The sequence below is a fragment of the Euphorbia lathyris genome, chromosome 1 (genome assembly GCF_963576675.1).
Source record: "Euphorbia lathyris chromosome 1, ddEupLath1.1, whole genome shotgun sequence".
In the NCBI taxonomy this organism is placed as follows: Eukaryota; Viridiplantae; Streptophyta; class Magnoliopsida; order Malpighiales; family Euphorbiaceae; genus Euphorbia; species Euphorbia lathyris.
Genome location: NC_088910.1, coordinates 12,814,050 through 12,885,924, shown reverse-complemented (window position 1 = coordinate 12,885,924; position 71,875 = coordinate 12,814,050). Strand labels below are relative to the sequence as shown.

The 71,875-nt window shown below is 35.7% G+C and overlaps 5 protein-coding genes and 1 long non-coding RNA gene across 14 annotated transcripts; 2 read left to right on the top strand and 4 right to left on the bottom strand.

Annotated features, from left to right (window-relative positions):
- The first annotated feature begins 18,011 nt into the window (after window positions 1-18,011).
- LOC136222196 (proteasome subunit beta type-1) lies at window positions 18,012-23,244 on the top strand. Its single transcript, XM_066009736.1, has 8 exons — window positions 18,012-18,173; window positions 19,457-19,525; window positions 19,605-19,712; window positions 20,456-20,537; window positions 21,232-21,361; window positions 21,456-21,598; window positions 21,852-21,938; window positions 22,838-23,244. Exons 2-8 carry the CDS (start codon window positions 19,479-19,481, stop codon window positions 22,910-22,912), a joined length of 672 nt encoding a protein of 223 aa, XP_065865808.1. The 5' UTR covers window positions 18,012-18,173; window positions 19,457-19,478; the 3' UTR covers window positions 22,913-23,244.
- Window positions 23,245-25,784: 2,540 nt separating this feature from the next.
- Window positions 25,785-27,139, top strand: LOC136219850 (uncharacterized). Its single transcript, XR_010684301.1, has 3 exons — window positions 25,785-25,863; window positions 26,681-26,778; window positions 27,006-27,139. It is a non-coding gene; the product is annotated as an uncharacterized lncRNA (long non-coding RNA).
- Window positions 27,140-30,123: 2,984 nt separating this feature from the next.
- Window positions 30,124-35,407, bottom strand: LOC136222153 (uncharacterized). Of its 9 annotated transcripts, none has more exons than XM_066009668.1 (8): window positions 35,219-35,407; window positions 34,684-34,775; window positions 33,766-34,406; window positions 33,372-33,418; window positions 33,128-33,277; window positions 31,591-31,806; window positions 31,390-31,490; window positions 30,124-30,786 (listed from the first exon to the last, which is right to left on the bottom strand). In XM_066009668.1, the coding sequence occupies exons 6-8, from the start codon at window positions 31,686-31,688 to the stop codon at window positions 30,299-30,301; spliced, it is 687 nt and encodes a 228-aa protein (XP_065865740.1). In that variant the 5' UTR covers window positions 31,689-31,806; window positions 33,128-33,277; window positions 33,372-33,418; window positions 33,766-34,406; window positions 34,684-34,775; window positions 35,219-35,407; the 3' UTR covers window positions 30,124-30,298. The 9 variants fall into 9 exon arrangements, with proteins under 9 accessions (XP_065865740.1, XP_065865752.1, XP_065865781.1 ...); XM_066009680.1 differs by having other exon boundaries at window positions 33,766-33,809; XM_066009709.1 differs by having other exon boundaries at window positions 34,684-34,770.
- Window positions 35,408-43,755: 8,348 nt separating this feature from the next.
- On the bottom strand, window positions 43,756-47,802 carry LOC136222131 (G-type lectin S-receptor-like serine/threonine-protein kinase LECRK4). The gene is made up of 2 exons (XM_066009624.1): window positions 47,316-47,802; window positions 43,756-46,765 (listed from the first exon to the last, which is right to left on the bottom strand). The coding sequence occupies exons 1-2, from the start codon at window positions 47,648-47,650 to the stop codon at window positions 44,473-44,475; spliced, it is 2,628 nt and encodes an 875-aa protein (XP_065865696.1). The 5' UTR covers window positions 47,651-47,802; the 3' UTR covers window positions 43,756-44,472.
- Window positions 47,803-48,995: 1,193 nt separating this feature from the next.
- On the bottom strand, window positions 48,996-49,860 carry LOC136222146 (PR5-like receptor kinase). The gene is made up of 2 exons (XM_066009646.1): window positions 49,390-49,860; window positions 48,996-49,305 (listed from the first exon to the last, which is right to left on the bottom strand). The coding sequence occupies exons 1-2, from the start codon at window positions 49,451-49,453 to the stop codon at window positions 49,007-49,009; spliced, it is 363 nt and encodes a 120-aa protein (XP_065865718.1). The 5' UTR covers window positions 49,454-49,860; the 3' UTR covers window positions 48,996-49,006.
- Window positions 49,861-60,152: 10,292 nt separating this feature from the next.
- On the bottom strand, window positions 60,153-61,958 carry LOC136222122 (octanoyltransferase LIP2, mitochondrial). Its single transcript, XM_066009613.1, has 2 exons — window positions 61,737-61,958; window positions 60,153-60,965 (listed from the first exon to the last, which is right to left on the bottom strand). The coding sequence occupies exons 1-2, from the start codon at window positions 61,821-61,823 to the stop codon at window positions 60,258-60,260; spliced, it is 795 nt and encodes a 264-aa protein (XP_065865685.1). The 5' UTR covers window positions 61,824-61,958; the 3' UTR covers window positions 60,153-60,257.
- Between the last annotated feature and the right edge of the window lie 9,917 nt (window positions 61,959-71,875).

Below are 71,875 nucleotides of genomic sequence, written 5' to 3'. Positions count from 1 at the left end.
CTCCAATCCAGACAAGATTAAAGCCGTATTGAACATGAAAGCCCCATAAAACATTAGAGAAGTGCAACGCCTCAACGGGCGGATCATAGCTCTTGGGAGATTCATCTCATGCTCTGCTCGGAGATGCCAGCCATTCTACGAAGTGATTAAGAAGCAACAAACGTTTGAATGGAACGAAGATTGCAAACTGGCCTTTAAAGGCATCAAGCGTTTCCTCACAGAACCGCCTTTAATGAGCCGGCCCCTTAAAGGTGAGGATTTATACATGTATGTTTCTGTCACTGATAAAGTAGTCTGCATTATCATGATCAGAGAAGAAGGGGTCAACAATATCCAATCTACTATGTTAGCAAGGTCTTGAAGGATGCCGAGACTCGGTATTCAAGATTGGATAAGATGGTGCTAGCCGTGGTCACCACCTACATCCGCCTTAGACCTTAGTTTTAAGCCCACACAGTCATCGTCCGCACCAACATACCAATAAGAAAGGTATTACAGAAGCCATAAACATCAAGGAGGTTGATGGAATGGGCTATTCGCCTGGGCGAATTTGATGTCCGCTATGAAGGCATATCCACCCTAAAAATCCAAGTCTTGGTAGACTTCGTGAACGAATTCACGGAAGAAGATATTAATCCCCATCAGCCAAAAGTGGAGGAATGGACGATGTACACTGATGGAGCTTCATCAGCGAAAGGTGCTAGAATTGGTGTAGTAATCAAAGGCCCTCAGTATATCAAGATACATTATGCTGCGAAGCTAAAGTTCCCTACAACAAACAACGCCGCAGAATATGAGGCTTTGATACTCGGGCTATGCTTGTTAAAGGAGATCACACCGGAACAGGTTGTGATCTATAATGACTCCAAACTGATGGTCAACCAGGTAATTAAAAACTTCAATGTAAAAGATGAAACCCTGGTCAAATATGTGGAAGAGGCCAAGAGGCTACTGACCTACTTGGAAAGCAAAGAAACAAAATGGGAGATGATCCATGTGCTTCGAGGATCAAATACGGAAGCAGACCACCTGCCTAAATTAGCTTCTAGCAAAGATCAATGGGCGGACCTTGAGTGCCCATTCGAAGTGAAAATTATAGATCTTCTTACATCCGCCACAGGCGACTGGAGATCACCGATTCAACAATATCTTGCAGATGGATCTTTGCCTCAAGACAAAGAAGAAGCTAGGCGGACGGTGAGAAAAGCAGCATACTTCTCCATGATAAATGATCACCTGTACCAAAAATCTTTTAGCCATCCTTGGTTAAAATGTGTCACAACAGAAGAAGGACATGAGATTATCAGAGAATTACATGAAGGCACATGTGGAGCCCACGAAGCATCCACCGCCATTTTCAAGAAATCCATGCTGTCTGGATTCTATTGGCCTACCGCGGAGCTAGATGCTCAGAAATTGGGGGAATCCTGCCACAACTGCCAATTTCATGCGAATGAATCCCATATAGCTAAGCATCTGCAAAAACCCATCATTGAAGGACGACCATTCGCCACATGGGGTATTGACATTGTTGGTCTTTTTCCCTCCACAAGGAAGCAGAGAAAGTACGTGGTGGTAGTTGTCGATCATTTTACAAAATGGGTAGAGGCAGAAGCTGTTTCCACAATAAATGCAGAGCGAATGGTAGAGTTCATGAGAGATAACATCGTTGGGAGATTCGGAGTCCCTCACACAATCATCACGGATAATGGAACACAGTTCAACTGCGAGGAATTCAGATCATTTTGCAAGAACCAGGGCATCCAGAATAGATTCGCCTCAGTATATTACCCACAATCAAATGGAATGACCGAAGTCACCAACAGAACAATCGTGAAAGGCATAAAGAAGAGGTTAGGTGAGCATAACAAGAAATGGGCGGATCAGTTGATGAATGTCATATGGGCATATAGAACAACTCCCCGAACCGCCACTGGTGAAACGCCATTCGCCCTCACCTATGGAGTAGAGGTTGTCATTCCTATAGAAGTTCAGATCCTAAGTGACAGGGTCTTATTCTATTATGAAGACCAAAATGAGAAGAGATTAAGAGAAAGTCTCGATCGACTGGAAGGAAAAAGGGAAAAGGTGTATGTCCGGAGCGCAGCCTACAAACAAAGGATTACGGCCTATCACGATAGAAATGCCAAACTCGTGGATTTGAATCAAGGAGACTTGGTACTTAGGAAAGCTGACAAAATCCAATTCGCAGAAGGCAAAGGAAAACTGGGAATTACGTGGACAGGGCCATACAGGATACTCGCCAAGATTGGACCCGCCACTTTCAAAATTCAAGACATGGAGGGGAACACACTGCCACAGACATGGAATATTCAGAACCTCCGAAAATATTTTCCCAGAGAGTATGATGTAATCAAAGGTCTTGAGCACTCTTTTTCCTTTAGTAGGGTTTTTCCCATGAGGTTTTTCTTATTAAAGGTTTTAACGAGGCTCACATAAAAGACCAATCCGCTGTAATAAGGCGAATCGCCATTCAATAAAATGAAATGTTTTTTTTGGAACTTCTCTTTTTAAGTATTTTTTGCAGAAATATAAATATTCCAGATTCAAGGATGGGAGGCAACAAAATCATTCCCATCGTAGAAAATGCCACTACGGCATATCTACCTTCTCCTCAAAGATATCAGAACAAAAAGCTCCAATGGCGGATCAATATACCTCAAAGATAGGAAAAGGGTTGACCACCATCAAAAGCGGGTTAAAATTGTCTCAAACATGAGATCATTACACCCTCAAATTTCTCCTCACAAGAGAATCAAAAGACCCGCCGGCGGATCGACTTACCTCAAGGATAGGAAAAAGTCGATCGCCACCAAGGGCACCTGAACTTCTGCAAACGGAATAAAGCTTTTAACCTTCAAAAAATCTCCACACATTGGGGTACGGCTGGCCACCTGTCCTAAACAATCAAACAAATCCTAAACCAGATTCTAAGTAATTACTTGCTAAAAGATATAATGCACAAGTAAACAAAGTTCTGGGAAAAGAAGGATTCATTCAAACAAAAAATAAAAAATTGTACTTGATTACATCAAAACAAGTCAAGTTTTTACAATGGCATCCTCCCCTGCACCTTTCTCTAAAGGCGCATCCTTCTGAGGAGCCTCATCTCCCTTGTTGGCAACCTCAGCCCGAGGAACTTCGCCATCAATCTCCACAACGTCAACCTTATCACTGGGCTCCTTGGATGCTTCGCTAAGATCATCCGCCTCAATGATGACAACAGGTTTCGAGTCTTCTTCATTCAACTTCTTCAGCTCATTTCGAACTTGACCATGAATGAAGTCGCGAGCATTCACCATCTTGTCATATCTGATAGCCTCCTCTGAGGAAGGGACGATCAACTCCGGATCTATAAAATCTATCTCCGGATAGGTAAGCTTGACGTAGGCTATGATCCGTTCACCATAATAAAAGGCACGGCTACCAGCCAAGACCTCCATATTCTGCAAAGCACCCTTATGGTCTTTAGCATCTTCGATGATCTTCTCTTCTAGCTCGTGGATCTTGGCATCCTTACTCTCATTAAGAGCAATGGTTGCAGTGGCATTGGCACTGATGATGGACACTTCAGCCTCCAATTTTTTGATGGTGGCCTTATCGGCAACACCCTGGAGAAGATCCGCCTCCATCGCGCACATATGGGCGTACGTCTGATAAAGGGAAAAGGTCATTTCAGAATAAGATCCACAAAGCTAGGATCACTCTTTCATCCAAAAATTTGAAACAAAGGAAAACTTACTGTGAGAATATCCCTTTTTCCCATATTAGCGTGGGCGGATCCGGAGTACTTGGCATGGCTCTCTCGCACCTTCCCCAGCTGACCAATAGCCTCATTCAGATCATTTATGACTGCCTCATTCTCAAGGGCTCCCTTCTCCCCATGCTTAGCGAACCAGTACTTCCCCAAATCGGGTTTCGCCACCTAAACGGAAAAAGCAGGAATTAAGACCCATGGTAAAAGGCAGAGTAAAAAGGAAGAACTATACATGCTCCTGGGTAAGACCCAGCTAGTCAATTTTAGGCTTTCCCACCCTCGAAACAGCAGCCATCAACTTTGCTCCACCAGTAGGAGCCGCCTTTATCCTCTTGTCTACGGGAAGCTGAGCGCCTTCCAAAGGGCGATTCCCATCTTTCTTACTGGGATTCGCCACTGGCTCATTCCTCTTCTTCGCTTCCAGCTCATTCATCTTCTTGCACCTCTATGCAAGGGTGCGATTGGCCTTAGACAACTCCCTAACAAGGGACAAAAAAGAAAGTCAAAGTTCAAGGAAGAATAAAAGTACCTTCATCCAGTTGAGAAAATGTCACATAATCGATCTGTGTGCCCACTCGGCGGACCAAAGGAACCTCACTCCTCATGAACTCAAGGGCATCAACATAGGTCCAAAAATCTGTCTTTATACTCCTCATGAGATTCACCACATTCTTCTCAATAGGAGTCAGTTCGGTTGATCCGCCAGCCATGTGTTGGGGTTTATAGTTCTAATGCGCCGAGAATCCTAAAGATTCGCCTTCTTTCAGTTTGACAAAGAAGAATTTTTCGTCCTAGTTATGGACATTCGACATCTTATCACAAAAAGGCGAGTAGCCCCTAAACTTAACAAAAGTTATGAAAGACTCGCTCTGTCATTTAGAAGGCTTATGAAGGAACCTGAAGACTTGTGGAGTTAGATTTACCCCCAAATTGGCTGCCAAATAAGCATCCAAAGCTAAATCCAACCAGCCGTTTAGATGCAATTGGCTGATAGTGATCCCAAATTAATCGAGGACTTCTCCAATCACTTCGGGAAGGGGTAGACGAAAACCCCTTTCCACATGGCTCTTGTACACAGAAATGAACCCCTTAGGAGGACAGGCAGGACGTTGATGAGCATCCGCCAACATCAGTTCAAAATTCTTCATCCAAGGATGGTGATCCGCCAAGTAGGCAAGATCCACAAGACTCATGCGAGACGAAGTGATCTCTGCATGGGGACCCTTTTTTCCTATGGGGAGTCGAAGGAGAAGCCCTCCATCCCTGATATAGTTCTAGAAGTCTCCACTGATACAACTGGGGCAACGGTAGTGAAGGAATTCTGGGTCTCTATAAACCCAGAACAATGATTCCTACGTTCCTCTAAGGCACTACGCAAACTAGATAAATCACAGCTTGGAGTACTCTAAGAAAATTTGTGCTTTCGGAAGATTCTAAGCTAAGTGAGTAATCGGTGGATAAAGACAAACCAAAAAGCTCAGAGGTAGAACCAGAGGAGGAACTCATAAAAGCAAAAGAATGGGTAAAACGGAAAGAGGTACGAAGTCGACTTACATGAAATTCCGAGGTGAAAGGGAAGAAGCTCTAATGAACGAGTTCTTGGCATGAAGCAAACTGTAGAAGAAACTCAGGCGAAAATTAGAAGATTGAACAATGGAGAGGAGAAATCCGAAGAAAGAGAAAAGAGAGAGTTTTAAAAGAGAGACATCACATACCTCGGACAGAGCGTCCCAGACACCTGTCAATCGAAGAATGGCCTGGGACAGAGTAGCTATCAATAAGCCGCCTATTGACGGCAAGCTAGGAAGATCAAAAGCCCTAAAGGACTTTAGCGGCATTTTAAGGGGGGATTTTGATAACACTCAGTTATTATTTACGGGACTAAAAGGGTAATTAACCAAACGACCGCGGATAAAGGGGATCACCAAGGCTATGGCGTATGAAGCAAGGCTCCAAGGCGGCGAATCAGATAGATTCCTCAACACGCCAGTGATAGTCAAACACTTGGGAGACCTGCCATCTCACCTTGATACACCCACAGAACGGCAAAGCCGATTCCCAATAAAGCCAACGGATAACTCATTAATAAGCTAATGGTCATACTTGAATAAGATCAGTAACCTCCATTAATGAGGCATTAATGGAGAATTTCTAGTTATCCAGAGTTACAACTATATGAGTATAAATAGCTTGCACCCCAAGCTATTGAGGTACACACTTTTCCAAAACCCTACTTCGTGCTTACAGTTTATTCTTATACAAGTTACTGACTTTAGTATTGGAGTGTCCCCCGCCGATCCCAACGGCGCCTCACAGGGAAGAGCTCTGATCGATAATTCATCACTAGTCATCAATAGACATGTAGCTCTAAAGAAGTAGCTCTAAAGAATATAACTAAATCATTCGCAAAGAAAAGATGTGAAATAGTTGGTCCAGAATTGCTAACTCGAATACCATACAAAACCCTGTCACTTTCAGACTTCCTAATCAATGATGATAACCCTTCCGCACAAATTAAAAACAAATAGGGTGAAATAAGATCCCCTTGACGAAGACATCTACTTGGCTTAACAAAGCCTTTAGGCACCCCATTTAAAAGGAAAGAAAAGGAAACTGAAGAAAGACAATTTTGAATCAATTCGATCCAACGACGTGGAAAACCCATAACACACATCATATCTTTTAAGAAACATCATCCCACCCTATCATAAGCTTTACTCATATCCAATTTCATAGCACACACCCCCTTTTTACCATTAATTTTATGTTTCATAGAATGAAATAACTCAAAAGCAATTAATGCATTATTAGTTATCAAACAGTTTGGAACAAAAGCACTTTGAGAAGGGTGAATAATCGAATGGAAACATAATTTCAAAAAAATAAGCTTATAGACAACATTACAAAGACTGATTGGACAAAGATCCTTTAAAGTTCCCGGGTTTTTCACCTTAGGAATAAGTGTAACAAATGTATGATTAAGAGACGGTGGAAAAGGGGCACCATTAAAGACATTCAAAATAAGAGCAAGAACCTGATCCCCTACAACATCCCAATAAGATTTAAAAAATAAACCAGACATACATCAGGACCAGGAGCCTTTGAACCATCAGTTTGATTCAAAGCTACAAGTACTTCCTCAGCAACAAAAGGTGCCTGAAGAGAATCAATTTCCTCAGATGAGAGATGTCGATCCATAGAACTCAAAATAACAGAACTTATTGAAGGAACTGAAGCTGAAAATAACTCTGTGAAGTAAGAGACAATAATATTTTCAATATCATCCTCATTTCATGCCACTCCATCACTATCTTGTAACCTTTTAACACAATTAGTCCGCCTCCTAGCATTTGCTTTTGAATGAAAGAATTTTGTATTTCTATCACCCTCCCGAAGCTTAAGACACACGTGAACGTTGCCTCCACATAATCTCTTCATCCTCTTGTAGACGAACTATCTCTAATTCAATACGATCCCTTTCTAGAACCTTGTCATCAGACATAACACCCATCTCAATGTCAAACAGATCACTTTTAAGTTGTTTCAATTTCGTCCTGACATGGCCGAAAAAGGTTTTATTCCAGTGTTTGAGTGAGATTCCACATTGTTTAAGTTTCTCACAGACATTCAATTGCTCACCCATAGACGAATCCCACACAAATTGAACAACATCTCAGCAACTTGGATCTCGAATCCACATTTTCTCAAACCGGAAAGGACATTTCTTATAAACATGAACACCATCAGTATCTAAAAGAATAGGGGAATGATCAGATGCCACTCGAGCTAGCACTGAAACCATTACTTTTGGAAATAGTAATTCCCAACTAACCCAATAGACTGCACGATCCAACCTTTCCCTGATACGATCCCTCCCTCTCCTACCATTTGTCCAAGTGAAATTAGATCCAAAAGAATGCAAATCAAAAAGATCACAATCATCCATACATTTTCTAAATCCCTCCGTTGAGCGATAATTATCAGAATTACCACCTTCCTTTTCTCTATAATACATTATTTCATTAAAATTACCAAAGCAGACCCATGGTAAATTCTCCCGACAGTGAAGATCTCTCTGTTGAATGAATGATTTGATATAGGATGATTATGGAGATAGAGAGAGATAAGTAATGACACAATTGATGGTTTGAATCACGTTAATGATTCTGGCTCAGAGGCCTTGTATTTATAGTGAGCCAATAATAGTTTGTATAGGAATACAATACATAAGTATAGCCGTATTGAAACTCTACCTAGCTAGGAATATAGACAGATTGAAACTCTAACTAGATAGGAATCTATTTACAGAGATAATTAGAATATTATCTCTAACACCCCCCCTCAATCCGATGAAGGGCACGAACAAAGAGGCGAGAGCGTAGCATCGTGAATCGAGCCGGAGCTAGCGGCTTGGTGAGTATGTCTGCAACCTGATCATCGGTTGGAATAAATTTGACACTGAGAAATCCTCTGTGAACTTGTTCACGAACAAAATGATAGTCTAGCTCAATGTGTTTCGTGCGAGCATGAAACACTGGATTTGAGGTGAGATAAATTGCTCCAACATTATCACACCATAACTGAACCGGGGTGGGTAAAGGAAATCCGAGATCCGAGAGAAGAGATTTGAGCCATAGTAGTTCGACAGTGGCATTTGCTACTACTTTGTATTCGCTCTCTGTTGAGGATCTGGCTATTGTGGGTTGCTTGCGGGTCTGCCACGATATAATACTGGATCCAAGATAAACACAGAAGGCACCCGTGGATCGTCGATCATCAGGACACCCTCCCCAATCACTATCTGAGTAACAATGGATGTGCTGTATTGGTTTGACGGACATGACTATGCCAAAATCTGATGTACCCTGAATATAGCGTAAAACCCTCTTGACTCCTTTCCAGTGCTCATCAGTTGGACAATGTAGAAACTGACATAATTTGTTAACTGCAAATGCAATGTCAGGACGAGTGAATGTTAAGTATTGAAGTGCCCCCACAATGCTTCGATATTCATCTCCAGAGGTTAAGCTGGTGCCTAGCTCCTTTGAAAGTGTTGGTGTGGTGGCCATGGGCGTGAGTGTGGGCTTAGAGTCAATCATCTTCACTCTGTCGAGGATGTCAGCCACATACTTGGCTTGACACATGTGAATGCCATCCTTCTCATATCGGATCTCAATTCCAAGAAAGTATTCTGCCTTGCCAAGATTGCGAATGGGAAACTCATGTTCGATGGCTGCAATAGTGTTGGTGATGTGTACAGGGTGGTTCCCTGTTATGAGTATATCATCAACATAGCACAGAATGTAAGTCTTTTCAGTATCGGTGCGTCTGATGAACAAAGAGTTGTCAGCCTGTGACATTTTGTACCCAAGGGAGAGGAGGAATGTTCGAAGGCGAGTGAACCATTCTCGCGGTGCTTGCTTCAATCCATAAAGACTCTTTTTGAGAAGGCAGACATGATCTGGTTGGTCACTGTCCCAAAACCCCTGCGGTTGTTCCATATATATGGTTTCTGATAAGTTTCCATGAAGAAATGCATTGGAGACATCTAGCTGATTGACGAACCAGTTGTTTGCTGCTGCGATGGCAAACACAGACCTGATGGTTGTAGCTTTGATTACTGGACTGAATGTTTCTTTGTAGTCAATCCCAGCTTTTTGAGTGAATCCCCGTGCTACTAAGCGAGCTTTGTGACGATCAATGGTTCCATCAAACTTCTTCTTTGTACGAAAGAGCCACCTAGAGGTGATGACATGCTAATCATGTGGTCTTGGTACAAGTTGCCATGTGCCATTGTCCAGAAGAGCTTGAATCTCTTCAGACATTGCAGTACGCCATTCTGATTGTTTGTTGGCTTTACTGAAGCATGTGGGATCCACTGTGCCATTTGGATGTGTAGCTAAAAGTTCCTCAAACCTTCCTCTTGACTGAAGAGATGACTGTCGAAGTTGCATATAATGTTGTCGTGGACCAATCAGCGGTGCATTGCGAGGCCTGGGCCTTTCAGTTGGAATAGGAGCAGGTGGTGCAGTTTCAGGAGGAGGAGAATCTGTTTGTGGCATGATGTTCTCCTCATGAGGTGCTGCATTCTGTATTTCCGGTGTGGTGATGTCCACAGCATCAACTGGTGTGTTAGGATCATTCTGAGGAACAGGTGTTGATGCAGCAGTGACCACTGGTGACAGATATTGAGGTGGAGCTAAAGGAGCATTGTTTGTGGCTTCAGAGTCAGGAGAAGTAGTTGGGGTTCCAGGATGAGGTCCAGGTGTGATGGGTTGGGAGTATGGAACCAAGTTAGAAGAAGATACTATAGGGTTGAGATTAGAGAAATTACCTGGATACGGGCCGAGTAGAGATGGTAGTTGACACGATGTGCTTACCCCTGAGTTACTAGATGAAGGTGATGATGCAGTGATTGCTGATGCAGGAAAAACTTCTTCATTGTGCTACACAAACTTGCAGATGTATATGCGTCCGGTGGCATATTCAAGACAGATATCCCCAGAATGATTTTCTGATGGACCAAGGTAGACACATAGTTTGGAGCGAAAATCAAATTTGTGGTGATTGTATGGACGAAGAAGGGGATAGATACCACTGCCAAAAATGCGTAAGGCCTTATAGGCAGGCTGTTTCTTGTAGAACAAGAAATAGGGTGACTTGTTGTTTAGGATTTTGGTGGGTAAGTGGTTAATTACCCTAATGCTGTGTATCATGGCATAGTTCCAAAATTTTAAAGGTAAAGATGCATTGGCTAGTAGAGTAAGGCAAGTATCAACGACATGTCTAATTTTCCTCTCAGCTATACCGTTTTGTGCATGAGTGTGAGGGCATGCAATCTTGTGTATAATGCCATGTCGTTTGAAAAAAGGTTGTAGTTTTTGAAACTCCCCCCCAAGATCAGAGTAAATGTTCTTAACCCTTGCACTATACTGATTAGAGATCATGGCATAAAAATCACAGAAGGTTGAAAAAACATCACTCTTATTCTTTAAACAAAAAACCCATCCAAATCTAGTGAATTCATCAATGATTATTAAAAAATAACGGTGGCCAAGACAAGAAATAACTGGAGCTGGCCCCCAAACATCCAGATGTAAGTTTTCAAAAGTAAATTTGCTAGAGCGACTAATAGATGGCAAAGAACTCCTAGCAAGCTTGCCTAATGGACAAAAAGAACAATTGCTAACTGGTTTTGAAGAGGATAGATTGTTTCCTTTGAGAACTGAGCTGACTGTCTGATTCTGACAATGTCCAAGCCGTGCATGCCACCTTTCAAAAGACACCTTCTCTCCAACTAGCGCCTCCTTCAGGGTGGGTGTAAGCACATAAAGCCCATCTTTACTCGGGCCCCGTAACAAGATTTCCCCAGTTGTTTGGTCCTTCACAAGAAAATGGTTAGGCCAATATTCAAAGAAACATGAGTTGTCACGGGTAAATTTTTGAACAGATAATAAAGATTTGGTAAGCTTGGGAACAAGTAGGGCATCATTAATTTTCAAATTATTGATATTTGAATTTCCAAAGTGAGAAATTTGCAAACCTTGACCATTGCCAAACTGAACTGTATCATATCCTGGATATGGCTGCATTTGATGAAGTTGAGTCGGATTTGCCGTCATGTGATTGGTTGCTCCTGTGTCTGGATACCACGGCTGATTAGGACCCATGAATGGATTTGGTGGTTGTTGCCATGCCATGTGCGCTTGTGGTCCAGGATTGTATTGTGCTCGTGAATTGTTCTTTGGTCTTTTGCACTTGTCAGCCCAGTGGCTTGGATCACCACAATTGTAGCACTTGCCACTTCTTCTCTTCTTTGGATTCTGCTTCCTTGCTTGATTTGTTTCCATAGTGGATATATTGGCCTTCCGATGTGCTAATACACCCTCGGGCTGAAGCAGAGTTGTCTTTCTGGTCGATTGGATCATGCCCTCAACTATCTTCAAGCTGTGCAAAATTTCTTGATAGTTGATGTTTGTACCGCGCTGAGTTACAAGATTCTGAACAGTGGAGCGATACTCTTCTGCTAAACCTTTGTAAAGAACTGACGGTAGTAGATGTCGAGGATAAAGATTCCCTGAGGCAGCCAGATCATCAAGGATGGATTTCACTTTTTGCATATATGCCGTAACAGACATTCCTCCTTGCTCAAGTTCATGCAGTTCGACTCCCATCTGAAACTGCTTGCTGCTTGTAATAAGCCCGTAGGCATCCTCTAAGGCTAGCCAAATATCATGTGAGTATTTGAGATATGCAATCTCAGAAAACACCTCTTCGGTGATTGAATTTAGGAGCAAAGTCCTAACCACATTTTCTACATCATCCCATTGAATAAAAGATGGATTTATGATTAAATCCGCAGCTGATGTCACAAAACCTGTTCTAGGAATAAATTTGGGTGGGGGTGGTGTTGAACTAAGAATGTGAGGAAGAAGATGATAGGTTTGAAGGGTGGATTCCATGGACATTCTCCATGCTTTGTAGTTATTCGGGGTTAATTTGATATTAATGTTAATATTTGTGGGTGGTTGTCTTGGTTGTTCAACATGAGTGGAGATAGGTTCTGGAGGGACAGGATTGCTTCTAGTATTAGGGATGGATGGTGAAATAAAGTTGTGTCTAACATTGTTTGACGGTGCATCAACAGTGTTATGAAACGAATTTGAGAAGAAAGAAGGTGAGGGATCATGGGATAATTGAGTATTGTAACAAAATGGTGAAGTATGAGATTCAGAGATAACCTGATTTTTGTTACTGGCTTCAGCGGCCTGATACGCTGCTAGGGCAGCAAGAACTGATGGAGAAAAAAGAGTCGGAGGTGTCGCAGATTGTTGCACTTGAATAGATGGTTGCTGAACCGAAACTTGTTGATTCCGTGTCTGTGGAATAGCCGCCTGATATGCCGCAAGTGCGGCTAGGATTGCAGTGTCGTTAACAGAAGGTGTTGGTGCCGTGGTTTGCCCTAACTGTTTTTCAAATACTGCTATCGCGGTTGGAGGAGGCGCGGGTTGCGCAAAGAACGCCGGTGGAGGACGCGTTTGGGCAGCGGCAGCCGCGGTTAATGGTGCAGCTAACGTTGCGGGCGGCGGCTGTGCGTTAGGGTTCGGAGGTTGCGCCGATGTGGTTGCCGCGACGGTCGGTGGAGGACGCGCCTGGGCTTCGATCGCCCTTGCGCTGGCCGCCTGATACGCTTCAAGGGCCGCGCGAACCTCCGGTGGGAAGGTATCGCCGACGGTCTGCAAGTGAGGTGCTGCGGCCGCGGGTGTTGGCGCGGCGAGGAACACAGAATCGCTGGTGACAAAAGGCGAGGTGAATCTCCATCCCTCCGTCGCAAACGACCCACCGTAGGCGTCGTTTGTGTTTCCAGCAGCGACGGAATGAGAGCCGCCGGCGGATTCGAGTTGGACTGCGGCGACACCGGCGGTGGCGGCGGCGGCGGCGGCAGCGGCGGCGGCGGATGCCGCGGCAGCGGCTTTGAATTGTGAATATGTGGGTGATTGAGGATGATCAGAGGATTCGGAGGATGCGAAAGTGGATACTACTGATACCATGTTGAATGAATGATTTGATATAGGATGATTATGGAGATAGAGAGAGATAAGTAATGACACAATTGATGGTTTGAATCACGTTAATGATTCTGGCTCAGAGGCCTTGTATTTATAGTGAGCCAATAATAGTTTGTATAGGAATACAATACATAAGTATAGCCGTATTGAAACTCTACCTAGCTAGGAATATAGACAGATTGAAACTCTAACTAGATAGGAAGCTATTTACAGAGATAATTAGAATATTATCTCTAACACTCTCAACATAATCCATGATTTTTCTTTTTGTGACCCTTCTGGCCAACCATAAACCCCACATCCTTGCCACCATAAACGACCCTCCTCATTTTCCACTCCAAAATGTATGCAATGGAGACAATAACCCAAAACCTGAACCACAATCTCATTCTTCCACATCAAAATTAGGCCACCCGCCCGACCAACAGAATCGATTTTAAAAAATTGATATCCAATAAACTTCCTCCTTAAACCATCAATATTCCCGTTCAATCTCGTTTCCATAAGGAAAATTACATCTGGACAATGACTCCGAATAAAGCGAGCCAATGCACGAACTGTCCGAGGATTGCCAAACCTCGAAAGTTCCAACTTAAGATTTTCATAATCCCCGGCGGGGCTGATCTTCAACCTCCACCGATACAATATTTCCCAATGACAGAGATTGAGTACATACCTTCTTACCAGGAACTTCATAAATCATATCTCGAATGTCACCAGTCTTTAAATCCTTCCTCTTACTGCAGGCATTCGCAGCAATAATACCTGAATTGGAGTTTGCAGAATCCTTTTTTAAACCTGAACGACATGCCTGGGACTTCCATCGACCATTTTCTAGATTAGAATTGATGACTGTCTTATTCATACTAATAGTCTTCTGAAAAATCGCCTTTGGACCCAGCACATCATTGCTTTGAGCTGCTGGATGTGGAGAAATAAAATCCTCACTAGCAATATCTTCACATATTCGCCCACCTGGTGATTCATTTATTTTTTAAAAATTAGAAGATGTAGCACTAAACTTATTCAACCCTGCTCCACTTGAGACCTGCTTCCCATCACCCATAAACGAAGCCATCTTAGCCTGCTCACCACCATTTGAAACTTCACCCTCCAACCTTACATTATTCCCACGCAATGCAGAACTACAATCATCCTCCACTACAAAATTCGGTTTTTTACAAGGTCCCTTACTTTCCAAAGGGTGATCCAACACAATATTACAATTTGAATCGACCCTAACTGTCTTAACTCATAAGGGAGACACACGCAAATATAGTCCATAGGGCCAAGCAACATCCTCCTCCACCTCTAAAGCCTCTGGACATTCATCGTAACCATGTCCGAGATTCCTACACCAGTAGAAGAAATTAGGTAACTTTTCATATTTAAAAGAAACCCAAACAATCTTTACATTTGCCATTCCTGATCTTAACACCACGGATTAGAGGCTTTGACACTGTGAACCGGATCCGAACTCTAACATAACTGCACCAACCACCAACACCATCACTATCCAATTCAAGAACAACACCCACACACGAGGCGCCAGATTTGATCGATGCTACATCTCGACGGTTCAGAGGAAGATTAATTATTCTGATCCAGAAATCACAGACATCCAAAGGAATGTCTGATAGTTGCTCATCTCCTTCTAATTCTTTCAAAATAACTAATTGTCTCTCAAAGTGCTATGGCCCACCGCATCACTTTCTTCAAATCTCGATTGTTTGAGAACTCACAAATAAATAAGTTATTCCCAACATCCTTCAACTGGAAATTCTTCACTCTCCATACTACAGAAAAAGAAAACATGAACTCTTCACATTCAGACAAATTAAACTTCTCCAATAACCCTCCAAACTTGAACTCGCCATCAACTAACCAAAAAGAAAACATGCACGACAACACGGAGAATTAAATATATGTAAAAAAGGCTACTAGAGCAAGACCATTATGGACGAAGACCCTCCACCAAACTCTGATCAGTAACAGTTGAAAGAGGGAGAACGAAGACCATTAAGGCAGTTTTTTTTTCTTAAAAAATTGATATTCAAAACACTTTTAAACCAAAATAAACTCACTCGAATAATCCAAGCATGGATGACGACCACTCAAAGTGATGAGAAGGGATAATGAGACAATAAGAAATTGATTTGTAAATCTAAGGGGGTAAATTACACCCATGGCCATTAAACTATACCCATTTTCACATTATGGCTACTGAACTTCAATTCTTCCCGGTATGGCCATTGAATTTTACATATTGTTACATAGTGGCCACTATGACCATTGACCAACTTTTTTCAACCGTTGACTTCTCCTTTTAACCGGCTATCTCTATCCTTTCACTCTTCTAAAACCTAAAATTACCATTTTACCTTTCAATAAACAGATCATCAAACCTTCATCTTTAACCCCAAATCATCTCAAACTTTTCAAACTCTCTCTCCTCGATCGATCAGTCCGCCCCTGTCTCTTATGCGTTTCTCAGAAGATATCCAATGTTGTCACTACGATGACATTCATTAACGAGTGGGCCGCCACCAGCATCTACGATGCTTCTTCGCCAATAATCAATGTCGTATCGGTTTTTCCGTAGTAGAAATTCGCATTCACGAAACTGAACTGCAACTGGAATTGAATTAAATATTTGAGATTGTTGTGTTTAGGTGTGCCTGGTTAGATTTCCATATGAATGGAACTGCAACTGGTGATCCACAATATTAGTGATCTTCTAAGCATAAATTGGCCATGGAGATTTAATGTTTGAGAAAAAAGGGAAGGAAAAAGACAACTAGTTAAAAGTAAGAGTCAAATGTCACAAATGCTGGTCAACGGTCACAGTGGTCATCGGTGTAACAAAGTGTAAAGTTCAATGACTATACCAGGAAGAATTAAAGTTCAGTGGCCACAATGTGAAAATAGATATAGTTCAGTGGCCATGGGTGTAATTTACCCAATCTAAGGAGAAAAGAATGTAATGACCATGAATTCTTTTATTTGTTGTTTCAATTTCAAAAATGGAATGATATTTTCTGATTCCTTTTACGGCTATTTATTTCAAAAGATATAATAAATTAGAGCTATAGATTGTTTTTAACAACAATTTATATATATAAATGTTCTGCATTAATAAATTAACCACGTGTAAATATAAAAATTAAAATCAATTACTTCAACTATAATCAAAGAAATTGAAATAACATTAGTAAAAAATATATAAATATTTTAAAATTAGAAGTAGATATTAAACCCGAATAATATAATAAAATAAAAAATTTGATCAAAACTATTTTCCAGGATAAAAAAAATAAACATAAATAAACAAAAAGATCAAAAGTGAAGTTAGTCTAGGTAGAGGTGGCAAAACCGCACAAGACACGGTTTTACGACATATATTTAGTATTAGTGTTGAGCTTAGTAGGGCCCCGTTTGTTTGGGGGAAAATATTGTGTTGTGGAAAATTTTATGCATGGAAAATATTATGCAGGAAAATAAAATATTTTTCTGTGTTTGGTAACAACACTGGAAAATATTTTACGGTGTTTGGCTACAACACTGGAAAATATTTTCCAACCACAGAAAACGTGAAAAAACACAGACAAAAATGTGAAATTTTGTTGAAAACACAAAAAGTGGAAAAATACGAAAATCACGAAAAGTAAAAAATATATTAAAAACATGGAAAACATGGAAAAAAAGTGGAAAACCATGAAAATGTGCAAAAAAAATTAATGTTAAAAACCCGAAAAATGTTTTTTCACATTTTTGGCATTTTTTGTACGTTTTCTCGTGTTATTAACGTTCTTGTGTTTTTTTACATTTTTTCTTCATTTTTTCGTATTTTCAAGTTTAGTTTTTCGGTTCTTCGGTTTTTCCCTTTTTCGCATTTTGTTACTTTTTTGTGTTATTCACGTTTTCATGTTTTTCGTATTTTTCACGTTTTTGTGTTTTTTACATTTTCGTGTTTTGTTTGCATTTTTCGTCTTTTCATGTTTATCGCGTTTTTCACTTATTGTCACGTTTTTGTGTTTTAACATTTTTCGTGTTTTTGTGTTTTTCATGTTTTCTCACATTTTCGTGTTTTTTGTATTTTTCACGTTTTTGTATAATTCGTGTTTTCTCACTTTTGTGCGTTGTTCATGTTTTGTGCCTTTTCAAGTGTTTGCTTTTTTTTTTTGCGTTTTTGTGTTTTTCACGTTTGTTCACCTTTTCATTTTTTTGCTGGGTTTTTTTCCATATTCTCGTGTTTTGTAACGTTTTCACGTTATCCATGTTTTTTCGTGTTTCATATGTATGTATTTTTATATTTTTTAACGTTTTTCCCATTTTTTTAGACGCGTATGTTTTGGGGAAAATGTTTTACCCTTTTCAAAAGGGTAAAATATTTTCCCTTATTTCTTCCTTCCTTTTTCATTGACTTGCTACTTATTTTCCTTTGACTTATTTTCCTGCCCAAACAAACAGTGGACAATTCGAAAAATATTTTCCTGCAGAATATTTTACCTCACAGGTGATTGGTTATTTTCGGGTCAATCTGAAAATAACACTAAAAAATTCTGGTGGTGTTCGGGTGAACTCGACAAATGCAAAAAACGGACCTGCAAACCTGAAATTACAAAATTACCCTTATTTAGTGTGCAGCCTACGACAACACCCATCTCTTTTCTCCCAATTTTCACCCATCATCTTATTTAGGTTTCACTTGAAATCCACCGTCGATTTGTACAAATCCACCATCGGACGACAACCTTCGCTACTTGAGGGTGAGAGATCCACCGTCTGCCTCTGTAAATCCACCGTCGACAAGAAAAGATATTAAGGTAAGTTTCTGTTTCAGTTAGTATTGAACTTTCTGTTTCTGTTCAAATTATGTTCGTATTGAACTTTGTTTCTCGTATGGTCTTGAAATGTCTGTTTGGATTTCATTTAGATTTACATTTCAAAACTGTTTTGGAACGAATTGAACTTTCTGTACTTTTCTTCTGTTAAAAGAAATGTCTGGTTAAATGAAAAACTTTGCTGCATGTTTTCCTGTAATTTAATTCGGTTTGATCCTGTTTATCATGTTATCTTCAAATGTTTGAGTTAAGGGAGTGGGAATTTTGGATGTTGGTATATGTTTATAGGTGGTATTTTTCATAATGACCGTACCATTCATATGGTTGCTTAACAATGGACTTGGTATAGCCTGAAGCATTGAACTAGTTTCGCCCCTGTTCATTTAAAATGTGAATGTCTTCATTGGAGGACATGGACATCCTCTAATTTATAAAGTGAAGTGAAATGCAGGTTCGTCCTTGCAAGTGAATTAGAAAACATTAGGTTATTATGAATTTAATTATAATGTCTCCATACTAATTTTTTTTTTTGGTTATTATTTTCTTTAACTTTTAACAGATTATCTTTGTTTTGGATTTTAACATTAGTATACTGATGTAAAGTTTAAAGATTTTTATGCCATGACTTAAACTGTTAAACAAGCAAATGTGACATATATTTCTATTTTTAATTCTAATTGAGATTTTGTTTTATGTTTCTATTTCAAATTGAGGTTTCTGTTTCTGTTTTTATGGCAAATTGTTATTTGAGTTTTTGGTATTGATTTTGTTATTTGAGTTTTTTTATTACCCTTTGGATTCTTCATATAGGTCGGGTTGGGTCATGTCATGCCAAATTAACATGTTTATCTATTTTTTATGTAAAACTTGTATCGTGTTGTTCGCATCAAGGGAAGGTCGTGTTTGGCTTTGAGATTTTGACACGAAAATGTCTTCGTGTTCGTGTTTGGGTTTTCTACACTGACCCGAAATTTGACACGAACACGGAAATTGCCACCTCTGCATACTGTTGTTTCCGCCAAAGTTCAAACTGAGATTTTGCTTATGGTATTATATCAGTCAAGATCTTATTTCCCTCTTTCTTATTATGTTATATCAGTCCCATATGAGAGGCTTCTACCTAACTCCATGGAAATAATTTTGGTTGAGCATTTCATCAAGTTTTTTGTTTATGGTTTATTATTAAACTTGTTACAGTGAATAGCTTGCAAATAATTTTATTTATGGTTTATTTCGATGTGGACTAACTTCAATCGGTGATTCAGTCTCTTTTCTGCAACATACACCATGACTAAGCAACATGCTAACTGGTCTCCATACGACAACAATGGAGGGTGAGGATTCTTTTTTATGTTTATATTCATTGTTTTTTATGTATGCTCATTTTATTAATGTTATTTCGATTATTCTCAGATCTTGTGTTGCGATTGCTGGCGCCAATTACTGTGTTATCGCAGCGGACACTCGAATGTCCACCGGATACAGTATTCTCACTCGTGAATACTCCAAAATCAGTAAACTGTATGTGTTTTTCAGCCTTGATTCTTTATTTTTGTCATTTGTGCTTAGATTGTTTGATTAATTGTTTTTGTTTTGATATTTTCGTTAGTCTTTTCATGGCACCTTGTGATAATTAGGGGAGTTATAGTTTTTGAGGGTTTTGGAGAGTATTTTACCTTTTGAAAAGGGTGATTGCCGATTCTGTTGGTTTCCAATGGACATGGTTTATGATTTTGGCTCAAAATTTGGAGCACAACTTGCTTTTTTTTATTATTATCTTGCTGAAGCTTGGCAGATATTTGTTGGTTTATTTGGAAATAAATAAGAACGGCGCATGTTGCTTTACTTTTCAAATGAGTTCCAATTGATTCGGAAATAATTTAAAGTTATAATTGGTTGCATAATTGATTGACATAATATTTTGCTCGATCAGACCCATTATTCTGATAAATTACACGTTTCTGTCAAAGGAGGTTAACCATTGTTGTTACAAGATTTTGCCTCTGCTTTATGCTCTAATACTATTATTTTTATTATGCTGTCCGATGATGTTCCATAATTTCTCATTTGCTTGTTAGTTATGAATTTTGAATCTTTACTTGCGCTCAAACAAAATAATGCTCTCGCCAGGAAGTTATTATAGTTAATTAGTTATTGTTGCAGTAATGTTATAATGATGCAAAGAATAGGCATTAGCTACTTAACTCAGTATTTAGTCTTTCTTTGCTTAAGACACTAACTGTATCAACTCTTCTGGTGCTCAGAGCTGATAAATCTGTAATGGCATCATCTGGATTTCAAGCTGATGTGAAAGCCCTGCAAAAGCATTTGACAGCTAGGCACTTGGTAAGACTTCACAAAAAAAACATAGATTTGCTGCTTCTTATTGGTGTGTGCAATATGTTGCATGGAAACTCTTCTTCATTAGTTCCGGGTTTCGTGTCCGTTTCCGTGTTTTTTTGTCTGTTTCTTTTTCGTTTCCATCATCACTTCCTAGCTAATTTTTCTTAGAAATAACGTTTCCTGGTATCCGTTTCCGGTTTCCGTGCATCATATCATCCATAATAGGTTGTACTTTTGATTAAATTGATATGACTCTTCGATTCATTATCTTTTGCTCTGTTCAAATGCATTATTTTCTAAATCAAATCTACCTGTGTATAAAACTTGAGGTTTGGGAAGATTTATGTGCACAATAGAGATTAATAGTTTCTGTACAAGTTTTCTAGTTGTGAGATTCTCTTGAGAGAAACATGCTCTTTAATCCTTCAGTCTGTGTGGCAAGCTAACTGGGAATTATAGCAGTCTTGTTTTACAGACAATGAATCTTGATGTGGTGATAGATTAGCCTAATTTGCATACACTAGAGTTTGACAGGCAATTTACGACTGTTTTTATATTTTATCATTTTTCTTGTCTTTTTTCCTGGCTATTTCCTTGTTTGTAACTGTGTTCATTTTAGTTGTTCAATTCCGTGTGTTGGATAGTTCGATGCTTTTTCTTTCGCTGATTCTTTTGTTCGTTTTGCTTATAAATTCAGATCTATCAACATCAACACAACAAGCAAATGAGCTGTCCTGCCATGGCTCAATTGCTCTCCAACACTCTTTACTATAAACGTTTTTTCCCTTATTATGCTTTTAACGTGCTGGGTGGGCTTGATAGTGAAGGTAAACCAATATGACCTAATAGTGATATTTTCTCTGCTTTTTGTTGATGATATAAGTTGACTAATCATACAGCTGTCGTGTTTCCGGATTGTAGGAATGGGCTGTGTTTACACTTACGATGCTGTTGGTTCCTATGAAAGGGTTGGATATAGTGCCCAGGGCTCTGGTTCTACTCTTATCATGCCTTTTCTTGATAACCAACTGAAGTCTCCCAGCCCTCTCTTGTTACCTGCTCAGGTATATACTCTAGGCTTCTTGTTTTTGTTGATAGCTATGTTGCACGGAAACTCTTCTTCATTAGTGTTTCCGCGTTTCGTGTCCGTTTCCATTACTGTTTCCTAGCTAATTTTTCTTAGAAATAACGTTTCCTGGTATCCGTTTCCGTGCAACATAGGTTGATAGTGTTTCTAGATTCATATTTTAATCTTTCAATCTTGAAATATTATATCATTTCTTATTTTTTTACTTGGGAATTCTATGACCTATGCAGGATGCTGTTACTCCACTTTCTGAATCGGAAGCCATTGATTTGGTGAAAACGGTCTTTGCATCTGCAACCGAGAGGGATATATACACTGTAAGTTTTTGTTTTCTCTGCAGTCTTTGAGATTCAAGGAGGAAGAAAGGCTTCTTACTGTTGTTCCGTTTCATTATTGCTTCTTCCTTTATCTGTTCTAGGAAGGAAAGATATGTGAGACTGATTTTGGGTAAATTACATTCATGGCCCCTAAACTATAATGCCACTAACATTATGGCTCCTAAGCTTCGTTTCTTGACATAAAAATCTTTGAACTATAAGACGACTAACATTATGGCTCCTAAATTATGGTCAAACATCTATTTCAAGTTACTTTAATAACATTAAAGTCCAAATCAACAGAAATCCGTTAAAAAAATTAACAAAATGATGGGGTGAAATAGTTATTTGACCATAATTTATCACAAGAAAAGAGTCAATGATATGGTCAAACATGTCCAACTCATAATTTTGTTAATGTTCTAACGAATTTGTTGATTTGGACTTCAATGGGATTTTTATGTCAAAGAAATGAAGTTTAGGACCATAATGTTAGTAGCGTTATGGTTCATGTATGTATTTTACCCGACTAATTCTAGTGCGCTTACAAACACACACAGACGATGCACATTTGTCTCACACAGGGAGGGAGAGATGAACTGGTTTTTTTGCTAATTACTTGTTTAATGATCCTTCAACTTTGAAGACGACCGATTAGCTTCTTTAAGTTGTTTGAAGTGGCATGATTAACTCCATTTGAGTCCTACATGGAACAGCAAAGTGATTGGAGAAAGTTGAAGTTGAGGGGGTCACTTCAAACAAGTTCAGGTCACTCAAATTTAAGGAATTAAATTGGTCGTTTCTAATATTTGGGGGGAATGACATTCGGCTTTTATGCGCATTTTTTTTTTATCTTTGTTTTCATCAATTCTTCTGAAAGTGTCAATTATATTTTGCAGGGAGACAAACTTGAAATTGTGGTGTTAAATGCCGATGGTATTCGTCAGGAGTTTATGGAACTCAGGAAAGATTGATTAGTTTGAAAATCTTGGTTATCCCCGGGTTGGAACTTTTCCGGCAGATGTTCTAACAGCCCATTATGCATTTTCATCCTGTTTATGTTGAATCCATACGCCAAGAAGTGCATTTCGCTGTTATAGATGTTCTTCAATAACAATGTACTTTGTGTTTTGGGATATACAAATTAGATGTACTGTGGAAATGTTTGTTGCATTATGATTTAATCATGTCAATTGGGAAGCTTTAAATTTCAGAAGGCCAATTGGTCTAAAACTCAATCCTGAAATTGGAACAATATTTAAAGAATTGGTCTCCAAATTTTATAAATTCTAGTTACTTAAACTGATATATTTGACTAATTTATCAAGTATTGCAATTTCAATACTCAACCAAGAATTTTCTTCAATATATTGATTGCTTTGATAAAATATTGCATCATCTTCATTTACTATTTAATAAAATCAAGAAAATATTTTATTAGTCCTTTACCAGATTATGGCTTTTCTATTTTTTAAAAAATATATGTTTTTTAACACTGGCTAAAAATGTTTTCTTAATAAAAAACCGGGCCACCCAGTTCATAGTTGGACACTACTCTGGTTTTTATTGATTTACTAGCGAAAGGTCCGTGCAGTGCAATTAAAATTTTTGTGCATCAAATATTAAAATATTTTCAATATAAATATCTTTTTAAAAAATAATACATAAATTGAAACATATATCCAAATACTATTTCCAAATTATATTGAAAAAGAATAAGTAAAATTAATGAAATAATCAATTAATAATATTTAAAATGATTTACAATAATTAAGATAAATTTTCAATGATTACTTGATTATTTCACGAAATTTAATTAATTTCAATATAATTTGGAAATAATATAGGAATATATGTGTCAATTTATATTTCAAAATATTTTATATTGATAATATTTGAAAATATCTAATAAATAATAGACATACATTATGTTGTGTTTTGCATAAATATTGTTTCAAATTAAAATATTTCAATCTATTTCTTATACATAGATTCGGTACATAAACCTTGATTTGTAATGTTTTGAAATCCTATAATTTTTTTTTCCATTCTCAAACACTTGAATTCTCATATATTTTTTCTTATGATACATCAAACTTTTTGAGACAATTGACCTTCAATAGTTGAATTCAATTTTTCATGCGAAAAGAAAATTTTAGCATAAGTACTGTTCAAACTTATGAATACATATGAGGGTTAAAAAAAATACATTTTCATCTAAAAGTAATACTAATACTTTTAAAACCATCATCATACCTATGTGGAATTTTCCATAGTCTTATGATTCGAGTTGAAAATTAGAAACAATTACCAACTTCAATTAAGGCGTGAGTTAGTGGTTTTCGAGCTGAACACTTTTCTTTCCATTCATTTTCTTTTGGTTAAATCTTTTTTAGTCTCTCATTACTTTATTTTATTTTATTTTTTAAATTTTGCGCAATGCGCTTATATTAAAGAAGAAAGAAAAATCCCCACCAGACTCGGATGTGATTCGAACCCATGACCTCCCAAGGCATAGGTTAAATCTTTTCTAGTAACCCATTACTTTATTTTATGCTTTTAACTATTTTACTCTCCTTTATTATTTTATCTTGTTACTTTTAATTGTGATTTATGCAATTTTACCCTCTAGAGTTAGAAGTGTATAAATTCTATCTTTTTCAAAGATGTAAAAACTTTTTTTTTATCATCATATCAAATCTATTACAAATTTCTCTCATTGAGATCTAAGGTTTATACTTATAAATTGGGGGTTTTGTTATTCCTTCAAATTTTAGCTTATAAAATTGTGAGTTTTCGATTCCTTCAAGTTTAATTTGAGAATTCTTTATTAGTTTATGGTTAGAACCTTCACTATTTTCTTTCTCTCAACCTCTCTCGGCATCATTTTTTATTTCCTCGAGCATTGTAGATTTTATTGTCTTTCATTTCGAGGGTTTTTATTTTATAATGGGATCTCATAAGTTTTAACTAATTATAGTTTGTAATATGATTTTGATAAATTTTAATTCTTATCTGCATTTTTTTTTTTAATTTGTAAGATATCCATTATCTCCTTAATCAATAACAGTAGTACCTTGTGATATGTCTTTCAAGATGTAATTGATCAAATCCAATCCTATCTATGTTTGAAACAAAAATAATAATAAATAATAATTTCTACTCTCTCTTGCCTATTTCTTTCAACTGTTTCGTATCAAACCCTTAACTCACACTGTAGCAATCATTTGTAGAAATTAGACTTAATTGCTTATGTTAATGGTGAAGTTTGGTTTTTCTTTAGATCAATTTTTGTGAGTTAGGGTGATAATGGTTGGTGTTATTTTTATCAGGGAGCATGGTGGATGGCCTGGTGATAATATTGATGGCCTGCAATTTCTTCGGTTTCAGTTCCTTTAATTATTTTTCTCTACTACGGTCTCTTCTTCCCAGTGTGTACATGGATTTCATCTTCTTCTTGAGCGAGTTCCTTTTTTTTTCTAATTTGATGTCCTATAACAGGTGCTATTAACCTCTCCGGTCATTCTACTGCTATTAAGCGATTTCTTTGCATGTTCATTACATTCCCTGCTATTAGGATCAGATAATGCATTTCTAATTCCTTTCTTTTCTCTTGGAGTTCTGATAATTGAAATTCCATTTGTATAAATATAGTTACCTTTCCATTTCAACCTTGCTATAGGTGCTTTGATTGCATAAGTTGATCCTGGTTTTTTTTTCCATAATTGAATTTTATAGCATTGTCTCTCTGAAGTTTTTGGACTTGAAATTCAAATTATTTTGCTTTTGAACTACTCTTTGTTTCTAATGTCTATTTTATATCTAATTTACAGGAACTTTGGTATATGTTGATCACGAACTTATGTCTGTCTCGTGCTTCTCTACCTCTCCAAGCCCCTCGCTGCACTTTTTTCACCATTACTCCGTCAGTATTTCAAACACATTTTACGCAAGCATATATAATGTATATATATAGGCTCTTTAAAGTAATTGTTCTAATTTTGATTGTGAGAATAGAGCCTCTTTAACATAATTGTTCTAATTACTTTGGATGATCAATGAGAAATTTTGTTCATTGCTTTTTCTTTTGAAATTCTATTCTGTGATTCTAACTGCCTTTTTTTCATTTATATATTTTTACTTTCGTTCTCTTTATCTTTCTCCTAAATCACGGGAATTCAAGATAGAGTTGTTGGTTTCTTTCAAGATTCTGGTTTGCCCCAAGCAAGTCAAGGTTTTGATTTACAATTATGCGAATAGGGAAATAGAGATAAAATCCATTTTCTACTCATAATCATTTGATTGGTTTTGATTTCGTTTACTAACTGGAATTTGAACAGATCCTGCCCAAAAATGGGTTTCTACAGATAATTATAAGGCTATTTATGGCCACTAGCTTCAAGTAAGCATTACTTTGCTCATGAGGCCTTAACTTCCCATCTTCTTAATCCCTCCTAATGAAAATAAAGGATGAAGTTGCTTGATTTGCTACTACTATCAAATTGGATATTCAGATTTTCATTTGATTGGAACTTAGGCCATTAAGTTGTTTAGGTAGAATATGGTCAAATGTTGATATTTTTTGAAATTTTCTTTTTTCAAACTAAATTATTTATTTTTATTGACAAATTTTTTGTGATAAACTTTTATGTAGCCATTTTCTTTGATAATCCCTGATTTTCCACTTAGAATCTCTCTAATGGTTTCGAATTGAAATTCACCAGTTTTTTATTTTGTTACAGTTCTTTCTTCCTTTTTCTTCCATTCGCTGGATACAGTTCTTTTTTCCTTTTTCTTGGATTCGTTGGGCTCTCCCAGACTAGATTTTTCTTCAGTTGAGGTAAGGGATGCCATTAATTTTTCATTGTTCCATTTTTATTTTTAGCTCTTTGTTGATTATTTATTTAGTGTAAAAGCTCTATTTCAGGCGATGATTCTAAGCCTTTATGTTTGAGGAAACATGGGTGTGCATATTTACTATTATATAGTTTTTTAGCATTGATGTTCATCATAGTGTTTATTTCTAAGGTGCTTACATAGTTTTTATTGTTATGATGGGAATTTCAGGATTACAGAGCAATGAAGAAGAGTGGGGATAGATGCTCAACCGGAGAGACAATTGGACATGTTGCTTTCAATTGCCTTTTATGGGCTCTTCATCACTTATTGGTATTTATTTTCAAGCATGTGTTTCTTTCACTCTAAAAGCAATGGCTCTTTTTTTTTTTTTTTTTTTTTGTAATATATAGGAACACTAACCAATTTTGATTAGAGAATGAAACCAAATATGAGATCTAAAAGGGAGTCAATTGTCCCTGCACTCATTACTATTGATTTGCTCACTACACTAATTCATATACTATTGTTAGGAATATCACTTAGTTTCTTTTATATATTTTTAGCTATTGAAATTTGATTATGGAGGTACTGGTGTTAAATTAGATTAGCAAATTTATTGGATAGTAATATCAATGTCACTCTATTAAATTTGATTATCTAACAAATTTGATTTTAATCTATTGATGAAAAGCGATTTTTAAGCTTCATTGTTAAATTCTCATTTTCATAAAATTTATTTGACAGTTGAAAATTGACCAAAACTACTCAGGATGATTTTTTAGATATTTTGATATTTTGTTTAGTTCCTTTGTAATTAATTTTCCTCTACTTCTTTTCCAGGTTATAGATTTGTTTTACAGTGGTTATATTATATACCTAAATTGATACTTTGTATTCTGATTGATTGTTACTATGAGGTTGGATTAGAACGCAGACAAGAAGCTTTATGTACAAGATACCCTTAATCATTTTAAGGATTAGTTTCCAAATATTGCATTTGAATTTTAATTGTGATAATCTATTTTTGTGTTCTCATATTGCATTTTAATTTGATGGAATTCTGAAGTTGTGTTTCTTTTGCATAAAAAGGATATCAATGTGATTTTGTAAACTATGTCAAAGTTATGCATAATCCTTTAAAACTCTAATCATTGTAGGTTTGGGCATATTTCTTTTGTTGGTTGCGAATTGCATGATTTACTAATCTCAGTTTTATTTTCTAGACGTTTTGTATTGGAATGAAATATAAAAATATAAATTCGCATATATTAGTGAAGTATTCAGAAGTATTTGTATGACACGGAAATAGAAAGAAAAAGCTAAAATATTAATATAAACATGTATGGAGCAACCGTGTTTTTGTATGGAGCAAAACTAAAAAATAAACTGAAATAGCAATTTACTAATTTCCAATCAATATTTAATAGAAGTGATAGAATCCAAAAGAAAGTGTGAAAAACCAAATATAAATGTTTGTCTTATTTGTAAACATAAGTATGTGGTATATTATAAAATAATATTTTAAATTACAGTTATCATAAAAAATATTTTCAATTTAAATTATATTTTTGATAATGATATTTTTTATCTTTAAAACACTTGGACTCCAAATCGAAATGAAGTTGAGCATTTTATTAGGGTAAAGTTCCAAAAAAAAAACTCATATGCTTTCACGAAATGCTAAACTAGCATTTGAAAAGGTTTGAAAATATAAAAATAACTGTTAACGACTTCAAAATGAAAATTTTCAAGAATTAAAATTGTTTAGTGTCACATTTGTTATGAAACTAAGTATTTTATTTTTCAAAATCATCAAGTTTTTGAATTTTTCGATTTTGAGATCGTCGATTTTTCCTTGATGATTTTTAAAAAATAAAATTCATTTTGAAATCAATCAAGAAAAATAAAAAATGGAGTAATTAGCAAACAAATTCTATTTGTTTTAATTGTCATCAAATTACCCGCTCAAGTCACGAATCTATGGGATATGCGAACGAAAATGTAAAAAAAAACCATGCAATGTTATTCTAACAAAATCTATAAATCAGAATTATGATATGTAATTTTTTTTATAAATTCAAAATGTATTGATTACTATAATTTAAAAAAAAAACACAGTCAGATATAAGAAAGGGAAGAGAGATGAGGGAAGAGTATATAAAGGGAGAGAGCAGAAACAAACCCTAAATTTTAGATTAAAAAAATAGTTTCTAGCATGACCAAGGTGGTTTTAGTGAGTGGATAAAATAAGTAGTAACTAACACTAAAAACTAAAACACGACTTAGACTAAAAATCAATACCTTTATAAATTAAAAATAATTTAAAAATTTGAGGTAATTACACATCAGCAAAGCTTCTGTTAGCTTGACATGTGGCAAATAAGGTTCCAGCTTTTATAATATTAATAGATAGATAGATTGCATTTTAAAAAAATCCAACATAATTTTCTTAAAAGAAAAATCTAACATAATATAAACTAGAAGTCTGTCTGATTCTCAATCCAATTGCCACGTTCGGATCTCACAACACTGATTATAATTATAGAATACTAGATGTTCATAAAAACAGTATATATATTGAAATTCAAAAGTATCTTATTGATATTCAGCACATAGAGATCTTAGGGCCGGATCAAAATCGATTGCTAAATATATTTTCTTGTTGCAAAAAAGAAACGGCAGAAATGCTGCCCATTTTAATCATCTAATTTTTTTTTTTGTTTAGCAACTTTTTTTCTGTTGCAAAATTAAAAAGGAGAAAAAGGGTTCGAGATCATTCTCTTAACTTAAAATTTGGAAGAGAGAGTTAAAATCGACTCCTCAAATCACTAATCTCTCTAGAGATAAGAAAAAAACAAAAAGCTGAAGACATTTTTGTATTACGATTTGTAAGATTACTGAATACTGAATGAAAAAATTATTACGCATTAAGATTCAATTCATCATTTATAGAATTCCAGCAAACCATAATTTATTATTAATATTAGCAACAATATATGAGAAGAAAATTTATGTTCAAATGTGATTAAACAAATCTAAATCAAGTGATGATAAGTAAACTCCAGATAATATTTTATGAATGAAAGTAAAAGAAGGATTTAAAGTCTTATAAAAATATTTATAAAATAGCACAAAAAAATCCATACTTACCTAGACTTTTAATACAATGTCGTACATTATACACAATTTTTCAATATCTACACAAAATTTCATCCAAAATCCTAATTTTCATGGTAACAGCAAACTTCACACAAAGGGATCCGAATGGAGCTTCAGCACCCATAGAACACTTCATTAAACCTGTGTAGAGGAAATTTTAACTTTTTAGGATAAAACACCCAAGAAATTTCAAGTAAACATCCATATGGAACACCACGCATCGGTGTGAATCATTTATTCGTCACTATTTACAATTGCATTTGATATTTTACCACAATAATAATAATAATAAATATGAATCATAAATCAAAAGACAACACATGGTTAGCTGAATTTAGAATAATTAGTTTCTAGTCCTATGATCACTGCAGCCGTCTCCTCTTTGAACTCCCAACATTTCTCTTGCGATTTTTCACATTCATCATGTGCAACTTTCTTGAATTAATCCTTAGCCTATCTGATCCACTCTTAACACGAAGAGATATTCCTCTACCCGAACGGTGTAGATGATGGTGATGGTGATGGTGATGGCGATGGTGATACAAAGAGCGTCGAGAGCTCAATAATTGAGTCTTTCTTCTTTCCCTGACTGACTTGCGCTTTCTGCAGATAATTGGTTGATTAAAATACCCACTTTCAGAGCTCTCAATGTCTGAAAAACGAGACCGTGTTCTCCTTCTTCTCTGTCGATACACCCGTTTTGTGTTCTTTAATTTGTACCAACAAAAACAGGTAATGTATTTCAAACTGTGCCAATAACCATAACATGCAGCCCAACACATGTTACAAAGGCTTCGTCCGATGCACTGGCAAATTCCCAGTTGGAAAGTTATGTAGAAGAATAAAAAACCTGTCATCATTCGAAAGTGGATATCAATCAAAAGCAACCAAAAACGCAAAATTGACCTTCGAACATAGAGCAATCCTTCGTGTTAATGTTGCATTGTGCTTAGATACATGTATTTAGTAACAATAAACAAAAGTTTAAGTTTATAGGGTAAATAATTTATTAGTCCCCACCTTCTTACGCAACACACTGTTTAATCCTCCTATTTTGAAAAACACATTATAAGGTCCCTATCTTTTGCCAATATTAACTCTTTGGTCCTTTTGTCTAATCATTTTCGATTTTTAACAGAACGTATCTTAGCTTTCAGGACAACCATAGCAAAATACAAATGATCATGTTACTCTGTTATGTTCTGTCTGTTTATGCCAAATATAGCGGTTAAAAATCTAAAAAAAAATAGATAGAAGGATCAAAAGGTTAACAGTGACAAATGTTATGGACCTTATAATGTGTTTTTCAAAATAAGAGGACTAAACAGTGTGTTAGGTCAAATTTTGCAACTATAAGTGTCTAATAACTCATTTTAAAAACCTAGACGGCCATTAGACTTTCTAATACAAATTTAAGAGTCAATTTATGCATTAATCCAATGAAAAAACTTACCTATGTAGCAGAGTCCTAAGATCAACAACAACTTCACCAAATTGGAGATGCACAGGTGTTCAATAAAACACCTTACATCCCATGCTCCTGCACATATATCCCTACATTGGAGATTTGTGTGAGCAAAATGATCACAAAACTAACTAAAGTTCCAATCTTTACTATATTTAGAGAGGAGAAAAGAGATTAGGACAGACATACTCGCATGATGCTCCAAACATATTCTTAAATGGAGCGGAGAAAACATTGCCAACAACATGGCCAAACCCATCTGCTGCTTTACTAATGGCACTCCCCATTAGACTTCAAAAAATTAAAGATGTCCCTTTTCAAGAATCCTACTCTTCCTTGCAAAAGCAAAACAATAAACTTCAATGCTCTCCGGTGAGCTAAATTGTCGATAATCTTTTCCCTAGTCTGAAATCAATGACAGCGCAAGAATAAAAGGAATTTGAGGTAAAATTGGAACTTGAATAGTATGAACAATAAAAAAGGGCGGCCCGGTCGCATTACGCGTCCCCGCTGAGCGAGGGTCCGGGGAGGGGTCCCACCACAAGGGTGTATTGGGGGCAAGCCTTCCCTTGCCAAATTAATTGGCAAGAGGCCGCTCCTAAGACTCGAACCCGTGACCTCTGGTCACACGGCAACAACGTTTTACCGTTGCGCCAAGGCTCGCCCTCAATAGTATGAACAATATAAAAAATAAAAAAAAAACGAAAAGACAGGTAGAGATCTTTTATATCTGTTTTATACCTTCAAACATAGATTCTCCAACGACAATAAATGTACATTATACAACAACAACAACAAAACTTAGTCCCGAAATGATTCGGGGTAATAAATGTACATTATATGGGAACAAAATATGATATGATATACTAAACTGCACACTAACTTGATAACACAAACTAATTCAATTCATAGATTCTTTCTGTCAAACCATTGATTCACGAATCCCAACCCATATTAACAAATAAATCCAAACCCGTGCAACTGGTAGATTACAGACAGAGTGTATATTAATTTACTTAAACAGAACAGCAAGGAAGTAATGTTTTCATGAAGGATAACAATAAGCATAAAATAAAACTAAGGAACTAATCATGGGTGAATTATATTTATTCTATGCTCGTAATTTTTTCTTTTTTATCAACTTAACAACATAAATAGGAACAGATTAAAGTATAACAACACAAAACTTAGTCCTTTAGTTTAAAAATAAATTCTGAACTTGACTAATTTAAGACTAAACTTCAAAAGTAAGTAAAGGTTTTATTGGAAGGATAACTTAGCCTGATTCTATGTACGGTCAGAGTTTGAAAGCCAAATATTATCAGAATGGGGATTTTTTGCAAACAGGTTTGTTTTGGGTCCGGTTATATATGAAGCTTTGGAGAAAGGTAATAGTTGGAGAATTTGGTGATGGCAGACAGAATGATAATTGGATTAATATGAAACCGTTAATCAGAACCACGGAATGTCAATTTTTATGTCCAAGACTAAAATAAAAGCATATGAACTTACTGAATGTGCATCCTAATACATGACTAAACAAAACCATATAAATTGACTGAATGTGCATCCTAAAAACACAGTTCCAAGAATACCAAGTCGGTGAACACAGCCCAAACAAATTTAATTAACAGTGTATTCAACCGCAATAACCAAACACAACATCAAAGAAAAAAGAACAGAAATTACTAATAGAATTATGAGAGAATAAAATGAAATGTCAAACCTGATTGGAAGAGCAAAACAGGGTCAGACAGCTCTCCTGGCTGAGATTGGGCGTTTTTATTCAGTGGGAATTACATTGAGAGCAGAAGATTAAAGTTGAAAGAAGACAGAGAACACCAAAAAAGGTCTCAAAGAAGCGATAATGCAAGAACTGTGGAAGAAAACCAAAAACCCCAATTAAAAAGATGTAGGAAACGGAAGAAGAAAGAAAAAAGATGTAAAACAGAAATAAAAGCACGGATTACCTCTGGTAATATTGAAAGCCAGAGTAGGACATTGTGCACCCGCAAACCTGCAGATTGAAACTGAAAATCAGCAACTGAGCAGACTGATAATCCAGCAACAATAAAAACCTGCATAAATAAGCGATTAAAAGACTCGATTTGATGCAATAAGGTCCTAAGGAATACTGTATAAACATTATCAACTATATTTTTTTAAGAAATTGTGCAAAAACAACGAGAAACTACATGCGCCACTGAAAAATGCAAGGATTCCATGGAAATGCAGAAGATTACATTTCGAAGCCAAGCCAAAATGGAATAAGCGGAATGAGGGAATTGGAAGAAGAGAAGTATAGGAAGAAAGAGCAAGTGAAAGAGGAAGAAAGCAACAACAGAGAAAAGAGAAATAGATTACCATTTTCAGTGGAAGTGTTTTCGGTTGGCAAAGAATGGAGATAACTGTTTCAGGGGAGAAGGAATTTCAGTGAAATGGAGCCAACGTTGCTAGGAAATAAAGGCAGTCATCACCGTGATTAGGATAGGAGATTGGGTTGTCAACCGGGCATGGACTTCCCCTAGCTCGGCATGGACTTTTGATAATGTTTATTAAAAATAAATTTTCCACATGTATATTTCTTCTAATTTAAAATTTTAAACTAATCCTCTGTCTCTAAATTTAAAATTCTATAATTATACAAAACTTAATAAATTAATTACAATATAGTTTAGATATTAATATCTATCTAGTAAAAAAACACAAAATATAGAAAAAATAAGGGTAAAGTCTAACTAAGAATCCTGTGCTTTCACGTTTTGTCAAACTAGTATCTGTACAGATCATACATCATGAGTCTTGTTGATCTATTGGGGTTCACTACCGAACTTTCTAGTTAGCTTCATCTACCAACCAACTATAATTTCAAACTAAGATACTAAGCCCATCCCATCCCCTACCCTCCAACTTAATCCAAAATTAATTAACTCAGTAAAGGTAATCAAAACTTATAGAAAAGGAGCATTGCAAGCTTAGGGGAACCTTGTTTCCCAATATAGCACCTGTAACAGGAAGCCAATCAAAGCATAAAACAACTCAATGAAAGATCCGTTAGATTCACATTTCTAATAGTGAAGTGTGATATAATTTCTAATGAAGCAAGGAAATTGACAGAAAGCAATCAATAATTGAAAGAAAACAATTCAATGAAATTCAAAACCCTTACTCATTGGTTCTGATCAAATAAAACTTTTGCATCCCTAAACCAATTTGAATCATCTCACACAGGACTTAAAACCAAATAAAAGAAAAGAAAATGGATACAGAGAGAAAGTGCACCTGAACTGCAATCTGAGGGCGACCACGTCGCTGGTGGAGGTCCGGATGTAAATGTTAGCGGGGGCGACTTGATGGAGAACAGAGACACTGAACTAAAAATGGAGATGTTGGAATGGAGCAGGAAGAAGGAAGTATAAGAATCAGAAACTATGAACTGAAAGTATTAAATGATAAAATTGTAAGGAGGAGAGTTGAATCAATTTTTCATTTTCTCCAAAAAAAAATAAGTTGATTTTTGTAGTGCCTTCTTTCTCTTGCCAAAGTGTGTATACAAAGTCAATGTTATGTTTAGTTGAAGTTTCAGTGATGGAAACCATTGAATGTACAAGGAAAAAGCAGGAACGCAAATTTTGCAGTGAGAAGTTGAAGAAAATTCAAAGAAACTAAGGTTAATTGTTCACAATTGTTCACATTCAGAGAAACTAAGGTTAATTTTTCACAATTGTTTCATGTAGTTAAGGCGGAATAGATTAATTGGTAATGAAATAAACGAATTTAACCCACAAAATATACAGAAAAACCATAAAACCCTAACCTAATCGAGGCTGGAAGATTCTGTTGAGGAGATTAGAGGTCGGAGGTTCGTCCACTGACGACGTAGCAGATGGAACAGAGAGATCCGCCGGACACGATAAACCAAGAGATATAGAGAACAAGAACCGCCGGAAGAAAAGAGAGTAGTTGGTCGGCGTAACTTCACAATGGATGGTCTGTTGGTCGGGGAATTTTTTTACACAAAATTTGAAAATACGATTTAGAGGGATAATTTATTTTAGGAAAAAATATTATTAGGTCCCTAATCTTTTATTTTTTGGTTTATTAAGTCTTTTATTTTTTATTTGGATACATTAAGCCTTGATCATTTATTTTTTGTTTCATTAAGCATTTGCTTACCAAATTAGTAAGTTGTGAACATCTAATTATATTAAAAAGACGTTATTAATTTCATCTGTATTTAAAATTATAAAAATAAATATTGTTTACAATTTGAATTAAGGTTTTTACAGTTTTTCTATAGTCACATTACCTATCCAAAACTGCTTTCAGATAGTGAAAAGAATACAAATTTCAAATGCAAGTGAAATGAGTAATACTCTCTTAACTGAGTTTCATGTTCTAACATTGATTTTTTGGTTATCGATGGCTTAATAAGATAAAAAAAAGATCAGGGGTTTAATGAACCAAAAAATGAAAGATCAAGAACCTAATGATGCCTTTTGCTTTATTTTAGGGATAATGTGCAAATACCCTTAACGTTTACATTCATGAGCAATTGTACCATTAACGTTTAAAATGGTGCAATTAACATTGGCAGTCGAGAGCAATTTTACCTCAAAGTTGACAAGTTTGGTCAATTTTAGATATTATTATAAAACATATATATTTTGTTCTTTATTCTACACTAATTGCATATCAGTTCGTTTAAAAAAAATCATATTTTTTGTGATTTAATAATAGAATTGGAGATTAATATTTATAAATTCTGCAAAATATTTCGACATTTTTTTTGTCCAACTCGTACAATAGACAATATATTTTTTTAATTTTTTTCACGTCTAATCATATTTGTATAATTCGTTGAATAATAAAATGACTCACAAATGATGTGTAGATAACAAGATCCATGACTGAGAAGACAGTTTGATGAATTATTTCTCAAATTGGCCAACCTTGACAATATTATGGGTAAAATTGCACAATTTTACATGTTAGGAGTAAAATTGCTGATGGTTGTAAACGTTAGGGGCATGTTTGCACATCCCTTTATTTTAGGTATTCAAAATTTTATCATTTGCCCCTTATAATATCATTTGGTAACATGATATTCTCGTATGTGACATTTAACTCATTCTGGATAAAACTGTTTGGTAACATGTCTGCTATGGTTTTCTACAACAAAAATTGTTTGATAAAACTGAAAATTAATTACTGAATAAAAATACTAAATTTTAAGTATTAAATATTATAGGGTAAATTCCAAAAAAAACTTATGTGGTTTGATGTTGTTCCAAAAAAACCCTTGTGGTTTGTTATTACAAAAAAAAAAAAGGATTGTGTTTGCATCGTAACCCGAAAAACGGAAAATGGTTTAACACCGTTAAAGTGCTGACGTGGCACAGGGGTAAAACGGGAAAATCGAATTTTTTTTTATTTTTTTATTTTTTTCTCTCTTATCTCTCCTCCTCCTTCTTCTTCTTCCGTCTTCCTTCTTCTTCTTCTTCCTCCTTCTTCTTCCTCCTTCTTCTTCATCTCTTCTCTCCTTCTTCTTCCTCATACTTCTTCTTTTTTCTTCTCTCCTTCTTCTTCTTCATCTCTTCACTCCTTCTTCTTCCTTTTTCTTCTTCCTTCTTCTTCTTTTTTTTCTATTCTTTTTTTTAAAAAAAAAATTCCCTTACTCGAAGAAATCTGAAAATTTTCGAAATCTGGAAATTTCCGAAACTTAAAAGAAGAAAGAAAAAAAAAGAAGGAAGAAGAAGAATGGAGGAGGGGAGAAGAAGGAAGAAGAAGGAAGAGGAGAGAAGAAGAAGAAGAAGAAGAAGAAGAAGAAGAAGAAGGAAGAAGGAGGAGAGAGAAGAGGGAAAAAATAAAAAAAATTCGATTTTCCCGTTTTACCCCTGTGCCATGTCAGCACTTTAACGGTGTTAAGCAATTTTCCGTTTTTCGGGTAACGGCGCAAACCACAGTCCTTTTTTTTTGTAATAACAAACCACAAGGGTTTTTTTGGAACAACATCAAACCACAGGGGTTTTTTTTAGAATTTACCCAATATTATAAGTACTAAAAGTATTAAATAATCTAATTATTTGATAAATACTAAAATGATTAGTTAATTTAAAAATATTAGTTGACTTAGACTGAGAGAGGGGAGAGTTACTGGTTGTATGAATCGTAGTACTCCTAGAGTATTTTGTTTTTTATTTTTTTTATCTTGATTTTATTTTTTTTTTTGCAGACAATGACTTTATGTTCTTTGCAGCTACTATCATCAAGAGCTAAAAGATCGATGATGTTTTGCATATTTATGAATTGATCTGGGAACATCTTTTTCAGTTCTAGCGTGTCCACGGATTTTAGAAGGGCTACCAAGCGAGCTCCTGAATGTGCATGCTCATCTTGATACAAGTCATTATCTAGGTCTTTCATCTCTAATGGGGAGGTCGAAACAGTCCATATTTGGTTTTTTGAAAGACGGGATAAGGAAAATATTTAGTTCTTAGGGTTTTAGATTTCTTTCTTCTGCCGGGAAGGAAATTTTTTTCTACATTTTGCACGACTACTTTTCTTTTACCATAATCTCTTTCTGATGAGTTGTGGAGAATGATGAATTCATTCTAGTGGGGTACGAAATGATATGCGTTAGAATGGATAAGGGCGGAATTGGTTTTAGGGACCTTCGAGATTATAACATTTTTTTACTCGGCAAGCAAGGACGAAAGTTTATCGATCAACCAACATTGAAAATGTGTGGTTTGAAACTGATGCAAAAATCGTAGTACGAAGGTTGACCTCTCTGAGTTCAGGTACACAATCCAAGACTGTCGAACTACGACTGCTTCTTGCCAGGATTTTCATATCGCTTTTATTCCACGGTCAACTAATAGTGTCGCTCATTCTATTGCTCGACAAGCTTTGTTCAACACTAATAGTTTGACATCTTTTGTTGTTCTTAATTAGCTTTCTTCGGCTTTGTGTAAGGATATCTGTTTTACCTTATAAAAAACTTGATTAAATATTTTATGTGGTTGGAGAATAGTAATTATCAAACGCACGGAAAGTAAACAAGTGTTTAAACTTGAACTCCATATTGATAACTTTAGATCCTTAAACATTTAAGTTTTATTTGTTTTTATTTCATTTATATTACATACAATCATATAAAATTTATATTCATATATAATTGTGATACGACGATCTATTTTAAAATTCCTAAATTTATATTGTTTTAGATCTCCTAAATTTAGATGGTCTTAGATCGTGATATTTTATGAGTAGAATTTTTATTTGAGAAAAGTATAAAAAATGAAATTTGTAGTTTGGTTGATTTGTAAAAACATCATCATCATTTAAAAGTTTATAAACAGATGTCTATATTTTATAGATTTTGCAGTCAAATGATATGTGAGTCAATTTTTAAGCGAACTAATATTTGTAAGGGAAAAATACAAAAATAAACCTTGTGGTTACACCTGTTTTCAATGATAACCTATGTGGTTTAAAAGTTTTCAAAATGGTACCATGTATTTCAATTCGTTAGCAAACATAGGCATTTTTGTCTAACGGTGTTAAAAATGATGAGGTGGCAGTCAAAGTCAAAAAGTAAGAGGGACATTTTTGTCATTTCATTTATATTCTATATTCTATTTTATTATATTTTTAAAAATTTAACCCAATCCCCAATCCCCAACCCACACCTCATCTCACCTCTCTCTCTCTCACCTCTCTCTCATATCGATCTTCTTTTTCTACCTTGCCTTCCTCTTCTACCTTGCAGTTCTTTTCTATTTTTATTACAGACTTCTTTTCTTTCTTTTCCTTGGTGGTCTTGAGCTTGACTTGGTTTCTATTCGCCAAGGCTGCAAAAAAAAGCATTTACCATAGCACTCGCCGGAATATCCCTCCCAATCGTTTTCGGAGTCGGAGTATCCTTCATTCTCCCGAAAGCAATTGACAGCGAAGAAAAGGTCGGTGACAGTCAGTATCTAATGTTCCTTATATTTTGCTCTCTCTATTACAGCATTCCCGTCCTCGCTCGCATTCTAGCAGAACTTAAACTTCTCACAACTCAAATGGGCCAAACCGTCATGGCAGCCGCCGCAATCAACGATGTAGCCGCCTGGATCATGTTGGCTCTCGCAATTGCACTTGCAGGAAACGGAGACGGATCTGGATCCAATAGCCCGTTAATTTCTCTATGGGTTTTAATTTGCTGGTAGATTGATTAAAAGGATAGAAGATTTTGTTTCTGGATTGCTTCTTCCGCTTTACTTTGCGTCGAGTGGATTGAAAACAGATGTTGCCAAAATTCAAGGGGCTGAAGCTTGGGTGTTTTAGTTCTAGTTATATCGACAGCTTCTACCAGGAAAATCTTGGAGACGTTTGCAGTGGCGATGATGTGTATGATTCCGGTGAGGAAATCATTGGCCCTTGGAGTTTTGATGAATACCAAAGGATTGGTGGAGTTCATTGTTCTTATTATTGGCAAGGATAAAAATGTCAGTTTCTATCTAGCTAGCCCAATTCACGTGTATTATTTTTGCAGGAGCAAGGTAGAAGAGGAATGCAAGGTAGAAGAAGAAGATCGGTAGGAGAGAGAGGTGAGATGAGGTGTGGGTTGGGGATTGGGGATTGGGTTAAATTTTTAAAAATATAATAAAATAGAAAATAGAATATAAATGAAATGATAAAAATGTCCCTCTTACTTTTTGAATTGGATTGCCACCTCATCATTTTTAACAACTTTAGACAGAAATGCCTATGTTTATTAACGGATTGAAGTACATGGTATTATTTTGAAAACTTTTAAACCACATAGGTTACCATTGAAAACAGGTGTAACCACAAGGTTTATTTTTGTACTTTTCCCTATTTATAATTTAGTTAATTTACAAAGTTAGACTTTCAATTTTGAATAATTTGTCACTCTCTTTTATGATAAATATTCATGATAACAATTTTTAAAAAAATAACTGAGTTTATAAATTACAAGCACAAACCACAGTTTACAAACTTTTAAACTACGTGATTTGTGCAAATCAGTGAAATTACAGGATTTATTTATTTATTTATTTTTGTATTTTTCTCTTTTTATTTTGGTTGCACTATTTTTCTAACCCTTTTTAAACAATAATATTTTAATTTCGCTTTAATTAGTTTATGTATTTATAATTTTTTGGATGATTTAGTCAGTAACTAATAGTTTATCACATATTTTTCACTCCCCATTAATTAATCCACACTTTTAATTTAGATATAAAATTACAAAAATAAAGATTATGGTTTAGACAGTTTGCAATAGAGATCCGTGTTTTTTACAGTTTACAAATTCAATCTTTCCTTCAAAAATTATTGTCGTGACTATTTATGTAAAAATGAAGCGATTTGAAACAATCAAAATGACTGATTTTATAAATTATCTAAAATACATAAGTGTAACTTTACAAATTAAATAAACCACAAGTATTATTTGACAAAAAAAAATTGATCCATACTAAGATACTATGTTTGTGAATTTTTAAATCACGGAAACTGCCTTTACAAATCGGTAAAAAAAAAAAAATTTTTTTACTTTTCTCCTTAATTTATTGTTCCCCAAACTTTTTATTTTGTGCTGTAAATAGCACTAAATTTGCTTTTGTAACAAGATGTCAAACTTTCCGAATAATTAGCAGCGATAATCATAAACAATGTGCCCAAAAGGTCACAAAAGTGTAATTTATCTTAATAAAATCACTTAAGTTTGTTTTTGTCCTAATAAAGTCAATTTGAACATTTTTCAATCATTTTTTTGACCGAAATTATTCACGTGACATCTCAACGTCACATCACCACCCTTGACATTTTAAAAAAAATTGTAACTACATATTTTAATTGATAATCGATATGCCACGTAGGTTAATTTGTGGTTAAAATTTTAATTAACAATTCTTATTTATTTGAGTTAATTTGTAGTTAAATTTTTTTTATTATGTCACATGGTGTTGAGACGCGTGATTATATATCACGTGTACAATTTCGGCGAAAAAAATGATCGAAAAACATGCAAAGTGATTTTATTTGGATAAAAACAAACTTAAGTTATTTTATTGAACCAAATTATTCTTTTGTGAGATTTTAGAAACAATGTAAAAGCTTCTGTGACCAAGATGCTAATTAACCAAACTTTCATTACCTCCCCACCATTCCTATTGCCGAAAAATATAGTGAAAAATCCACAAAGATCTAAATTTTCTATTAGATTATGTCAGAAAGCTAGATGTTAATAAAAACAGTAAAAAAAATTACTGGGCAAGTCCTGCTCTCATACCCATATCTAAGGGTAAATTATACTCATGACCACTCAATTTTATTTATTTAACATTATGGTCACTGAACTTCAATTCTTAACACTATAGCTACTGAACTTTACACTTTTTAACACTGGTGGCTACTCAACGCCTCCAAATGACCTAAAAAAAACAAAGAGTTAATGATATTCTAAAGAGTTTTAATTCTTGAAAATTTTCGTTTTGAGGTCATTTAGGTGTTGTTTGGTTAGGGGAGAGAGTGTGAGCTTTTAGAGAGAACGAGAGCACTCCAAAAAATGTGATTTTGGAAAATAAAAAAATATATTTTCATGATAAATGTCGTTCTGAACAACTTTAATTCTTAAATATTTTCATTTTGAGATCGTTAACGGTCATTTTGAGGACTTGGTTAACGTTGAGTGGACACATGTATTAAAAAATGTAAAGTTCAGTGGTCATACCGATAAGAATTGAAGTTCAGTGACCACAATGTTAAAATGGATAAAGCACAGTGGCCATGGATATAATTTACCCCATATCTAATGGACCAGTTCGGACAAATAAAAATGATATTAAGAGAGCGTTTGATATTTGATGGGATGATGATATAGATAAATGTAAAGATAAAGATAAAAAATGAGAATAAGATAAAAACAAAATAGTTGGAAACTATTATTCAATGTTTATTTTGTGGGATAAGGATGGTGATAAAATAATATATTTTACTACATTACCCCTACCTAAACTATATAATATCATCTCATTAAAATTATAGGAGCTTATCTCACCCCTTTATACCACTCCCCCTTAAGGTATACGATTGGAGGGATAAAACTCTTATCAAGGGTCGGTCCTGACAATTTATGGACCCAGGCAAAATAAAAAATAAGGGCATTTTAACAAAAAAAATTATGCGTTTTAAAATATATTCCTATAAATAATAAACAAATAAGTATTTCATTAATGATTGTATGATACCAGTTGCGTTCACATGGACCCTGATGACCACATAAATTTGGTCATTCACCGTTAGATCTAGGCGGATTAAGGGGGTGTTTGTTTTAGCTTTTCGAAAGAGCGTTTAGTGTTTCACTCCAAACCGCAGGAAAAATAGCGTTTGGTTAGGTTTATATAACCGCAGCGTTTAGCATTTTTTCTGAAATCTGCAGCATTTTAGAGCGTTTCACGAAAAGCTCCTATTTGGAGCTTTTCATAAACAGCTGTTTGTAGTTATTTATTACTGACAAAATTATCCTTTTTATTTCCACGAAATATGTTTATTCTTTAACATTATTTATATTTCTACAAAATAATTACCAGAAGAATATTTTTTTATTGCATTCAATAAATTTTTTATTTTTTATATAGATTATTTTTATTAATTTGTGTAACACATTTTTTATTTTATAATAGGATAAAGTGTAAAAATACCCCTAACATTTATAGCTAGGAGCAATTTTACCTTTTAACGTCTAAAATGGTGCAATTATACACCTAATATTGGCAATCAAAATCAATTTCACCACTGACATTGATAAATTGGGTCAATTTGAGAAATAATTTATCAAACTGCCTTTTTGGTCATGAATATTGTCATCTACACCTCATATGTGTACCATTTTATCGTCGTTAGTAACAGATCACAAACATATGATTAGACATAAATTTTTTTTAAGAAAATAAAAAAAATATTTGTACAAGTTGGACAAAAAAAATTCAAATATTTCACCGAATTTATAAATATTAATTTTCAATTTTATTAATAAATTACAAAAAAATATGAAATCTCTTTTTTTAAAACTACTGATATGTGCAATTGGTGTAGAATAAGAAATAAAATATCTATGTTTTCTAATAATATTTGAAATTGACCCAACTTGTCAATGTTATAGATGAATTGTTCTTAACTACCAGTGTTATAAGTAAAATTGCATCATTTTAGACGTTAAGAGTAAAACTATTCATAGTCGTAAACATTATGGGTATTTTTTTCACACTTTTCCCTTTTATAATTTCATCGTTGATTAATTTAAAACATGTCAATTTTAGACATTTTAAATCTGAACAACAGCATTTCAATATAATTTTACCAAACACTAGTAATTAAACAGCTAACGGCTTACTGCAATTGTAAAAAGCTAACAGCTTACTGCAACTGCAAACAGCTAACAGCAACCGCAACAGCTATTAGCTAACAGCTGAACCAAACGGGCCCTAAATATAAGCTTAATGATGTTTTGAATCTCCACCTTAGGATTTTAATCCGCCTAGATCTAACGGTGAATGACCAAATTTACGTGGTCATCAAGGTCCATGTGAACGCAACTGGTATGATACATATTATTACGTTAACCAAATACCTTTCAAAAAAATATTTCACAATTTCTTTAGATTAATCCTCGACCTATACTCAAAAAGTCAACTGAGCCACTAAAATATCAATTATTTGGCCATTTAAAACCTAAATAACATTAATATATGCATGCAAAAAAATTAAATCATATATATATAGACCTAGAAAAAAAAATTGGGCCCCTTCCACCCATAGGCCCTAGGGTGGCGCACTCCCGGCCTAGGCTCAGGGCCGGCCCTGCTCTTATCCTCCCTTATCCCCTGACCTATCTCTAAAACAATCATAGGATAAATGAACTTGACATTTTTTATCCCTAACCGCTCATTTATCCCTCGTATCAAACTCCCTCTAAATCCAGCGCAGGCCTGCCTAAGTCCGCCTATTTTAGTATGAAACTTGAGATTTATAACAACTACATGAACATGTGTAGTTTTAATTAGCAATGGCACTAGATGGATACGGAGAGGGAGGAGCTGTAACCTGAACAATGCCTTCAAGCATTAACAGAACCATCTTCATTGTTGGTCTGAGATTTGAGTCTTCTTGAATGCACCAAATTGCAACCATTAGAAACCTCTCCACTTTCTTCATATCATCCATGGCTTCCTCATCATTTCCAACTAAAACATCTAATTTGTCCTCAGCAAAGCAATCATAAGCCCAATCAATTAAAATGGCTTCTTCTCCACTTAGTTTTGAATCCACATTTCTTCTGCAACAAATGATCTCCAGTAATAACACACCGAAACTGAACACATCTACTATTGGGGTGACTGGTGTGTTCCTAAACCACTCTGGGGCGACATACCCTTTGGTTCCTCGAATTGCAGTGAAAGTTCGACTCTGATCAAGCTTCAAAAGCTTTGCTAATCCGAAATCAGCGATCTTGGCATTATGATTCTCATCAAGAAGGATGTTTTGAGGCTTTATATCGCAATGGATGATCTGGGTACTACACTCTTCGTGGAGATACATGAGTCCTTTAGCTACCCCGAATGCTATTTGGATTCTTTGCTCCCAACTGAGTTTTGTATCTCCAAACAGGGAGTTTGATAATGGCCCATTGCTCATAAACTCATACACTAACAACCTGTGTTGTCCTTCGTCGCAGAATCCTACAAGCTTGACTAGATTCTTGTGGTGTGTTTGGCCAATCACTTCAACTTCTGTCCTGAATTCTTTCTCACTGTCTTCAACTGCTCGGTCTAATTTCTTGACTGCAATAGGAACTTCGTTGCCTATTAGGCCTTTGTACACGATGCCGAAAGAACCCCTCCCTAGCTCTTCATTGAACTCATTTGTTGGTTTTACAAGTTCCATGTAGCTAAAGTGCAGCAAATTGGATTTACAAGATTGAGCAACTGCTTTGGACTTGTTGCGGCGGAAGTGGCAAGAACAGAAACCCAGCAAGATAAAAAGTATGAAGTTGAGAAACAAAGAGCCACCTAAGAACAAAGACACTAGCAGGACCAAACCGTCATGTTTTTTCTTTCCCCGAGGAGGTAATCCCTTTCTCACTTTTATGAAAGCTCTGCCACTAACTCTTTCATCTTGTGTCCCATTTGAGAGTGGCAGCTTCTTCTTCCAGCATGTTGATCCTCTGAACACAATTACATTGCAGAAGTAATCTTGCAGACAAGCTTTTTGGCAGTCTTGCATGTTATAAGGTTGGTACCTCTCATAATTAGATGTTGGCCAATCAGTATTGGTCAATTCTACGAACTCGAAATCTTCCGAGGTGTTAGGCCCATCATCTTCACAGAACTGAGTATGGAAATCTGGTTTACAGCCTCCATACTCGTCATTTGGATCGAGAAGAGAAAACCGAGGTGGGCATGCACAGGTTGCCCGATGATCTTCAATGAGATTGCAGACACCATTAAACCCACAAGGTCCAGCTCCTATTTCACTCAAACTGTTGCAGATATTATTTGGTGCTCCAAAAATGACCTCCCATTTTACATTGCTGCTATTGGAATTTTTGGGGTAAGAATATTGGGCCAAAACCCCATCGAAATGGAGAACTACTCTATGATAATATTCTGTAGCGGAGACAACTCTCCCTGGTGTGATAAGCTCTCTTATATCACTTGCTCTCAACACGTACAAGTACCCAGACTCATTGAATACTATTCGAAACCCAGCATTCGATACATTAGAATCAACGGTATTCGTCCAATAATAGGCATCATATGCAAAAGCAGTGGACAAATTGTTGAAATTTAGCACACCATTCCCATCTCGGATCAAACAAAACTGGAAATTTCCAAGGGAGAAGTTGGTCTCTCTCAGTCTAGAATTAAGGATTCTCCCACCCCTTTCTAGTGTCTGTCCAGGCAGCAATGTATCTCTTGGATCTTCAAAGCTCTGCCATAACGTTTTAGTTGTTGTACTTGTTACCATGAAATTGCCTGTATCGTCCATTAAACCATAGGCGGCCTCCCCGGTGCTGATTGAAGAACTCCATATCTCTTTGCTTTCGGGGCTAGTGAGCACTATCCCACGGTCAGAAGTTAGCTCTACTTTGGATCTTGTTGGCACTGGATTATCCCCATTTGCATACCAGACAATGGTTCTGTCTGGAATTTTGTTATACCATATGGCAAGCAAGTAAAGATCCTTCTTCTCAAGCTGTTGAAACCCAAAAGCAAAATCCCCAGAAGGAGAAACCCATGGTTCTGTCACATCTCCTGCAGTGAGAGAGTCACCCACCGTTACTTGATCTCTGTTTTTGAACAAGCAATTGACATGGAAGCCAAAGTAAGCTAAGCTAAAAGAATAACTAAGAGTTCAAGCCATTGTTTATACAGATTTGTAATATTGGAGTATATAACAAAGAAGACAATATTTATACAGATAGGAGAGAGCCATCAATGTAGGTTTAGGGGTTAAATGCACTGACTGTCCCTGAACTAGTTAGAAAACAATAAGTAAAATACATACAATTTATTTAAAAAAACTAAATGTAAAATTTGAGGGAAACAACCTAAGGACATCTCCTCTGTTTTCCAATTTCACCTTTGCAGCTTTTCTAATTTCACAGTTGCAACATGATATGACCTTTTACAACTTCATAATGATCATCCAAAAAAACTAAGGATTAACAAAGGAGACATTTAAGGAATGAAGAATGGTGTTATGGCAATGTATCAATTTCACTAGGTAGCATATTTTCATGTCTTAAAATAAATCCAGTTAATTAATTTCCTCATTACTCCCTTATTGATGTTTCTCACTTCTATTTTCAACCATTAAGGGGTTTGATGTAAAGTTACCTGATATTCTGGGTAGAGCAGAATGTGATCAGGTAGTCTGCCGAGGTACAAGTGAAGGTGCTATTCGCGTCGTCATAAGCATAGCTGTAGACATTTGGGCAGACTTTCTTCATGTTTTCAGAGTAGGAAGTTGGCTTGCAAGCTTCCGGTGATGAATTATCCCCTGTGCAGCAAAGTCGTGGTCGGTCAAAAGCGGCACAAGCGCTTATGCAACCTACTGTCTCCCCATCAGCACTTGTAACTTCGAGCTCCGGCGGACACGACTCGTTCAAATCAGCCACGCATCCTGTGCTTGAACAATTGTCTGCAGATGCACCATGAGGCACCACCAGCATAGGAAGGTTGAATCCATCCACTAGACTTACATCAAAGAAATCCGTGCCACCAGAACCAACAACAACAACAACAAAGCCTTAGTCCCGAAATGATTCGGGGTCGGCTAACATGAACCATCATATAAAACCGTGAAAATCAAGTCGTGTCAGCGACACAGATTCGCTCCCTCCACTCCGTCCTATCCACTACCATATTTTCCTCAATTCCCAATAAACTCATATCACTCTCGATCACCCTCCTCCAAGTTTGCTTAGGTCTTCCCCTACCCCTCACCACTACATCCCTTTGCCACTCTTCGGTTCTCCTAACCGGCGCATCAAGCGCTCTACGTCTCACATGGCCAAACCACCTTAGTCGGTTTTCTCTCATTTTATTCTCAATAGATGTGACCCCTACTTTTGTCCTAATTATTTCATTACGCACCCGGTCCTTTCTCGTGTGACCACACATCCATCTCAACATACGCATCTCCGCCACCGACATCTTATGGATGTGGCAGTGTTTCACTGCCCAACACTCCGTACCATATAACAATGCTGGTCTAATTGCCGTCCGGTAGAATTTTCCCTTCAATCTATTAGGCATGCCGGGATCACAAAGGAAACCCGTAGCACTCTTCCACTTCGACCAACCAGCTTTAATCCTATGAGCAACATCTCCATCTACTTCTCCATCCGTTTGGATAATAGATCCTAAATACCGGAAGCAATCCGAGGCCTGAACAACTCTCCCATCTAGGGTGATTGTCCATGCCTCCCTACTCCTACGGCCGCTAAACTTACACTCCAAATATTCTGTCTTACTTCGACTCAACTTAAAGCCTCTAGATTCTAGAGTTTGCCTCCATAGTTCCAACTTCATCTCCACTCCTTCTTTCGTCTCATCAACCAACACAATATCATCTGCAAACAGCATACACCATGGTATACCATCTTGAAGTGAACTTGTTAGTTCATCCATAACGATGGCAAAAAGAAATGGGCTTAGTGCGGAACCTTGATGCACTCCAATCGTAATAGGAAACTCTTCAGTCTTCCCAACACTAGTACGTACACTCGTGCATACTCCCTCATACATGTCCTTTATGATGTCAATATATTTCCGCGAAATGCCTTTCCTTGTCAAGGCCCACCAAAGTACTTCCCTTGGTACCTTATCATATGCTTTCTCCAAGTCAATGAAAACCATATGCAAGTCTTTCTTCTTATTTCGATAGTGCTCCATTAATTGTCTCATTAGATGGATGGCTTCCATAGTTGATCTTCCCGGCATAAAGCCAAACTGGTTTTCCGAGATCTTCACCGTCCTCCTTAGCCTTTGTTCAATCACTCGCTCCCAAAGTTTCATAGTGTGACTCATAACTGAAATTCCGCAAGCGTTTGAGGAGAAACACCGTTGTTTCCTAAACATTCTACCTTGCCGGAGCCACAATCACCAGTTAGACAGGAAAAATTTCCAGTAGAATTTTGAGAGCAATATGTACGACCCCAAACCCGACCACCCCACCCCGTAGGTGCAGTGAAAGTCTTGCTCTCGCCTTTTTGAAGGACAAGCCCAGTGGAAGAGAACTGAGGCGATGAACCAGTGTTTGAAATGCCTGGCCATACAGTGTAGTTACAGTTATTTGTGATTGTGAAATTAGTTGAAACTACACCTGCAACCACAAAAAAAAAGCAGGACATGTTAATTAAATTGGAGCTATTGATCAATTTCATGGAAAATCATTTGAAACAATTACCTGATATGAATAAACTAACAAAAATCAGAGAACATATAGAACTCAATTCTTTTAGTTGAGCCATTGACGCCAAACAGCCTAAACGTCAAGGGGATGGAACATTGATATTAAGGAGAAGGAAGACAATGGATTTCAGGGCTAGTTAGAGTATTGGCTGAAGCAAAGAGCTAACACTTGCAGAATGGATTGTATAAACAGCTCAAATCATAATTTCCTGATTTTCATGTAAAATTGGATGAAAAATAGGAAAAAAGAAACAAAAATCCAACAATAGCATACAGATAACAAGAGATTGTTGAGCACTGAATCAAACTCAACATCAATACGTGATTGGTGGCCCGATCCCTACAACATGAGGGACCGCTCCCTAAAGACTAGTGACTACCACATTTTGATGAGAAAATTCTCTGCAGTTTCTTCATTAATTAGTCCTAATTTTCAATTTCTTTTAGCTGGCGATTAAGAAATTAATGTAGCAAATCAATTCACAAGTCAAAAAGAGGGAACTAAAAGAGAAGTCTGACCTTTACGTTTGCAGAATAGTCAAATGTATCCAATGAATCCGTCGCAATCTTGTCATCGTGAAGACCAGGATAACAATGGAGACCTAAGTACTGTTGAAGTGGAAAAAAAGAGTAATCACGACAAATGATGGCAATTTCTGATTGGCCACTCTTCTTGATACATATTTTCAAAATTGAGGGGGAAATCTTCCGGAAAATACAGAAATTGATAGCCGGCGAAGTGAAGGAAAGAAAGAGAATAAGCAGATCGGCTATGGAATGGAACGAGGGAAATGAATTGAAGAGAGTTGAATCATGGAAGCCCAAGCAAGAAGTTCAAATGGAAGACGAAACAGACACACATTCGAAAAAGCTAAATTTTATATAAAAAACAAAATTGGAATTCTTTTACTTATTTTATTGTAAATTCTTAAAAACGACCGGTAACGTATAAAAATATCTTTATCCCGAAGCAATTTTAGTTGTAACTTTTAAAATAACTTTATTCCTAATGTTTGCATTGAGGAGCAAATTTATTTCTAATGGTGGCAATTGTGTTAATTTGAGACATTATGCTACACACATTTTGTTCCATATCTACTATGTTCCAAAATAAAATCATATTTTTTTCAATTTAATAATTGAATTAGAGATTAATACTTTTAAATTCAGTGAAATATTTGAAATTCGTTTGTTCAATTCGTACAAAATACAGTATATTTTTAAAAAAATTGTAAAATATTGTCATTGAAAAATAGGGATAAATTCAAATAAAACCTTTGTGATTAGATCTTTTCCAAGTCTGATACATGTGCTTTTTTTTTTAACAAAAATAATCCCGTTGTTGGCACCGTTAACAATTTTGGCTACTTTTGGATTGATTTTGTCAAATTTGAACGTAAACGACCTCAAAATGAAAAATTTCAAAAATTTAATGATATTTTAAGCAACTTTAATTTAGTGAGTATGGAAAAAGTTAACATTTAGGTTTTGATTGGATGAGAGGTTTTGAAAGGTAATTAAAGGGAGGGTATGGAAGGGTAGGGAATGGAAGGAGAGGGAGAGAGGGTATTACCGTTACCTTTGTTTGGAAGAAAGGGAATGGTTCATCAAAACCCTTCCAAACCCACCGATTTGGTGGGTTGAAAATCTATTAAAAACTTATTGATTTTGAATCCTTCAAAACTCTTACCCTCATATTTTTTAATCTTCCAAACAAGGGTTTCTACTAACCCTTCCCTAGCCTCCTTTTAATTACTCTTCAAAACCTCTCATCCAATCAAAGCCTTAGAGAGAAAACACTCAAAAAATAATGATTTTGAAAAAAAATAAAATATGATTGCATATATTAAATATGTTACTAAATAATTTTATTTCTTAAAAAATATTATTTTAATATCACTAAAAGTCAAATTTAGCAAAGTCAATTCAAAAGTGATTGAAATTGTTAACGATGCCAATTATAGTATTATTTTTGCTCCAAAAAATACCACATGTACCAATTCATCAAAACGTAAAACCACCAGGTTTTTTTTTAACTTATCCCTGAAAAATAATAGGCCTAATACATTTGGTTCACCTTAGTATTTGGCACAAAATGTTGGGTTGATTGTTGTGACATAAAATTAACTTAGTCTTCCATTCAGAGTTCATCTAACATTTTATGGTTCTTAGATGAAATGAAAAATAAGGGACTCTTAATTAAAAAAAAAAAAATACTTAAAATTTTAAAATAAAAATTTGGACTCGTTTTAAACCTAAAATATCATATTATTTGGTCCTCTTTTATATCTAAATGGGTATTATAACTACATTTATAATAAAATAATTACTATATATATATAAAAGAAAATTGGACCCCTTTGTTCCTGGACCATGGACGGCTGCACTTCCAGCCTATGCCTAGGGCCGGCCTTGCTCGCATTGCGGGTAAATTACATACGTGGTGTACAACCTTTATCCATTTTCACACTTTGGTGTACAACTTTCAATTTTGCACACTAAAGTGTACAACCTTTTGGTGACCTCCCACTAAAGTGTACAACAAGTAAAAATGACCGATCAACCCTATTAACCACTTGGTCAACGTGACACCTCATCAATTTTCACTCCTTAAATATTAAAAGTGGTCCCCACATAATAATGAATTACTTTTATGTCCTTAAGAAAAAGTATTTTCCAATTCTCTCCCCTAAAATTTATTTTGTCCAACATTATCTCTCTTCTTTCTCTCTCTCTTCACCATTTTTTCATTTTTGTTCAACTTTTCTCTCCCTTTCTCTGGGTTTCTTCAATTCTCTTAAATCTGTGTTTTTTCAACTCTCTCTCTCAAATCTGTTTTATTTACATATTTATGAGTGAAGATATTGTTAGTTTTGAAGTAAATTTGAGGTTATAGAAAGCAAAAATTATACATAAATTAATCTATATATGATTCAAATCAAAAAAAAGACCGAATAGTAAAAAAAATCCGAGCAAGCTGAGCCATAGAATGTGAACCAGAAAAAGCACCTGGTGAGGAAGAGAACCAGTGCCAATCATCCTTATGACAGTTGTTAATCCAAATGCAAATTGAATTCGTTAACTAGTAGAAATAATGATTATATCAAATAAGGGAAAAAACTAATTAAAACTTTTCACAAACAAACATGTGGATATAAGTCCCTGCTACAATCAATTCGTTAATTGAGTGTGATCATTTAGGAATAATAAAGACTAAAACTTCAAACTTTACCATCATTCTCCTTAGAGCACCATGTCCAGAAGTTGCAATCATCAGATGTGTTTCCATACCATCGGTATTAAGTCCGATTCCCTTATTAATCACATTTCTATAACCAACACGATATAAGCAATGGTTTCCATTATTATTAGAAATGAATGTTGAAAGACCAATTCTTGTTCTTGCATCAGTAACAATAGTAGTTCCAGGATGTTCTTTCATGACTATACTAATTTTAAATTTGAAAAATTCATGAAATTTCCATTCAAATTTCCATCCAAGATAATCAACATACAATACTAATTAACCACATACTATCCAACTAATTAAAAACTAACTGGAATCTTAGATCTGTCTTGAAATCTTTTGCGATTTTCCTCACCAGTCTCTGGAATGGAAATTTCCTGATTAAGAGCTCAGTACTCTTCTGGTATTTCCTAATTTCTCTCAGGCTCCATCAACACCACAAACGGGATAGGTGCGGAAGCAATTGACGGACGCAAATTTCGCCTCCCTCTTTGCCGGTCATTTTCAGGAAACATTTCAGTAAATAAATAAATTGTAATCATTATTGGATGGAGAGGTGGAAAGGAATTCTTACCAGTAAAAGAAAGGTTGTGTGCTTTTGATTTCTCACCAAATATCATAGTAAAAGTGAGAGAGATGGGAGAGTTAGAGAGAGAAAGACAGGATTAGAGAGAGATGGAAGAGTTAGAGAGAGAAGTGGTGCTTATCAAAACAGAGAGAAAATAAGAGAGAGAGATGAGAGCGAGAGAGAAATAATTTTTAAAAATAGAGTAAAAAGAAAATAAGGATGGAGAAGATGATGTTATAAAGAGTATAAAAGTAATTTTATATTAATTGGGTTAATTTTTTATTTTTAGAGAAGTTAAATTGCTTAGGTGGCGTGTTGACTTCGGGTTGACCGGTCACAATTACCTGCTATACACTTTAGTGGGAGGTCACCAAAAGGTTGTACATTTTAGTGTTCAAAATTGAAAGTTGTACACCAAATTGTGAAAATGGGTAAAAGTTGTACACCATGTATGTAATTTACCCCTCGCATTGCCCTAACCGAGTTTTGGTGTTTTCCATAAACACTACGTTCGCTTCATACTCGTTTGTATAAATTACTACTCCTACATGCTCGCTTGTTGATTATAACACTGATTACAGTTTCAAATGATATGATTAACAATAACGTTGCATTCTCTGATGGATCGCTCTGTAACAACATTAGATCGCTCTAAAGAGATAAACGCGTGTAAACCTAATTTTAGTTTCATTTTGTTAAATAATTGGATATAACGAGATCTAATGAATTGAGGGAATAAAAATTTAATTTTCCGTTGTACCATGCTAGATTCTATTACATGCTTCATTCCCAACGTTAAGCGGGCGAAACCCCTATGCACTAGCTCCACCCCTTTATATGATATCTTCTTTCTTCATACTCGATTTTTCTATCCATGTCTACGAAATATCCTATTCTATGAAAATTTCTCTCATCATCGACGAAATCTCTTTACTATAGCTCAAATTGCCGCTCGCCCCTGGACTAATTGAAGCTTCTTTTCCTCTGTGTTGAAGAGTTCGTGACCTAAGCGACCGTGTAAATCTAGCTGTGAAAGGTATGTCCAAGGCCGCGAAATGTCTGCCCGACTTTGATCACTAATCACAATAACACATTGTAAAAGATATTAGGCGGGTAGAGCATTTGGAGATTAATTGGGGATTAATTGAATTTGTATTTTTAAAATTTTTTTATTTTTTAATAAACAAATTATTATATAAATGCAATTAAACAATGAAGAAGAGTCACACCCGCTGCATGATATGTATACAGGGCCGATCCTAGGCTATAATAACTTAGGACTATATAATTATTTTTAAAAATAAAGAGACAAACTAGTGTAATATATGAAAACATATAGACTAATAAATTGTTTATCTTTATGTATATTTTAAAAAAAGAGATAATATGTAAATTTAGTCATATAGTTATTATGAGAGAGCGGTTAGCATCCATGTACAAAAATAGTGCAATCTTGATCTCGCTCCAACCTCAACAGTTCAGATCACTCAATATGATTTGAAATTGCACATTTTATGTCAATAAAAAAACAAACTCATTTTTCATCGATTAGACTTAAAATTGCACCAACTGGTAAACTATTAGATTTAAGAATGCATTATTTTCTACACTCTCCTCTAAAAACCATAATGCTATATTTATACCATAAGGCTTAAAATATAAATAATTATTCTTGATCAAGGTTAAAAACACAAGAAAAGAGAAAGTAAAAAGTAAAAGAAAAAAATTAAAAAATGAAAAGAGGAAAAAATTAGACCCGGCAAAGCGACACACGACCCGATGACACGACACGAACACGACATGCTTTTTTAGTGTTAGTGTTTAGGGTTTTGTGACACGACACGAAATGACACGTTAATTTTCGTGTCAACCCGAAAACACGAAACTGACCCGAAATTTAATTAAAAAAATTAAAAAAATTAAAAATTATAATAAACTAGGTTAACAATAGACATGACTTTTCTTATTTATTAAAGTATAAATATAAAGAGTATAAAAAAACAGGTCAGGTCGTGTCGTGTTAGCATGTTAGGTCGTGTTAGCAGGTCAGGTCGTGTCAATTTAATTGGTTGTGTAAAAAATTCGCGTCGTGTCGTGTTTACCGTGTCAAGAGCAGGTCGTGTTCGTGTTCTGATTTAGTGACACGAAAAGTTTTCGTGTCGTGTTCGTGTTACAAGTTTTGACACGAACCCGAAACCTGACACGACACGAACACGGAAATTGCCAGGTCTAGAAAAAATTAATGTGTTCCCGTATGTATATATACAGTAGCGTTCACTTGGACCTTGAAGGACCAAATCAATTTGGTCATTCACTGTTAGATCTAGGTTCATTAAAATCCTACGATGGGGATTCAAAGCATCCTAAAGGGTAGATTTTATGAGCCTAGATCTAACGGTGAATGACCAACAAATTGATTTGGTCCTTCAGATCCAGGTGAACGCTACTGTGTATCGTATATATATAAGGCGGATGCTCCCCATTTCATAGCTCAGGGCCGACCCTCCCCTGCCATATGATTAACAGGTAAAATGATGAGCAAAAAGGCATTTCATTTGCCTATTTTCATGTTCTGCACAATTTTAAATTGAAAAGAAAGAAAGATAAAGAAAGAATTATATGTAAATATGAAGAAAACATATGTAAAGCCTGAAAAAAGACCAGGAAACATATCACCAAGAATATCATCTTGCAACTGCTAAAGAACCCGACCGGAAGGGGTAGAAATCATCGAATAGCGAAGAAGAAAACATGAGCAAGATTAACAAGAAAATTTATCACCCAGTTTTGGGTGATCTGCAGAAAAAAAAAAAAAAAAAACTTTGTACACAGCTTTCATGGAGTTTTCCGACATTTCCGGCAACCAATGAGTGTTCAACACCAAAGACACCCCAGGAAAAACAAACAATCTTAAATAAATATGACAAAGCTCAAGAAAAACAAAGGAACAAATTAAATAATGTAAGGTATAAAGAACTATATACATAAATATTACTAAAACTCTAGCAAAATAATCAGTCTACAATAACAATATTGGAATCGCTAATTAACAAGACGACGACGGATTCAGGATTCACTGACAAGGGGTGCTCGAGATGTCTCTGATGATCTATGGGTGTTCTGCAGAAAAAATTAAAGCTCCATTGTTTTTCGGCGACTAATGGGTACTCAAACCCTCTTGCCCCCTGAATCCGTCCGTCACTGATCTCCTACAGATTAAGCAGCAAAATAAAGGGAAAAGAACTGCAAAAATTTGGGGATATTCTTAAGAATGAAGCTGAGGATGTTTGTTCTGACTAGGGTTTGAAAGGCTAGGTGGAGCCTGTCTTAGACTTGTATCCAGAGCTTTCAGGAAATCTTTAGCTGTTAAATTTTTGGTAAGTAGTTTCCTTGATTCAATTTTGTATCCTCCTAGATGATGAATCCTTCTCTCATGGTGGAAAGAGAATAGAGAAGACATCAAAATATGAGAAAGAATCAGGAAAGAGAGGAGAAACAGGGTGTTTTTCAGGTAGGACATGTGATACAAGAAAAAGTGGCAAGGCAATGCACCAATTTTACATGTAGTTTGCACTCAACTCTGAATAAATAGGTTTAATACCTACATTTTGTTATAGACTTTGTCTGGTATATAACTCCTACGCCAACCAGAAAAGGGTCAATTCCATTCATGACCCTGGACTACAACGCTACGGCAAAAAAGCATAATTAAGCTCTTGAATTTTATCTGATTTAAGGATCAAGTCCCTGACCGGTTATTTTTCCACATTGAGCCCTCGATGATTGATTTTGTTATGGATCCGACCCTTATTTAACATTTTCATCGAGTTTGGGAAAGGAGAACATCGATTTGGCAATTCTAATGCCGAAAATCACAAAATGGAAGAGTAGAAGATCGAGTTTGGAAGAACCCATTGGAAATTTATTTCTGTAATTTCTTTTTACTTTTTACTATATTCTAGTCAATAAACTCTTATTTTTATTTGTTCACCTCAATAGACTGAATCACCCTAACAATGCATGCCACCGAAACTCGACGGAAAAGTTAATAAAGGGCCCAATCCATAACAAAATCAATGATCAAAGACTCAATATGGAAAAATAATTGATCAGGGCTTGATCCTTAAAACAGGTAAAGTTCAGGAGCTTAATTATGCTTTTTCCCTAACGCTACTACATTATTGCCCCTAAACTTCATTTCTTAACCTAAAAAGAACTTGAGCTTTATATTATTGTAATATTAAAGTCCAAATCAACAAAAAAAGATCCATTGAAAAAAATCAACCAAATGATGAGAGTAATATAGGTATTTGACCGTAGTTTTCTGTCACATGGATAGAAAAGGTTAAATACATTAGCAGACCTTGTACTTGTCTAGATTATCCGATTGGTCTTCTGAACTTTGGAGATGCTACATTAGCTCCCTGAACTTGTTTACAATGTCTTATTAGCCCCCATAAACATGTTTAAAAGTGACATATTGACCCCCTAAAGTGGTTATAATAATCTATTAACCACTGAAGTTGCTTAAAGTAATACACATTTTAACTAGTCCATATCTCTACCTGTTAATTTATGAGGCTAATGAGACATTTTAAGCAAGTTAAGAGCACTGTTGAGACATCTCCGAAGTTCAGGGGTCCAATCGAATAATCTGGATAAGCACAGGGAGGGCTGGTACATTAAACCGATAATACAAGAATCAATAATGTAGTTAAACTTGTCCACACCATCATTTCGTTAATTTTTTTTTTACAGATTTTTGTTGATTTGAACTTTAATACTACAATGATGTAAAATTCGAAGATTTTTATATCATGAAATGAAGTTTAAATGCCATAATGTTAATAGTGAAATAGTTCAGGGATCATAGAAGTATTTTACCCGACAGAAAACAAATGCTTAGATGCTTCTTAGAGCTACAGACAAACAACCAAGATAATGGTCAGAGACATTAGGATAGCAGTATTTCCTTTTACAGTTAAACAGGGTAGATCTAAAGCATTACAGGCTCAACAACAAATTTACCAATCATATCCCCAATCTCAAGTATATAAAAAGATAGGCTTAATTCTCAACTTCACTCAAATAGTTGATTGGCCCCTTAAACCTATATAATGTCTCGTTACCGTCCCCTCAACTTGCTTAAAATGGCCTATTGGCCACCTTAATATGTTTAAAGTGGCCTATTGGCTCCATGAACTTGCTTACAATGGTCTGCTGGCCTCTGAAATTGCTTAAAGTGATATACATTTTAATTTGTCCAAATCTAATCATGTTCTGTCACATGGACTTAGGGAGTTAATCGTGTCACTTTAAGCAAGTTCATGAGGTTAACAAGACACTTTGTAAGTTCAAGGGGCCAATCAACTTTTTAAGCCAAATTCAGGGATGTATTAACCAAAAAGATATGACAGAGGAAAGACTCATGATGCAAGATCACAATGAGGAGTCCTAGGAAGTGGACATAAGGATTCTACTTAAACTGGTAGATAAAAACTATTAGACTGGCCTTAATTCTCAGTAATATTTTCTCTATGATTCACAGAATGGAGATTTTCTTCTTTATTTTATCAATATTTTAGAATTTCAAAGCAGCTGATCATGTGACTCAGATTTGAGTATTATAAATCTCTGACTTCTGTGAGGTCCTTCCAAAATCTAAATATTAAATTTAATACCTCATGTGATAAGTCACATGAGATCAAATCAGTGACCTCTTTTCTGTCCTTCCTTGTATATTAAAGTGCTAAATACTACTGCAGATGTAGTTTAGAACACCAAATACAGCTAAACTTAGCTAGACAAGACTACTTTCCACAGCATAAGACAGCCATTATTCTTGACTCTTCTCTCTTCTACTTGTCTTGTAAGACAAACACTACTTCAATTTAAATTCTTTAAAAAAATGTGGATTTTTCCTCGGAATAATCATGCTTTTTCTGAAGAAAAATCCTTAAGGCCCAACTAATTTTTTTTTAATCTAATGTTTCTATCTAGATTGTTAGAGTACGTATAAAACGGGTGATTAAAACACCAGCTTGAAAGCAAAAAAAATCGGTGACGGTTCAGTATCAGATGTTGCTGTGCAACGGAGGAGGTTTCAAAAGTTATTCTGATACTAGTGCTTCAAAAAACGGTGTCAAATGTCAGATGACACCCGACACACAATCCGGTGACTGAATCATCAAATTCTTGCATTTGAAACTGGTATTTTAAACACCAATTTTATAAGTCCTCTAACACAGTTAAAATTAGCATTACAATAAAAAAAATTGTTTAGTTAAACTTTGTGCTTGTATATATCCTCAAAATAAGCATTACCCTGAGGAAATTTTCCCTAAAAATTGTCCTTATTATCTGCAACTTACAGAGCTAGGTTGACTTAACTCTGTAATAACTATTTGTCCATGCCTAATATAGCAAACTAACCTTTTGCCTTCACCAAATTTAGCTCTTTGTCAGCCTTGGCAGATCTGTTTAGCATTCAAAAACAAATATTATTCAAAACTCATCCTCATGGCCACTGGTTTCCATGTTTCAGAGATGGGATCAATATAGATTATAGATTTAAAAATATGAAGAGACAATAAATATCTACCTTTCCAAATTTAGCAAGCATTCATCCACTTGACCATGTGATTGCACACAACTGATCAATTCACATAATTCAGCAACACTGAAGGCATCATACTGCGACCTTATCGCCTTTTTCAGATTAAATATGATCATAGAAGCCAAAGCAGAAAAGTGTATAGCAAGATTTGGTCAAGAAGATCAATCTGAATAAACTATCTGATCGTATTATCATCATAGGTACCAATATACATAAGGACAAAGATAGTGTACAGTAAAAAAAAGCTCTCTGTCAAACCAGAGTAGAATATACAATTCTATCTTGTAAACTCCTCAGAGTTTGATCATAATCATAAACAACTTTCACAAAAGAGAATAAGAACCAAAAATCTATTGATTTTCCTTCAATGGATTAATTGATTACAATGAGAAGTTTACATTATCATTAATCAAGGATATAACGGCTAAAATCTCATCCAGTTTTCTTACTGGACAATGATAAATTACTATCTTTCCAAGTAAGAGTAGTATATCCAAACAGTTTAGCAAAACAAGAAATTAACTGCTCATGAACTACTTCATCAGAAGGAAGTTCTGATCCTGTCTCCCTTCTCAAAGATGTAACCTCTTTGTCTGCAATCCCACAAGGCACAATATGCTTAAAATAGTTTAAATCAGGATCAATGTTAAATGCAAGTCCATGAGAAGTAATTCCAGATGATATACGAACACCTATTGCTCCAATCTTTCTATCTCCAACCCAAACCCCTGTTTCACACTTCTTCCCTGGACAAGCTTTGACACCATATAATGATGCCAATTCAATCATTGTCAACTCAAGTTTCTCCACATAATTCCTCGCACCTAATCTACAATCACGAAGAGAAATAATGGGGTACAGAATCGCTTGATGAGGCCCATGATATGTAATGTCTCCTCCTCTCTGTGTATAGTGAAGTTCAGCTCCTATCTTTTGGAGTTCAGATGTGGGGATTAACAAATTATGATCAGTGCGTCGCTTGCCTAGGGTGTAAGTAGGCGGATGTTGCAGAGACAATAGAGTATCAGAAATTATAGAAGCCTTTCTATCAGAAACCAGCTTTTCCTGCAATTTAAGTGCCTCTAAGTAGCTAACTGTTCCCAACTTCAAAACTTGAAGACTTCGTGAAGATCCCATTATCTGCAAGTCATCAAATAATTTTTGATTCGATATCATATGGCATCATTTCAGATTGTGGCATGGATCACATGCCACCCATTTTCCAATGTGATCAGATATGATTCTCCTATTTGATTTTTAGATATCAAAACCAAAGAAAAAGATCCCACACATGCTATTATTCAGATTCTTTTTTCTTCATTCTACATAGTAAATCTAAACTTAATAAATATATATCATAGCAGCAATTAAAAAATCCATGGTCTAAGTCCTACTCAGTTTCTGATTGAGCTACCAATACCGAGATTAAATTCCTTGAATCCCAAAATTAAGGCATTTTTAGCAATATAAGCAGCTAGTAAAAGCATTTCATCAAACAGTTGGTGTACAGAAAAACTTTTGAACAAGAAACAAACAACTGTTAGATACTAACTAAATCTATAATTAATATAGAATGAAGAAGAGACGCAGCAATTAGCACGCCAAAAAACTAAAATTATCGAACAATTAACATATAGAGAAGTCTTCTTGAATGCACCAAATTCCTTAAATCCCCAAATTAAGGCATTTTAGCAATGTAAACAGTTAGTTAAAGCATTTCATCAAACAGTTGGTGTTCAGAGAAAATAAAAATGAACAAGGAACAAACAAATATTTGATATTGACTAAGTTTATAATTAAGATCTAATGAAGAAGAGAAGCAGCAATTAGCAAACCAGGAAACTAAAATTTATCAAATGATCATGTAAAAAATGACAAAAGGCTTCGGATAGATAAGCAACAAAAGCTTACCAGAAAAGAGAGCAAAAACAGAACTCTGGAAAAAACGGAACAGCCAATGTGAGTGACATCAGCAAGGCGAGAGTCGGAGCAGGACATCAATTCTTCTGCGTTTAAAACAAAACGGCGTCATAATGCCTAAAATTTACGGAGAAGAAGACCATCTAGATAAGTTTAACTGTAGTATGATTGACTCTTTGTATTTATTTTATTTTTAATCAAAGAATTTCAATTAATCAAATGAGCAGCAACCAATCTCGAGCCGAAAAAATAAACTCGTTAATATCGGCTGCTGGCTCTCCATCTTTGAATAGCATGGTGTTTTGGTAGTTTAAAGTAGGACCGTACATAACTAATCGGAAAACCGAAAACGAATCGAAAAATAGATTAATTGTAACCGGTAGACTAGTTTACGGTTTTCATTTAAAAATCAATGGTTAATCGAAACTGAAAAATAAACTGATTATGTATTGATACATATAAAACTAATATAAATACATATAGAAATTTAATTATCAATATATAACTATACATATTTATATTGAATTTTTAAGTTAAAAATATTAAAATAATTTAAAATTTATTTGTTTTGGCGATTTTGTTAATTAAATTTGAAGTTCAATAATTTTATTTAATATTTAAATAATTATATATTTATTTTAAAGTGGATAATTATAGATTTAAAATGATATTTGCTATGAAAAGTCACTAATTGTTAACCGACTGAAATATAGGTTAACCGACCGAAGTAATAAGCTAACCGAAATATGATTAACCGAATTAAATGGACTGGTTAATGGTTTTTGTTAATGGACTAGTTAACCGACCATGTGCACCCCTAGTTTACAACCCTTTTAAGGTCTGTTTGTTTTGGGATTAGAGGAGGTTAATTAAATGAAGGTTATTTTCCTAACCTTTGGAAGGAAGTTTAAATGGTTTGGATAACCTCACATCCCCTCTTTTCTCCTCCTTTTTAATAAACCTTGTGAAACCTTCACCTAAGCAAATTTTAATTTCCGTTCATATTAACAGATTTGTAGTATTATTAATATTCTAAGATAGTTGAGTTGGTTAGACCATACTTTTTAATACAAAAGAACGTGGAAAAATTACACATAAATACATCTTTTAAAAATTATCTACAACTATATCAAATCATAATTTTGAATTATATCAAACTAATAAAATAATTATTTTTAATTTATTTTAAGAACTACAATTTATAAATTAGGGATCTATAATATATTGTCTAGAGTTTAGGAACTATGAATTGAAATTTAGAATTTTTGAATTATGGTGTAAAATCATACTTTATTTGTTATATAAAGAAAATAACAGCATATTCATAATTAAGTTTGATAATCTGATTTAGGTCTTGTTTGATAAATCACTTAATTACTTAAATTAAAAGGTTAAACACTTATTTAATTTAAGTGTGTTTGATAACCGTTGTTTCTCTACCACTTAAATTAGTTAATTAAGTTAAAAATCACTTATTTTGACAAGTCAAAATATTTAACTTAATATTTTAAGTTAAATATTATCAACTAATATTTTTATAAAAATTACATCATTCAATACTTTCAGCACTTAAAATTCAGTACTTATTTTTTCAGCACTTAATTTTTAGTTTTATCAAACAACACCTTAGTTGTAAATTTATAGTTAAATATGATATTCGTATAGAAAGCCCAAAGATTATCCTGGGTTCAAATCCTATGAAGCTCTTTTCTTTTTAAGTTTTTATTTATTTATTGAATTTTCTATGTTTTCTTAACCTTTTTAAATTATTATTTTTTTCCTAAATCGGTTTTTTTTTTTACTTTTAAGACTCAAAAAACTTAATTTTATGAAAATTATAAAAAAAATCATAATTAAAAATAAAATAATTTCTAAGAAATTAGCGTTAGATTTATAAAACATGAAAGATATTTGTTCCTTTTAACCCGAGCAATTTTAATGTTTTAGTATTTAACACACTAAAACAATGAAGTTTTAGGGTGTTCGAGGCAAAAAAAAAATTTACAATCCTATTGGGATGAACTTCGGGAGCTAACTTCGACAATAACTGCAAGCCTAAAATTAGTCTCCCAAACGTAAATTTATGGCTCCCCACTGCAGGGTATGTCGTACAACGACATGTGCTATCCTGTTCGCTAGTCTCGGGAAATAAAAAACTTTGAAATCGTGTCAGTTGCTCAAAATTAATTTACAATCATGAATAATATTACTAAAATCAGACTGATCATTCATGGTAGAATTAACACTTTTGATAACTTCCAATACATCGCTCTCAAATAGTACATTAACACAATGCAACGATAAGGACCAATATAATGCTTCTCGAAGTGCTATCGCTTCCACCAAATGATTGAGGCTCGGCTAAGAATGGCAATAAAATGCTTTGACATGCCATAAACGTTCTATCCGAGCTCCGGAGAATCGCACCAGTCCCACCCGCACCTTCTGTCCGAAATGATTGACTCTTTGTTTATTTATATGAATTATGAAAAAAGTACTTATTTTTCTCATAATAATTCTTTTTTATTTTTTTACTCTTATTTTCATATAAGAGGTAATTTATAGTAATATTGAAGAAAAAAAATTAATGATGCGATCAAAATTATTCAAACTAGCCGAAAACTCGTGCGATGCACGGGATATGAAACTTTTATATAATTTAGATAAATAAAAAAATTGACATATTTACTTTTAAGTAATTTTATATCATGTTATGAATAATTTTTATATTATATATATTTGAAATTAATATATATATATATATATATATATATTTTTTATTGATAATTCAAATTAAATTAAATTAATTTTGAAATTTGTACTTTTTAGTAATTTTCATACATTTTCATATTTTGGAATTCTGTGAAATAATAATAATAAAATAGAAGATTAATTAAGAAATATATTAGAATATAATAAAAAACTAAAAATTAAAGTAAACTACAATTAAAATTAAATATTATATTTACGATACAAAAGAATTACAATATATTTTAAATAAAAATTAAATTAAACTACAATTAAAATTAAATATTATATATCTACAATACAAAAGAATTAAAATCTATGTTAAAATTGAAGCAACATCAATATATTATGCTATAAACTATTACAATCAATATTTTTCTAATGTTTCACATGAAGAAATTTTATCAATTCAGTATGTTACATATAAAAAAATAAATTCATAAGAATTAGTCACAAATTCATATTGATGATAATCATCTTGCTTGATGGAATTTCATGATCACTAAGTATTTGAATTCAATTATTCATTCTGCTAGTGGTGAAGCTCTTAGCCTAGTGGTTGAGAGCTTACATATGATCAAGGAGGTCATGGATTCGAATCACATCCGGGTCTGGTGGAGATTTTTCTTTCTTCTTTAATGTAAGCGCATCAATAACCCAATATATCTAATTAAAAAACTTAAGGTGATGATTTCTCCTATTTTTATCTCATCAAGACATTCAATCAATTTATTCTTCATTCTATAGAATATTAGTCACGCTCGTAGATATCACTTATTTGAAATTAATATTTTCTAATAATTATATATTCTTGAATTTCGTAAGCAAGAAAAACAAACAAAAGAATAGAAAATAAAAATGAAGGGACAAAAAAGATAATTAGGAGAGAACTGTCTTTCTCTCATTTTTTTTCGAAAATAAGAGAGAATGTCAATATATAAGCATATAAAGAGGAGAGTGGAAATATTTTTTGCCTATTAATTAAAAAAATTATTTTTTCTTAATAAAGTATTAAGTCCACTAAATACAAAAAAAAACTTTTTATTATTAATATGTAAAATTAATTTTATTAATTAAAATCATTATGCTCAACATTTGATAATTTGTTCCATAAAAAAAACGTTTGAGAATTCGAAGGGATTCAAATAATAATATTTTTTATTCAATTTTTTTTTCATATGTTGTAGTTATTTTTGTTCTCAAATGTGTTGTTGTTTTCTTTTTATTAAACAATAGTTGTTATAGTTTCATTTTTCATAGATGAAATTCCATTTCTGTCGTTACCCAGGTTCCATACCTCTCGCTACTTTATCCATGTTTTCTTTTTTATTTGTCTTTTTTTTTCAAAATGACTAAAATAAAGATTCTGTAAATTTGTATTCTTTTTTAGTATATGTTACTAGGTGTTATCGTTTCGATTGCTAAATCTTTTTTTCATATATTGTAGTATTTTGTTATCAATTGTGTTGTTGTTTTATTTTTATTAAACAATAGTTGTTATAGTTTCATCTTTCAGATCAATTGTCGTTACCCAGGTTCTATACCTCTCGCTACCTTATCCATGTTTTTCTTTTTTATTTGTCTTTTTTTGTCAAACTGATATCTCCAATAAGAGATTCAAATAATAATATTTTTTTAATTAATAATTTTCAACAACTTGTCCTAAGATCATGTTTCATTTTCATCTGTAAAAACTCTTGAAATACTAATAATTGTGTAAACCATAATATAATAGTTAAAAACTATATAATGTTTTCAAAAGCAATTATCTCAATATCTCATAGGGCGATTTTCTAGGGTTAGGGTTATGGTGAAAAAAAAGGGATCGACGGCTGTGGGTGATGGTGAGGCTGGGGCGGTGGCTAGGGCAGGGGGTGAGATGGGCGTCGGTGAGGCGAGGGTGGCAGTGGGGGATGGGAAGGCGGGGTGTGGCGTAGGGAGTAAGGACGCGGAGGGGGAGGGTTTTGGATCTGTTGCGGATCGGGGTTTAGTTGCCGCGGCTGCTGGTGGCGGATCGATAGGTGATGAAAGTGATCGGGCGTATAGAGCAGGGAGTGGCGAGGTTAGTGGTGGGAAGAGTCCGATGGAGGCAGGGGGACGCGCCATCAACCCGATGTCGGGTGGGCTGGTAGGGAGGCCGTATGGGCATGGAGGGAGGCGGCGCGGGAGGGTTCTCCGCGGTTGGGGGAGTTCTCGCGACCGGCGCTTGTGACGGACGCGGGGGGCAAGGCGCCGCCTTGCGCTGGGGGCGAGAGTGGGTATGGATTGCCTGGTGCAGCGGGAAGGGTCGACAGCGCCGAGCATTGCGCTGTATCTGTCGGCGCTGGTGCTGGGCGCTGGGCTGGGAATCCTGGCGTGGTGCCTAGCGCTGGTTGTCTATCCCCGGGCAGAGCTGGGCTTGATGGGGCACCGATCAGGGGGCAAGCTGCCTCGAGTCAGATTCCTTCTAGGGTCGTGAGTGATGTTCAAGGATAGGAGTACGGGGCTTCCCCCAGAACTGTATTAGGCACAAACGGTATAGGTAAAGGTTCTTGGAAAGACACGGTTATGGGGGTAGTTGAGGAGGAGCCTTGTTTAGAGGAAGTGGCGATGGTAGGGGATTCTGAGGATCTGTATTCTGATTCTGATGAGGAGGAGGGGCCCCAGGATGACCTCTTTGTCCGGTTATTAGACTTTCCTCAGCAGAGAAGCGGGAACTCAGAGAGAAGTGGAAAGTATCCTTAATAGTTACGGTGCTGGGGAAGAGAATTAACTTTAACTATTTTGCCCAAAGGATTCAAGCCCAGTGGGCTAGGAAAGGGAAAGTTAGTATTACAGACCTGGAAAATGACTACTACGTCATCAAGTTTACCAAAGTTGAGGATTATAATGTTGTGATCAAGGGGGGCCCGTACATTATTTCCAACCATGTTTTGGCTTTACGGCCTTGGGTTCCAAATTTTAATCCTCATGACTATTCTGTTAACAGAATCTTGACTTGGGTTAGGTTCCCGGGCCTTCCTATTGAGTATTACAGTGAGAAGTTTCTCAGCAAAATAGGAGGTATGGTGGGGAAGGTCCACCATGTGGATAAAACTACTATAGGAGCCATTAGGGGCAAGTTTGCAAGGGTTTGTGTGGATGTTGATCTTGCGAAACCCTTATTGTCTAAATTCTATGTTCAGAACAAGGTGTTCTTTATTGAGTATGAAGGCTTATATAACATTTGTTATGAGTGTGGCATGTATGGTCATTCTCTGGAGGGTTTCCCTAAAAGGGAAAGTGTGGTTAAGGTGTTTGATGAGGATAGTCTGAGTAAAACTGTAGGGAGCCAGGGGAATGGAGGGAACTTCGGTCCCTGGATGGTGGCAAAAAGGACTGCTCGACGTAGAACACAACCTCCAGTTGTGCTGAATCGTCATCCTGATATTATCAGTAACTCCTCTCTTTCTAAGTCTTCTGCTGATCCTAGTGTTAAGGAGAAGCCTATCCCCAAATCTAGGGAGGAGGCTGGAACCAGCTCTGCCTCTAAATCTGGTTCTAGATTTGGGGCCTTTACTATTGAGGAAGTTCAAGAGCCTAACCAGGGAGATGAGCATATGGATCTAAGCATGCCGGGTCTGGAGTCTGTTGAACCTTCTGAGAAGGTGGTTAATTCTGTTAATCCCCTCTTTGTGTCCAAGAATGAAGCCCAGGGGGGAACCCTGGATCTGGCTGCTCGAAGGATGAAGAAGACGAATGAGGTTAGTATTCCTACTCTTAGTGGTGATCCTGGGATTGGGAAATCAATGGGGGTGATTAAACCTAGTTTGAAAAAGCCAAAGGGTAAACAAAAAAGCATCCAGAATTCTTTGGCTCTGACTGAGAAGAGGGGACCTGCGGGTACCTCGGTGAGGCTCTCAGGAGCCCCTAATAAATACCTGGCTTAGGTGGGTTGGTGCGGTCAGTTTTCCTCCCTTCGATGGATTTGTTGTGTTGGAATGTTAGGGGTGCGGCTAGCAAGGCTACCCGTATCCATATTAATGATCTTATTAAACAGTTTAATCTTTCTTGTTTTGCTCTTTTGGAAACTAAGATTAGTGGGGATAAAGCAGATGAGGTGGTTAATAAGTTTAAGAACTGGAATTGTGTTAGATCGGAGGCAACTGGCCGGGCTGGCGGGATTTGGCTTTTCTAGAGGCCAGATCGGATTCATTTTGATATTATTGGCATGGATAAGCAGTTTATTCACTGCAAAGTGAGGATTGCCGGTAATGCTCCTTTTTTGTTTACCCTTGTGTATGCTGACCCTATTTTAGCTAATCGAAAGCGGCTTTGGGAGATTCTCTACTCTATGAGTGTCAACATCTCTGAGCCCTGGTTTTTGGCAGGTGACTTTAATGATATCGCCTTTATGAGTGATCAGAGAGGGGGCTCCAACCATTATGTTAATCACTGCCTTAACCACAAGAATAGTATGGATTTATGTGGGCTTTCCGATCTGGGGGCTTCTGGTCATAGATTCACTTGGAATAATACCTTTGTTCGTTTGGATAAGGTCTATGCTAATGTTTTAGCTCAGACTTTTTTCCCTAAGAGTTCGGTGCTAAACCTTCCGTTCCGTCATTCGGATCATTTTCCTATCTTGTTTAGACTTTTGAGAGGTAATCGTCCTAGGGGAAAGAGACCGTTCCGGTATCAGTTGGCTTGGGAGTCCCATCCTAAGTTCAAGGAGTTCGTTCAGGAGAATTGGAAACCTCATTCGAATGTTCTGCAGGCTGCTAAAGGGTTCAGGAATAATGTGCTGGGATGGAATAAAAATGTCTTTGGGCATATTATTAGAAGGAAGAATAAGTTACTTAATAGGATGGAGGGCATTCAGCGTAGGTTGGAGGTGAGATTTGATCACAGCTTGGATGGCCTTCTCAGAACTCTTCAGAATGAGCTGGAAGCAGTGCTCAGGTAGGAGGAGCTTCTCTGATATCAGAAGTCTAGGAAATCTTGGATTAAAGATGGGGATCGTAATACCAGGTACTTCCATCTTTCTACCATGATCAGAAGGCAGAGGAATAGAATTGATGCCATTAAGGATTCTAATGGTGATTGGGTGTATGAAGATGAGGTGATTCGGAAGTTGGCCCTGGAGTTCTATAAGGATCTGTTCAAAGAGGATCCAGTCCAGTTGGAGAGGGCTCACTCTGTTGCTACCTTTCCTCTGATCAGTGAGGATAGCAGTAAGGATGCCTTTCAACCTATATCCCGAAAAGAGATTGACCAAGCCATCTTCAGTATTGGGGCGGCGAAGGCTCCTGGGATTGATGGTCTACCTGCTGGCTTCTACCATAAGCATTGGGATGTTATTAAGGAAGGCATCTATAATTTTATCATAGGTGTGTTTAATGGTTCGAAGGATATTGAACTGGTTAATAGAACCCTCCTGGTCCTGATTCCTAAAATTGATAAACCTTCTTCCTTTTTGCATATAAGACCTATCAGTCTTTGTAATGTTCTTTATAAGACGATTAAAAAGATTGTGGCTAACAGAATCCGGGGCATTCTTCCTGCTATCATTTGTCAGAATCAGGGTAGTTTTGTGCCTGGTAGACAAATGATGGATAATGTGGTGATTGCCCAAGAGATGGTCCACACGATGAAGATTAGGAAGGGGAAGAAAGGCATTGTGGCTCTTAAGCTGGATTTGGAGAAGGCCAATGATCGCATCAACTAGAATTTTCTGTTGGAGAGTCTGGAGAGAGCTAGGATCTCGGACAGCTGGAGAAGGTTAATTAAGGTATGTATTTCTTCTCCTGTGTTTCAAGTTATGGTTAATGGGGATATGTCGGAGGAGTTCTCCCCGGGTCGGGGAATCCGTCAAGGTGATCCTATGAGCCCCTTCCTTTTCATTATTGCTATGGAGAGGTTATCTCACCTGATTCAAGATGAGATTGATAATGGGAGTTTCCACCCGGTGGCTATCAATGGCTTCTGTCCCCAGGTGACTCACTTATTCTTTGCAGACGATGTCCTTATCTTTCTGGAAGGTAATGAGGAGCAGTTGAATATCATTATGGAGATTCTTGATTGTTTTTGTTCGGCCTCTGGTCAGAAACTTAATATCCAGAAGTCTAGAATGATGTGCTCTAAGAATATGAATCCGAGAGTCTGTAAAAGATTAAGTGATCTGTCAGGTATTCCTCTTACTGATTCTCTTGGGAAGTATCTGGGTATTCCCCTCCATAGTGAGAGGGTGTCCAAGGCTTCCTTTAAAGATACTTTGGATAAAGCCAATACGAAGTGTGCCACGTGGAAAGCCAAGACTCTTTCTCTCGCTAATTCAATCAGTTAATGGTGCAGCTCCCAATCACATCATGCAGGCTTGTCAGCTTCCGGTTCCTGTGCTTAATGATCTTGATAAGATTAACCGTAGATTCTTGTGGGGGGAAGCCGCGGAGGGAAGAAAGATCCATCTTGTGCCTTGGAGTGAGGTTTGTCAGCCGAAAGATTCTGGTGGTCTGGGCATTAGGAAAGCTAAGGACGATAATAAAGTTTTATTAATGAAACTCCTTTGGCGTATGTGGCAAGACCCCTCTTCTCTTTGGGTTCGCCTTCTTTGTGGTAAGTATCGAAAAGACAAAATCTTCGGGGGCCCTAAGGAGAGCGTTGTCAATTGCTCTTTCCTCTGGAAAGGCCTTAGCTCCGTATTTGCAGAGTTCTGCTTGGGGGTTGGCCTGGAGGTGGGTAATGGTAAGACCATTAGTTTCTGGTTTGACACCTGGATTGGGGATAAACCTTTAATAGATGTGTGTTCTTCCCCCCCCCGCCTAGGGACATCCTGTCACATCCGTGTCCCTAATTTTAGTTATTATGCCATAATATAAGGTTATATTACATTTATTTATTGATTGGAGAGTTAATTGAGTATTATGGATATAGTTTGGAGGTCAATTTTATGTTTTAAGTGTAAAATTAAAAGTTTAGGATAAGTTTTAAAATAAGTTAAAGTTTAGAGGGACCAAAAGGAAAATTTCCCCTTATTGGAAATACAAATTCACACTTTTCAACCTCCTTTTTCGGATAACCAAGAACCCCAAAATCAGAAATGTAAAAGTTGCATTTCATCTACATCCTCCTCATCTCCTTCCTTTCAAACACTCAAACTCACCTAGTTTTGATCATACCTTGATATCTAGAGATTGCACCGTCGGATCGAGCTGATGTTTTTACAGTAGGCTCTAGACATACTAATGCACATTGTGGTCGGTGTGATTTGGATTTGGTGATTTCTATCTTGGGTTCGACCTAGACAGATTAGAGGGACAAATTTGAGGTTTAATGTGCTAATTTTCTCAATTAGTGCTAAAGTAAGTAATTATCAACTACCCTTTTGATTTTTTATGTATATATATGTATATATATCTCTATAT

Bases quoted from the DNA above. Each gene is read 5' to 3' on its own strand.
- LOC136222131 (XM_066009624.1), bottom strand. From the start codon at position 47,650: ATGCTGGTGGTGCCTCATGGTGCATCTGCAGACAATTGTTCAAGCACA. The intron at 46,766-47,315 runs GTAACTTTACAT...GTTCAAAAACAG, and splicing joins TGCTCTACCCAGAATATCAG to AGATCAAGTAACGGTGGGTG.
- LOC136222196 (XM_066009736.1), top strand. From the start codon at position 19,479: ATGACTAAGCAACATGCTAACTGGTCTCCATACGACAACAATGGAGG. The intron at 20,538-21,231 runs GTAAGACTTCAC...TTATAAATTCAG, and splicing joins ATTTGACAGCTAGGCACTTG to ATCTATCAACATCAACACAA. The intron at 21,362-21,455 runs GTAAACCAATAT...TCCGGATTGTAG, and splicing joins GGGTGGGCTTGATAGTGAAG to GAATGGGCTGTGTTTACACT.
- LOC136222153 (XM_066009668.1), bottom strand. From the start codon at position 31,688: ATGGGGAGTGCCATTAGTAAAGCAGCAGATGGGTTTGGCCATGTTGTT. The intron at 31,491-31,590 runs GTATGTCTGTCC...TCTCCAATGTAG, and splicing joins ATGTTTGGAGCATCATGCGA to GGATATATGTGCAGGAGCAT. The intron at 30,787-31,389 runs GTAAGTTTTTTC...GAATGATGACAG, and splicing joins CTTAGGACTCTGCTACATAG to GTTTTTTATTCTTCTACATA.
- LOC136222146 (XM_066009646.1), bottom strand. From the start codon at position 49,453: ATGGCTCAACTAAAAGAATTGAGTTCTATATGTTCTCTGATTTTTGTT. The intron at 49,306-49,389 runs GTAATTGTTTCA...TTGTGGTTGCAG, and splicing joins TGTTAGTTTATTCATATCAG to GTGTAGTTTCAACTAATTTC.
- LOC136222122 (XM_066009613.1), bottom strand. From the start codon at position 61,823: ATGTCCTGCTCCGACTCTCGCCTTGCTGATGTCACTCACATTGGCTGT. The intron at 60,966-61,736 runs GTAAGCTTTTGT...GATGACTTGCAG, and splicing joins TGTTTTTGCTCTCTTTTCTG to ATAATGGGATCTTCACGAAG.